General features: G+C 33.5%; 3 protein-coding genes and 1 long non-coding RNA gene across 4 annotated transcripts; 3 read left to right on the top strand and 1 right to left on the bottom strand.

Moving 5' to 3' along the window:
- Positions 1 to 16975: 16975 nt before the first annotated feature.
- On the bottom strand, positions 16976 to 17953 carry LOC131611325 (uncharacterized). Its single transcript, XR_009286860.1, has 3 exons — positions 17747 to 17953; positions 17466 to 17548; positions 16976 to 17298 (listed from the first exon to the last, which is right to left on the bottom strand). It is a non-coding gene; the product is annotated as an uncharacterized LOC131611325 (long non-coding RNA).
- Positions 17954 to 41631: 23678 nt separating this feature from the next.
- On the top strand, positions 41632 to 48765 carry LOC131613345 (uncharacterized). The gene is made up of 7 exons (XM_058885025.1): positions 41632 to 42425; positions 46595 to 47555; positions 47646 to 47893; positions 47978 to 48181; positions 48278 to 48370; positions 48457 to 48573; positions 48727 to 48765. Exons 2-7 carry the CDS (start codon positions 46598 to 46600, stop codon positions 48763 to 48765), a joined length of 1659 nt encoding a protein of 552 aa, XP_058741008.1. The 5' UTR covers positions 41632 to 42425; positions 46595 to 46597.
- LOC131613346 (uncharacterized) lies at positions 44195 to 46204 on the top strand. The gene is made up of 2 exons (XM_058885026.1): positions 44195 to 45363; positions 45454 to 46204. The coding sequence occupies exons 1-2, from the start codon at positions 44195 to 44197 to the stop codon at positions 46202 to 46204; spliced, it is 1920 nt and encodes a 639-aa protein (XP_058741009.1).
- Positions 48719 to 50182, top strand: LOC131608965 (uncharacterized). The gene is made up of 2 exons (XM_058880576.1): positions 48719 to 49022; positions 49842 to 50182. The coding sequence occupies exons 1-2, from the start codon at positions 48774 to 48776 to the stop codon at positions 49983 to 49985; spliced, it is 393 nt and encodes a 130-aa protein (XP_058736559.1). The 5' UTR covers positions 48719 to 48773; the 3' UTR covers positions 49986 to 50182.
- The last annotated feature ends 21907 nt before the right edge of the window (positions 50183 to 72089 follow it).

Raw genomic sequence — 72089 nt, 5'->3', positions numbered from 1 at the left:
TTTTGAAAAAAAACGTTGTCGCCAGGGGGGTGGCGACAACACTTAACCTATATTGTTGTCGCCAATGGGCCTGGCGAATGCATGCAAAAAACAGGTGTTGTCGCCACCCCCTGGCGACAACACCTCACCTTTATTTTTTTTTTCAATTTTTTTATATTATTTTTTTTACCTATTATTTTTGACTATATTTTTAGTTTGGAAAAATAATATCAATAAATAAAAAAGTACCAAATACATTAACCATTAATCATAATTAAAAAAGTAAATTAAAATTAAAAAAGTACATTAAAATTAAAAAAACACAAAATACATTAATGATAATAATAAAATTTCTATTGACCGCCGCGTGGACCATGGTACGATCCGCACTCAGGTTGTCTAATAACTCGTGTCGAAGGATCACGAGTTGGGAGTGCTCCCCTATTCCTGCGACGCCCCCCTCTATTTGGTTCGTCTTGTGTTTGAGTCGACGGCCCCTCAATGCATTCCGGGTCTACAAAATCTGTGAGCCGTCCTTGACCTCTAGAATTTCCGCTATAGGAAAGGCGGGTGCCCGCGGCGCCTTCAAAGCTTTGTCTTGGTGGGTTGAAATTTCTCCTAGTGGGTGCGGCCTCGAAGTTTGGTCTTTGGAAGTTGGTGGTGGGTTCAGTTTGGTTAAAATACATTGGTTGTGGTGGTGTATTGAAGTTCAATGGTTGGTTGGGATATTGTGATGTTTGTTGGTCGAATGAGTTGTATGGCGGGTATTCTTCTTGTATGCCTATGTCGGGGGTAAGTGGTGGTGATCTGGAAGAGCTTGCCATATTGAGTTCTTGGAAGCGTAGGTGGTGGGGTTGAGTTTGTGGTTGAGTTTGAAATGGTTGTTGTTGGTGGTATTGTTGGGATTGTTGTTGTTGTTGTTGGTAAATAGGTGTTTGTTGGTTTATAGGTTGTTGTTGGTAATTGGGTGGTTGTTGTGGGTAATTTTGTTGTTGGAAATTTGGTGGTGGTTGTTGATGTTGGAAATATGGTGGCGGTTGTTGTTGTTGGAAATTTTGTTGTTGTTGTTGTTGGAAATATGGTGGCGGTTGTTGTTGTTCTCCAAAATATGGTTGTTGTGCTTGCGGGTCTGCCAAATAGAAAGGGTCAGACATAAACATTTCGGGATTTGTGACCGTTCTGTACCAGTTGACATATTCAGCCGTTGGTTTCATTTCGGCCGGCGCCACAAGAAATTGTAGGACAGTGGTGGAACGACGAGCCCATATTTTACGGTGCTCTTTAGCAAACGTCTTCCAATTATGTACGTACCACTGTTGGCTAACCTTTTGCAGATGCCAAGGTTCCAAACACTCAGGGGGGTCAGGGATACCTTGATGCATGCCGAATTGGAGCTTCACACGGTCACTTGGGTGCATCTCCACAGTGGTGAACCGTATGATGGGTGATTTTGCCGTCCAAACAGCCGCCTCTCTAGGTTCGGGTTCATGGTCCAGTCCCAAGTACGGTCTCCAAATAAACTGCAACGAAAAAAAATATTAATTTTAAATTATAGAAGATAGTTTATTTTACACATATATTTAGAAGATGGAAATTTTTAGTGGTATTACATCTTGGGGGCAAAGTCGATCCAATAGTTGGCGATAAAAAATTATTTTGTTTACAGGCGTATTGGTGTAATCCAACCCAGTTGCATTAAACCTAAACACATCCAAAAATAAAAATCAATATAGTTACAATTAATAATAGAAAAAATACACTAAAGGTGAAGACGATTATTTCCCATTGTGTTTCTGTGTTCAAATACAGACCTTCGTACAGAAAGGCTTGGTTAGCGAAGCAGAAAGCAATTGAAAAAGTCTACGGCTACTAGGAGGAATCATACCAACAACTCCCTCGCTACCTGGCTGCACTACAATTGTATTCACCTGGGACTGTTACTATATTGGAGACACTGCCGGCACAATCCCAAGACGGAACCCCTCTCGAAGGTAATGGAATCTTCCATAGACTTTTCTGGGCGTTTCGACCATGCATCATAGGATTTGGTTTTTGCAAGCCGATTATTCAAATTGATGGAACCTGGTTCTATGGGAAATACAAGGGAACATTGCTGATGGCGGTCGCGCAAGATGGAAACAACAACATTTTTCCAATAGCCTTTGCTCTAGTAGAAGGAGAAACAGCTGCTGCCTGGAGTTTCTTTCTGAAGAATCTCCGAGCTAGAGTTGCTCCACAATCTAATCTTTGTTTGATTTCGGACAGGCACGCTTCTATTGACAGCGCATACAACAATCTGGCAAATGGTTGGCACAACCCCCCGTCTAAGCATGTCTACTGTATTAGGCATATCGCACAAAATTTTATGAGAGAGATCAAAGATAAATTTTTGAAGAACCACTTGGTGAACGCGGGGTATGCCTTAAACCAACCTGGATTTCAATACTACCGCAGATAAATAGCGTTGTCAAATCCAGATGCATGGAGGTGGATTGACAGCATTGATAGAGCGAGATGGACTAGGTCATACGACGATGGGGCTAGGTGGGGCCACATGACTACAAATCTTGTGGAATCAATGAACGGGGTTTTCAAAGGCATACGAAACCTACCTATAACTGCTTTAGTTAGTGCAATGTATTTTCGGATGGCAACTTTGTTCGCCACAAGAGGTAAGCGGTGGAATTCAGTGTTACAAACACAACATGTATACATCGATGTCTGCATGAAATATATACAACAAGAATCTGCCAAGGGGAACACTCATCGAGTGACAGAGTTCGACCGCCATGGCCATACCTTCAGTGTCAAAGAAACAATTGACCACAACCAGGGGTTGCCACGACAAGAGTATCGCGTCTCAATCCCAGATCGTTGGTGCGACTGTGGCCAATTTCAAGCCTATCGCATGCCTTGCTCCCATGTCATTGCAGCATGTTCACATACTCACTTTGATGCATTATCATTGGTATAAGAAATTTACAAGGTATCAACGTTGCTCAACGTATACGACAATTACTTTCTGGTGGTAGCGATGGAGGCATATTGGCCTGTGTACGAGGGGGAAACAATTTGGCATAATGATTTAATGCGTCGGAATAAAAGCGGTCGACCAAACAGCAGGCGTATTAGAACCCAAATGGACGCCACTGAAAAAATGCAGAGGAAGTGTAGTATATGTCGTGAGGTAGGACATAATAGGAACAAATGTCCCAATCGTGGATCTAGCTCCACAACATAGTTTTTAGGTGCAATGATATTTGTAATTTATTTTATCAATGAAATGGACTTTTTTTTCATTAATTATATGGGTTACAACACACATGACAAACAACAAAAACTAGGACTAGAAATAAATTTTTACCTAAAGGAAACATTTGAAAAGACAACACAACAACACAACAAACAACACAACAAACAACACAACAAACAATTAAAATCTAGGAAATTATAGCGGTTAAAACAATGTCATCTGTTTCGTCCATTATTTGTTCAGTATCATGGTCGGTTTTCACATCAACCCACCAACGGATTGTCTCTCCGGTCCAAATCGACACCCTTGTTCTAAGCCTCTGAATCCTTTTTATTTCTTCCCCTGGACTGTACTCCCCTTCTAACTGTGACATCAGAGTCCGCTTCAGGTTGTTGAAGTCGCGGATGTTCCAAAACGTCACCGCCATAGGGGGTTTGACCGGGTAAAAAATTACATGCCCATAACATCTCTTGTATTCCGGCGCCGGCACAGGACGGCTGGATGATGTTCGTTGCCATGAGTCCGGCCTTATGCGAGACATGATCAATAATGTGAAGTGAAAATGAAAAAATAGAAGGAGAAAATAATGAAGATTGTTTGCATGATGGGCTGCTATATTTATAGGCAAAAATATTAGGTGTTGTCGCCACCCAAGGAGACGACCGGGACAACTGGATGCAGCTAAAAAAAATTATATAAAAAAATTGAAAATAAATAAATAAAGGGGATGTGTTGTCGCCAGGGGGGTGGCGACAACATTAAGGATTTGTACACAGTCGCTAGGCCCATTGGCGACATCATCTGATTTTCCATCACTGTCTGATTGTGATGATGTTTACTCATGTTCTGATTGTACTGACACTAATATTTGGGTTGTATGTGCTGAGATTGATGCTGCCTTGCAGGGTAACATATCTACTATAGGTGAAGTTGTTATCGATGAAGTTGTTCATGCAACTGATACTCTTGACATCCCGGCTGCCCCAAGCACTCCTTCCATTGAGCAGCCACATTCCCCTGAGCTGAAACCAATTCCTGAAAATCTTAAATATACTTATTTAGAGATGAATGCAATGCTGCCGGTTATAATTTCTTCTAACCTTGATTTTGATCAAGAAAATAAGATTTTGCATGCTTTGAAGAAGCATAAGAAGGTGATTGGGTGGACTTTGACCGAAATTCTCGATATTAGCCCATCTATGATTTTGCATAGGGTCTTAATTGAAGGGGAAGATGAAACAAAAGTAGTGAGACAACCCCTCAATCTTTTGATCTCTGATGTTGTGGAAAATAAGATCACGTGCTCATTCAACACTTTTACTTATCGAAGATTCTTCTTTGATCCTGGAATAAAAGGCGAAGGCACTAATAAAAATTTCAAGTTCAATGGGCATTACCCAAAGCTACTCCATGAGATCCCCACTTTGGAAGAAGAAAGTGTAGAATATATCTCTTTGGGAAAGGCTGCTTATGTGATCACATTTCCTCCTTGACTACTCGGGTGTGTTCTTTCCTTTCTCTCACTCTTATTTTATATTTATGTTCTTTCATTGAGGACAATGTATGTCTTAAGTGTGGGGGAGGGAATCATTTATTTGTTTTGTTTTCTTTCAATTTTTTTTTGTTTTTGTTTTCTTTTCTGTTCTTAAAAAAGTATATTTTTGAAAGTTTTAGGCTATATATTAATTTGTGGTTAGCTGTGGAGACTAGGGAAAAGTTCACAAGATCGATATCGTCTTAACACCGTAAGTCTCCTGCATATGGAAGTTAATTTGAATACTTATTATGACATAGCCTTGAATTATCATTCTCTAATAGCTCTTGAGTAGTTTATCTTTGCAGTCGGCACCATCTCACACATGCTCTACGTAAGGAGGCCGATGAAAATAAGTGAGTGATCCAAGTTTTAAAAAAATAAAAAAAATAAAAAGGAACGCACCTTCTAAGTTTGGTGACCCTCACCCGATCACTTAACTCAACGGTTGTCAAACCTACAAAAAAAAAGAGATTTCAAGTCCCGTTGTTAGTTGGTTCAGAGGTTTCTGGTACTGAACTTGGTAGGGAGGATTACGGTCCGATCCCCCGCAACTACAATTGGGGAATAAAAGGGGTATACTACTTAGGAACCAGAACCCCATGCAAAAAAGGATCAGAATCACTAACCGGTAGCCTTACTATGAGTGTGTGGAGATAACGGGCTTAATGTGATTGCGCCAGAATGAAAAAGAGTAAAAAGAAGGATGATTAAGTTAGGTTTTGGCATAATAACATTATTCGAAGTGGTTTGTGTGTTCAAGAGGCTTATGACCGCACAATTGCGGATTTGTGTTCCTACGATATCCTTAGTGTACAAGATTAGTACCTATTGATGCAATCTTAATCGCAGAAGAGTTTGTAGCCCAAAATGAGTAAATATTGTTGGGTGTTTCTTTTGAGTTTTAATTTTATTTTGCTCGGAGTGCAAAAGTTCAAGTGTGGGGGAATTTGATCAGTGCATTTTAATGCACATTCTCCTATGTTTGTTCTTAAGCATTTCTTTGATTTTCTTTGTTTACTTTTATGTTTTATAATGTTTTTCTAATTTAGTTTATTTTTGGTTTAATTTGATTTCCGCACTTTATTTTCAGCATTAGTAGTCTGCACTAAAATGATCATAAGTGGAGCTCCGGGAATTCGATTGAGGCGTTCTAATAATCGCCGGAAAGCTAAGAGAAAGAGCAACAACTTTCGTGTTAGAGTAAAAGTCAGATTCGGAGCGCATATTTTCCAGAATTTCGTTTGAAGCTGCAGCATTAGTTTTATTTAGTTTTGGATCGTTAGTTTTGGGCCTGGGTTATGTTTGTTTGACCCAGTTGGGTTATGACCCGAATTATTGTTTCTCCCATTTACCTAGGTCTGGCCGCTAATTTTCATTGTTATGTTTTTATTATTCAAGAAATTATGAGTAAAGCTTGTACGAATTCCATGGAGAACTAATTCCTTTGAGACAAATTACTGTATTCAGGTTCCGACCTTGAGGTTATTATAATTATAATTCAGTTCTATTCCTTTCAATATTAATCTATGTCTCTTGTTTGCTTAATTCGATTTGCATAGACTATATTGATTTAATTCGATTGGTTGTATGATCCTAACTATAGTCACGTTATCGTTTGCTTAATTCGTTATCGTGTCTGTTTAATTCATGTTTGCTTAATTCATGAAACTTATTCCCGTTTGCTTAATTCGGATAATAGGAACATACAACTTATACTATCAATTGCGCTTGTCAATGGATATTATGATCGAATAGGAATAGATAATCCACTTAGGAGGTTGGAATGACAATAATCAATGATAGATAGGAACCAAATTAGCAAATTGTCGTTTTAGCTTATTTTATAATCACTTATTTTAATCTCTTATTTGCTCTATTGTTCATAAATCGATCTAAAACCATAAAGCCAAATTTTATTTATATTATTTAATAACAAAACAAGAATCCTTGTGATACGACTCGAGTCATTGTCGCTATATTACGTTTTCAAAATACTCGTTTTTGATCCGAGCGCGACAGCGGATCACCTACGTACCTCCTTATTGGAGGATCAGTGTCAACGTAATTTGTGGTAATTTGTTGGTGATTTTTCTGGGATTGTACGTTATTTTGTATGTTGAGTGTGTTTTACGTAGTTCACAGTTTTACCGTAGTTCGTAGTTATGAAAAAAAGTATTTTGGTGTACAATCCCTTTTTTGTATTTTTGTAATTAATAATTAGTGTTTTTGATTGAATTAGAATAATTGTATTTTGATTTTTCTAATTATGTTTTGGGTATTTGATCAGTGCGGCATAGAGAGTCGACCAATTCAGAGGTGGGATGAAGTAGATATTCATCCCATCGTTTTATTCATGAAATTATTGAAATTAATTTAATCCACGGAAGAGAACGATCGTTTTGACATAGCATGCGCTATGCCTTTGATCATTCAAGCAAATGAAATTTACGTTCACCCGTTTCTAATCCGCGTCCATAAAAAATGTTGAATTTATTAACTGTCTGTTTTGAATAATTTGATTGGTACGACATTAGCAGCCTACCAATTCGAAGACGTAGTGGAATTATTATTCACTCGTCGTATTATTCGTGGAAGGTTGAATTAACTTAATTAAGAAAAAAAAGGTCGGTATTACATATTCGAATTAAATCGAGAGAATTTGAATTAATAATTATGTACCTTTAATACTTTATTAAATATAAGCTATTAAAATTAAACTATTGTTGATCTAAGAAAACAAAAAGAAAGCCAAAACAAACTAGCATGATCTATTTTTTAATCATAATCCTAGTTAGAATTTTTGTCATTTCCAACATTATAAGCAAAGCTTTTAAAACAAGACACAAACATAAATTAAAAAGTTTTTCTTTATCCACCTCCATGTCTTCTTGGTCACCTCTGGCGAAAAACCCAAAATACCCCTAATTTCGGAAATACATTTCCGAAACGTTTTTTCTTTTTTTCAAAATTTGTCTTATTTCGGAAATGCACTTCCGAAAACACGAAAAAAATGTATTTTCGGAGATGCATTTCCGAAAACACCCCTTTTTTGGGAGGGGTGTCTTCGGAGATGCATATCCGAAATATTCCAAGACCAAATTGGTCTTGGAATGTTTCGGATATACACTTCCGAAAGAATTCAATAATTATTAAAAAATTAAAATCAAGGTGAATCAATACAATTAATAGGTATAAAATCAAGGTGAATCAATAAAATGAAGGTGAATCAATAAAATCAAGGTGAATCAAAATTTCCTAAACAATTTTAAAGTTAAAAATTATTTTACTAACTTATATAAATTAAAAACATTTTAATTTAATAAGTAAATTTTGAACTATATAGAATTAAATATAAAATTTAATCATTAAATAAAATTAAGACAATTTTTTTTAATTTTTTTAAACTAAATAAAAAATTATAATTCATTTTTAATTATGAAAAATAATAATAATAATAATAATAATAATAATAATAATAATAATAATAATTATTATTATTATTATTATTATTATTATTATTATTAGTCTTATTTGATCTCTTTCAATATTATTATCAACCGTAGAAACATGAATTGAAATTATTCATAACTACATTTTAATAATTGGAATTATTTTAAATTTTTTGTAAATGAAATTATTTTAATTTTTTAAATTAAAATTATTTTAAATTTTAAAATATGAATCAGAATAGAAATATATAATAATTATTATTCATAACTCATAAATTATATCAAAATATATAATTATTATTATTCATTACTCATAAATTATATCAAATTTATGATATGTGAATTAATTAATATCCCAAAATATTTAATTTTTGGGATTTTTAAATTTTTTTGTTTTTTCGGAGATGCATCTCCGAATTAATCAAAATTCCAATTTTTGGGATTTTTTCGGAAGTGCACTTCCGAAGTCTGTAAAAATTTAGAAAATAAATACTTCGGAGATACATCTCCGAAGAAGGGGCATTTTAGAGTTTTCGCTGGGGGTGACCCCCATAAGGAAGTGAATAACGAAATTTCCAAATTAAATGACAGCAAAGTGTAAACATTGTAGCATGGAAATGGGATTAGCGGTTCCCCATCTGGCTTGGTCAATCGGCCATTCATAGACTGCCACGTGGTGGCCATTTATTAGAAAATAAAAATAAAGTATAAGGAGATATAACAAAGGCCATACATGAGGATTTTTTTTTGAATAACCACATTTTTTTTAAAAAATTAAAAAATAACAAGAATTTCAAATAAATTACAAAAATAGCAACTTTTTTGAAAAAAAAACGTTGTCGCCAGGGGGGTGGCGACAACACTTAACCTATATTGTTGTCGCCAATGGGCCTGGCGAATGCATGCAAAAAACAGGTGTTGTCGCCACCCCCTGGCGACAACACCTCACCTTTATTTTTTTTTTTCAATTTTTTTATATTATTTTTTTTACCTATTATTTTTAACTATATTTTTAGTTTGGAAAAATAATATCAATAAATAAAAAAGTACCAAATACATTAACCATTAATCATAATTAAAAAAGTACATTAAAATTAAAAAAACACAAAATACATTAATGATAATAATAAAATTTCTATTGACCGCCGCGTGGACCATGGTACGATCCGCACTCAGGTTGTCTAATAACTCGTGTCGAAGGATCACGAGATGGGAGTGCTCCCCTATTCCTGCGACGCCCCCCCCTCTATTTGGTTCGTCTTGTGTTTGAGTCGACGGCCCCTCAATGCATTCCGGGTCTACAAAATCTGTGAGCCGTCCTTGACCTCTTGAATTTCCGCTATAGGAAAGGCGGGTGCCCGCGGCGCCTTCAAAGCTTTGTCTTGGTGGGTTGAAATTTCTCCTAGTGGGTGCGGCCTCGAAGTTTGGTCTTTGGAAGTTGGTGGTGGGTTCAGTTTGGTTAAAATACATTGGTTGTGGTGGTGTATTGAAGTTCAATGGTTGGTTGGGATATTGTGATGTTTGTTGGTCGAATGAGTTGTATGGCGGGTATTCTTCTTGTATGCCTATGTCGGGGGTAAGTGGTGGTGATCTGGAAGAGCTTGCCATATTGAGTTCTTGGAAGCGTAGGTGATGGGGTTGAGTTTGTGGTTGAGTTTGAAATGGTTGTTGTTGGTGGTATTGTTGGGATTGTTGTTGTTGTTGTTGGTAAATAGGTGTTTGTTGGTTTATAGGTTGTTGTTGGTAATTGGGTGGTTGTTGTTGTGGGTAATTTTGTTGTTGGAAATTTGGTGGTGGTTGTTGATGTTGGAAATATGGTGGCGGTTGTTGTTGTTGGAAATTTTGTTGTTGTTGTTGTTGGAAATATGGTGGCGGTTGTTGTTGTTGTTCTCCAAAATATGGTTGTTGTGCTCGCGGGTCTGCCAAATAGAAAGGGTCAGACACAAACATTTCGGGATTTGTGACCGTTCTGTACCAGTTGACATATTCAGCCGTTGGTTTCATTTCGGCCGGCGCCACAAGAAATTGTAGGACAGTGGTGGAACGACGAGCCCATATTTTACGGTGCTCTTTAACAAACGTCTTCCAATTATGTACGTACCACTGTTGGCTAACCTTTTGCAGATGCCAAGGTTCCAAACACTTAGGGGGGTCAGGGATACCTTGATGCATGCCGAATTGGAGCTTCACACGGTCACTTGGGTGCATCTCCACAGTGGTGAATCGTATGATGGGTGATTTTGCCGTCCAACCCAGTTGCATTAAACCTAAACACATCCAAAAATAAAAATCAATATAGTTACAATTAATAATAGAAAAAATACACTAAAGGTGAAGACGATTATTTCCCATTGCGTTTCTGTGTTCAAATACAGACATTCGTACAGAAAGGCTTGGTTAGCGAAGCAGAAAGCAATTGAAATAGTCTACGGCAACTAGGAGGAATCATACCAACAACTCCCTCGCTACCTGGCTGCACTACAATTGTATTCACCTGGGACTGTCAGCCCCTAATGATTCCACAATTTTATCAATCTCAACCGCCTTCTGTTTTGTTATCATTGGGATCCCGATTCCTTCCTCTCCTTCTACCCTATCCTCCTTAGCACCTTGAATTTGTTGCACTTCTGCCTCTTCTATCTGCTCCTTAGATTTTGCATCACACCTAATATGCCCTGATGAAGCTTAGAACAAACTTCTAGTACATGTACCTGAGCTTGAGTCTTTCTTTTTCTGATATTCACTTGTCTTTGGTAGAGGAGATGCTCGAAGCCACTGTCCATACGATAGATCTTGTTCTTCAAGTTCCTCAAAGCCTTCTTCAGAAAGATCCTCCACGGTTTCACAATCCTTCATTTTGTGCCTTAATGTGCCACAGACAAAGCAAAACAACGGTATTCTTTCATATTTAAAATGGACTCTTAGATTCTTCTCCTTGACTTTCACCACCGTTCCTCTCTTTAATGGAGCCCGTAGATCCAACTTAACTTTGATTTGTAAAAACCTACCATTTCTGCAGACTTCTCGAGTATCCATCTTCTTTTCCATAGATTCCGATCTCAGGTTTAGAGGAAGTTCGTAGATTCTCACCCAGAAGGAAGCAAAATGCATATTCAGATCCGACAGATCCAAAAATTTTAATATGTGGGGTTAAAAAATTATTTTATATATAAATAAAGGAAAAAATAACATACATCGACATTTTCACACTATCAACCAATCAACAATGTATATCTCGCTAAATCACGCTTAATTTTTAAAATCATATTAATTACATAATTAATGAATTTCTATTGAATGACAGTGTAGAACTATTTTCTACTGTGAGTACACTACCTTATATCTCTATATATAAATCAATAAATTATACTATTGTCTATTTAAAATTTGAAGACAGCTTATACTATTCCATTCCAAAACTATCAACATATCATTTAAAATTTGGGGAAATAAATATTAAAGTCGTAAGTGGTAATATTGACTCTTATTCAAATAAGTTAGAATTTGAGATCTATTAATGTTTTATTTAAAAAATATTTAAAATTACTTGATTGATAATTGTTATTTTATTCATAATTTAATCATTTACTTTTATTAATTAACAATGTTTTATAAAATAATCCAAGTATTTTATAATCTTTTGCTTTTCTTTTATTTTTGTTTTGATTATCTTGATTGAAAATAAACAAGTTAATTAAAATTAAATATTTTATAACTTACTTTTTCTTGTCTATAATTCCATTTCATATAAAATAAAAATAAATAATATGGATGAATTATAATAGTTTAACTTTGTTGTTTTAATGGGATTTGTGGTGTGTATTGTCTCTCATATTAATTTCTTTTTTATTAAAGGAAATTGAAGTTTATATTGTTAATTAAAAACTGGTCTTAGTTCTCGGGACAATGCACAAGAAAATAAAAAACAAAGTCTTTTAATACTAACTAGTGGGATACCCGTGCGTTTGCACGGTACTGATACGTTACGCACATTTGTTTCAAAAATATAAAAAATATAAAATGATTTTTTTTATAAAGAGATCATAAATCGGTGCCTATAATTCTTTCAATATATAAAAGTATTTGAATCAATAGTGTGTGTGTGTGTGTGTGTATATATATATATATATATATATATATATATATATATATATATATATATATATATATATATATATATATATATATATATATATATATATATTGTTCTTTATAATGATTTTTATTAAGGAATTATTGTCAAAAATATTTAACTCAATAGTAAAATTGTTTTATTATTATTCAATATTTTGATTAGTAATTTTATGTTTCCGTTAATGTTCAATAGTTTGATCAATGACTTCATGTCCCCATTAATATTTTAATTAGTAATTTCATATTCCCATTAATATTCAATAGGTTGATCAATAATTTCATGTTCCCGTTAATATTCAATATTTTGATAAGTAACTTTATGTTTTCGTTAATATTCAATATTTTGACCAGTAATTTCGTGTTCTTGTTAATATTCAATAATTTGATTAGTAAATGCATGTTACCCTTAATTTTCAATAGTTTGATCAATAACGTCATGTTCCCGTTAATATTTAATATTTCAATTAGTAAATTCACGTTTATGTTATTATTCAATATTTTGATCAGTAACTTCATGTTCCCGTTAATATTCAATATTTTGATCAGTAATTTAATATTTTCGTTAATATTCAATATTTTGATCAGTAACTTCATCTTCAGTTAATATTCAATATTTTGATTAGTAACTTTATGTTGTCCTTAATATTCAATATTTTGACCAGTAACTTTATATTCCCGTTAATATTCAATATTTTGATTAGTAAATTCATGTTCCCGTTAATATTCAATAGTTTGATCAATTACGCCATGTTCCCTTTAATATTCAATATTTTAATATGTAAATTCATATTTCTGTTATTATTCAATATTTTTATCAGTAACTTCATGTTCCCGTTAATATTTTATATTTTGATGAGTAACTTCATGTTACCACGTCATGTCCCCCTTATTATTCAATATTTCCGTTAATATTCGATATTTTGATCAGTAACTTCATGTTTCGCTAATATTAAATATTTTGATTAATAACTTTATGTTGTCCTTAATATTCAATATTTTGATAAGTAATTTTATATTCCCATTAATATTCAATATTTTAATTAGTAACTTCATGTTCCCGTTAATATTCAATAGTTTGATCAATAACGTCATGTTCCCGTTAATATTCAATATTTTAATTAGTAAATTCATGTTTTCGTTATTATTCAATATTTTTATCAGTAACTTCATGTTCCCGTTAATATTTTATATTTTGATTAATAATTTAATATTCCCATTAATATTAAATAATTTGATTAGTAAGTTCATGTTCCCGTTAATATTCAATATTTTGATTAGTAACTTCATGTTCCCGTTAATATTCAATAGTTTGATCAATAACTTCATGTTACCGTTAATATTCAATATTTTGATCAGTAACTTTATGTTCTCGTTAATATTCATTTTTTATCAGTAACTTCATGTTCAATATTTTGATCTTATTTTTAAAAGAAAAACATATTTTTAAAATAAAAATAAATTTGATTTACCAAATTTATTTTCTATCAATAATATATATTTTGATTTTGCATTTATTATCTTGAATTATAAATAATTTCAAAATAAAAATATTAGATATATAAATGATTAAAAATCAAAACATAACATTTTTATCGTGTTGGGATTAATACATTATTTTTAATTTTATTTTCTTTAATTGTGCAAAAAATATAATAATCTGTGCGTTTTCACGGATTTTGATATTGTCACTCATGCGATTACATGATAGTGGTGTGTTACTCGTGGGAACACATGATACTTGTTCTTGTTATTATTTAATATTTAAATTAGGGGGCAAAACAGGTCATGCCCGCCGAGTCGACTCGTTTGACCCGTCATTTTGGGCGGGCTGGGTTGAGGTTTTTGGCTCGGTATCTTAAGTGTGCCCTCCTCGTCTAACCAGCTTAAAAAAGCGAGCCAAGGCGTGACGGGTTTTGCCCGCGGGCTTTTTGTTAATTTTTTATTTTTTACTTAGAATGAAAATAACTTTAACTAAAAAATAACACTCGTCTCTTAGATTATGTTGGTTGAATTGTATTCTAAATTATTTTACATACAAATCGAATTATAATTATAATGTTCTTTCTATAACTTTCTAATACATGTGTTGATTGGAAAAATTTAAATAAAAGAACAATTGTATGACATGCATAATTATTAAGTTCTCAATACATTACCTCGCATGTTTTCTTTAGAAATAGATGTTGATTAAAAGAAAAGGAAGGATTTGATTAGTTTATACGTGTGACAAATTTAGAATTTAACTATTAAGAAATCAGTCAATATAAGAGTCTATAGGATGTAAACAGTGAGACAGATAGTTTTAATATTTTATGCATTACTATTTTATGTATTATGTAATGTAATTGTTATCGCTGTTTGTCTTATGTAAAATTCTTAATTGAGTTTTTTTAGTAGTTATTTTTTAAATAGGAGTAAGATAATATGTATTGTTTATTTATTTATTTTGATACATTTTTTTATTGTGTTAGAGTTTATTTCATTTTTTTTGTTGTAACTTGTCTTTAAGACAAGTTGAAGTTCTATTGTGCGTTGTTAAATAAAATCTTTTATCGACCTCTTTGGTAATAATAAAAAAATTTGTAAATTATATAGTAAATCAAATTGTAAAATAAAAAAATATATAAAATTGGCGAGCCGGCCCGCCAACTCATTAGTAAACGGGGAGGGCTTGAATTTTGATCTCAGACACCTAAGTTGGCCTGCCCCGCTTTTCGACGGGCTTAAACGGGACGGGCCTAAACGGGGTGGGCCGCCCGCTTTACCACCCTTAATTTAAATCAATAGCTTAATATTAGTACCACATGCGCGTACCATATCAGTAGCTGTATTTTACAAAAATAATAAAATAGGATTTGAATAAAAAATATATTTTCCCCCTCTATAAAAATAATAAATATTATTTTTGTTTTGGCGTTATTTATAAAAATATATGAATCAATAGTAAACTTAGTCCCACTTATAAAAATAACATTGTTTAAAAATATTTGAGGATAATAAAAATATTTTATAATACTAAAAATCTTAGATTTACAAATTATAGTGAAGAAATATTCAATCAAATTATATAATTCAATTAGTAATAACTATTTAATATAATTGATTAAAATCAATTTACAAATCAAATATATTATTCTATATATAAAAATATAAATCTTTTTGCTTCGGAATTATTTATATAAATATTTAAATCAATATTAAATTATTCTCGTTATTATTTAATATTTAATTAAATGTGTTAACATTAGTACCACATGGACGTATCATATAAACTTGTTAAACTTGTCCCGTTAAAATTTTAAATTATATATTGATGATTGATAAACTTGTCCCGTTAAAATTTTAAATTATATATTGATGATTGATAAACTTGTCTCGTTAAATATATATATTGATGATTGATAAACTTGTCCCGTTAAAATTTTAAATTATATATATGACAAACAAATTGTATGATTAATAATGTCATACAATTTTTTATACTATTTATTCATACATTACATTACTTATATTTGATTCTACTAGTATTTGTAATGAAGTTCATTTAATTCATTTAAATTGTATGATTATTTTGTATCCAAAATTTTTTGTATGATTATTTATTTATATAAATTGATTATCTTCTACCTATATACATTAAAATATGCGATTCTCCTATCAACTCATAGATGAAAAATACGATACACCATTTTATTTATGGTAATAAACTATTGTGCTCTCGTTTATAAATATATAATTTTTTATGTGGTTCTCATATTTAATATATAATTATACTTTAGTTAATACATTACTAAACTTTTTATAAAGTTTTTATATATTGTAAACTTATAATAGAATAATTGTGTACCTATGTTTCTTTAAAATATCACAAGTCTTAATAACCAAAAATAATTTCTTCCTATTTTTAAACAAATTTCACATTCTTTTTTTAATTATTTTATAAAAAATTAAATTCTAACACTTAAATTGATACAATTTTAAATAAAATACGTATGAAAACTCAAAATATGTTTAATAATTTTTTTAAAAAAAATGAATAATGAGTACATAATAATTTGATAGTTAATAAAAAAATTTAAAAAAATTATTATTTTTTAAAATATTTAAATTTAGAGGAAAATTATCAATTTCATTTTTTACTTTAATTTTTTTAAATTTAGAATGTAACTAATATGCGATCATTATTTAATATTTGCTTTTTTTTTTCTTTGTTATATAATGTTTTTTAATATAAATTTATACTTTATTTAAAAAATTATAAATTCTATAGCATATTTTAAGTGAATTGAATATAATTTTATTTATCAAAAAAATTGTGAAGATTGTTAAAAAATTGAGAGTAAATAATATTTTATTATAAATTCACATTTTTATTTAAAAGTATGTTTTTTTATAAGGTTTTTTTATTAGTTACGTGAGTTTTTAGAAAAAATTTAGAAAAAGATTTTATTTAATAAATTAAAATTTATCTATTACCTGTCAACTATTTTTAGTATGAATTAATTTAGAGAAATAAAGACGGTAACTATTAGTATAATATATTTGTGTAGTTTAATTTTTGTGAGGAGAGATCAAATTGGACCCATTTAATTTTTTTTTTGAGGAGAGATCAAATTGGACCAATAAAACTCACATAATTCCTTGTATTGATTTATAAAAAAATGATTATAATTATTTATTTAAAAAAAATCATAATTCTTAATAACAAAAATACATTCATTAAGTTGGTATGGGTAATAGTATGGAATTATGATATTCCAATATGATATAGGTGAAATCTCCTTAGCGTCACCTTCTCTTTCCACTACTTTTCTTCTCAGATCTTCGGATCTTCTTTTAGCAAACATTAGAGCTGTTATGGAATTGAGAAGAGTTGAATTAAATCAAACGTTAGAACTATTCTGGAATTGAGAAACTATCGTAATACCTGAAAATTTATTTAATACCTGTGAAATTACAACATAAAAATGAAATTAAAAAGCAATACCTGTGAAATTATAACCCATAACAGATTAACCCATAACCTCACAGTATAAATTGATTAAGCAAATAGATTAAACCATAACCGTAAATCGAATAAACAAATATTTATACAAGAGGAAAAAGGTGATACCGTAAAACCCAAAATATGACATACTCATATCAAACCACATATCAACCTTGAAGAACGATGATGGTTTCACGGAGCTTCAAACCCTAAAACCAAAATAATCAAATTGAATTGAAATGATAATGAATAATCAAATTGAATTGTGAATTGAAATGATAATGAATAATCAAATTGAATTGAAATGATAATGATGAAAAGAATAATAATCAAATTGAATTGAAATGATAATGAATAATCAAATTGAATTGAAATGATAATGATGAAAAGAATAAGGCAATTTATACCAATGATGGATGATGAACCAATTTCATGGAAATGATGGCAAAACCTTTCATTAATTTGGAATACAAATAGTTAAATGAATAGTGAAAGGAGTTGGAAGAACAAAAATCAAAAATAGATGATGGAATAATAAATAATAGTGGTTACAGAAGTGATTGCAAATGAAGGGAAAGAAGAATGGAATGAAGATACATTAATTTGGAGGAAACGTTAGAGACGTGAAAACAAATGAAAAGACAAAAATCAGAAACTGATGATGGAATAATAAATAATCGTGGTTACAGAAGTGATTGCAAATGAAGGGAAAGAAGAATGGAATGAAGACACGTGTCATCATTTGGGAGAAGTCCACTTGTTTCTAACGTGTTTAATTGAATTATGGGGGCAACATAACATTTTAAGTGGGGTCAAAACACATTAATTTTAAATTATTAGTTTTTTTCCATTAAAGAAGTGGGTCAACTGACCTCATTATTGCCAATGTAGATCCGTGCCTGCATGTATGTTAACATTCGGTGTTAAGGTCTCACCGTCAACCAAATCCTTAGCAACAACTACTCCTTTACCCTTACCATTCACTGCTTCATATCCTTTGACTCCTACTCCTTTGAATATGCTATTTTTTGGTGAGCTTATCGTTACGACTTCCACTGTTTCCTTCAAACTCCATATATTCCTTATCCATCATCACGCTTCTCACTACATTGAGATTTTCGACTTCCATGCGAGATCTGGAAAAACACATTTTACAAATAATATAAGCAAAACGAACGATCAATTAGTTGCTAAAATGCAAACTTAATATTGACACAAATGTAGAGCTTACCTGCCGATGCCAATTAAAGAAAATTTCTTCTCTGATGCCATTGTTTCCAACTAGATGAATTCTTCAAGAGAGTGAAGTGTTTCAGATAAACCGTTTGTCTCACCACTTCTTTTTAGTAAATTCTGAATGTGTACCTTTTGTCACAAAATTTTGATAAATAAACCCTACTAAATTTACCAACAGTTGGACACTGTGCACCATTTATATATTAACTATTTCATTGTTTGTACCATTGATACGTTTTTTTGAAACCAACAAATGTTACTATTATTTTTTTCTGATTTATCGTAGGTAAGTTAATTTTTTTAATTGTATTTAATTAAAATAAAATAAATATCTTATTAACAGATTATTTTTATTCAATATTTGTTTTTTGATTTGTTTTATTATTACATATTAAATTAATATATACTTTTAAATAATATCCTAACTACTATTCGAGATTTTTGAAAATTTAAAATTAATTTTTGGATTCAAATGTGCGTAACACAGCGGTACCCGTGCGAACACACGAGTATCCCACTAGTTTTATATAAAAAAGAGTAATCATATATTATTGGCTTAGATCTTTAAATTATTTCCTTCGTCTCACAATAGGTGTCCTTTTTGAGATTTTCATATTTTTTAAGAAAATGATTAATTATGTTGATTTCAATGATAAAATGAGTCTCATTTACTAAAACAACCTTATTAATAATAGGTAGTGGAGTACTTAAGTGAATTAAAATACAATAAATAGGGTAAGTTAGTGGAAAAAAAAAAATAAATATCACATTGGTGTTCTAAATGGACAAATAAAAATAGAAAAGAGGACACCTATTGTGAGCCGGAAGGAATAGTAAATAATCTTGGTAAGAGTTTGAAAACCTTTGACTTGAAATTTTAAGAAGTTAATAATAACTAGACATTTAAATTTAAATTTCAAATAGTATGTTTTATTAATAATTATAAATTAATTCAAATATAATTCAATTATATATTTCATATGGATTTAAGTATAATAATTTATTTTCAATAATTTTAATCAAAGTATGATCAAAGTATTTGATATTTTGGGTTGTTCAAAATAATAGTAAATGAATTTAAACTAATGAGTTAGAAATTTATTTGAATTAATATTTTACTATTTTTTTAAGAGAAAAATCATTTTCTATTTGAAAAATTATACCTTAATATAAAATGATTAGGTATGTAAAATGTTGATAAAACATAAACCTATTTGATTAGGTAAGTGGTTAGACAAAGTCCTAATTATGGATGTAGTCGGCTTTGTATTAATTTAAATAAGTTGTGTATTTTGAAAAGGTTGAATGTGTGAACCATATAAGAGACTTCGTTAAGAGACATGTCGTGTTTGCGTAGCGTAAGTTGAACATGCTGGAAGCTTGCTAAGGTTAGGGAACTCTCTAACTATCTCAGGTAGACCGGAAATTCCAAATACTTGAATGCATGTGTAATTGATCATTGATGTAACATTGTGAATTGTTGCTTGAATGTGATTGGATGCATGTATGTTTATATGCATGATTGTGTACCCAGTTGGGGATGTGTGTTTACGATGTGATGCTAAACTTATGAATGTGCTTTCATTAGATTTTCAAAAAATATATGATTTTCTTGTTGAGTGTATGTCAAGAGGATTGCATTGGGTGAGGACTCTAGAGAGTGGATCCCACCTAATAGTGTTGTATTTATTCATATGATTTGTTAAAATATATGAATGGATATGTGGTTAGGATTACATATGTGAAGATTATGTAAGTTGTTGCATTATTATATGTAGAGAAAGTGTATGCTCATGCATGCCATAGTTGCGTGTATATCGACAGGACTGCACCGAGTGAGGACTTTAGAGAACGGAGCCCACCTAATCTTGCGGGATTTTATTGAGTCGGTGTAGTAAAGAATGCTACACCTGGTGCCAGTAGAGAATGTTGCACCTTTAGTGGAAAGAGTCCACGACACTCTGCGAAGAGGTAAAATTCTAGAATTCATGCATGTGAGGAACCCAATTAAGGAGATCACACTCATATAGAGTCTGCATTGATAGGATATATGTGCATTTGAAATTATACTCATTTGAATTGATATGTTGTTGATTATATGTTGTTATGTATTGCATATCTTGTATAGCGTGTTTTTGGTTTATATGTTGTATTTAGATGGGGACCCTCTAAGTTACCCATGACATGGTGTTGGGCGCCCAGGTTAATTTTAGATTGTGAGATTTGCTGGTATTGCAGTGAATTGGAGTCATAGCAATAAAGGGACCGGTTTGGTGTTTATAAACGAGAGGCTTGAAGTTGTTTGTGGGTCGTCGTTACTTGGTCATCTTCAGTTAGATCCAGAGATCAGTTTAGGGTTGTTATTGAAGTCTTGTTTACTCTTTCTTACTATTTTCTCTGTAACTTGTATTGTGGAAAACTTTGTTTATTTATTTATTGAAATAAAGATTGTCGTTATGTTCTTTTAGTTAGTATGCTTGGTTTGTGTTCTTAAACCTTTGATTGAGAGAATAATTTATAAAAGAGGCCTTCTATTATGATTATTGTCTTATAAAAGCTTTACTCTGATTTATTTTAAAGATGATCGCAAATATTTTTATTTCAGAGGCTTTGCTGTTATAAAAAGAAAAAAAATACACTCTCGTAGTTAAAAATCAGGGTGTTGCACATCCTGTCCCCTTAAAACAAATAAGAGATTTTAATATTATTAGATCATTATACAAGACACACCTAGTCTTTCTATACAAGACTCTAACCAATCACTAAGGCAACAATACCTTATGTTCAACCAAGCTGAAATGAGAAAATTCCTCTCCAATTCATCTCTCTTGCTTCCAACAATCTTGGACAACAAGTTATCTACACCAATCAAGTAGAAAAAGAAAACAATCATTTTGTAGCGGTGAAATTTTGAGACTAGAGCTATTGATTTACTTAGCTCAAACATTTTAGTAGAGTCGCCACCGGGCATTATTGTTTCCAAAGGAAATGGAAAAAATAGCGAAATAAAGCCCACATAAGTTTTTAAAATCAAAACTAATAAACTTATCAGAGATCTTTGGTTCGAGGGTTGGTTAGGGAAGGGGAAGGTATTAGCTCCCTCACATCTACGGTACTCTGTAGGAACCTTTTTAAAATATATTTGTTATTATTGTTATAAAAACTGCACTTTTGTGTTTTTATTTAAATAGAGTGGGAGGATGAGAAAAGAAGATTTTAAAAGTGAGTTTAATAAGACATCACATTTTAGACCTACATACCCCTTAATTGTAATAGGGAAGTCAAAGCTTTTGGAGTTCCTCTTAAAAGGAAAATAAAGAGCCAAATGGTAAAATCTTTTATGGGTGTTCAGCTTTAACAATACTTAACAAGTTAAAAGGTGTCAAACTTTAACAATACAAGGCAAAGGTGATTTAAAAGATGTTGGTTGAGCTTTAACAATACAAAACCAAGGGTTGATTCAAAAATATTGAGCTTTAACAATACAAAACCATTTTTTAAAACAAAGGGAGGTGCAAATCTTTAACAATACTAAGCACAAAGTAAAGAGGGAGGAAAAAGAGAGTGAGTAACTTGACAATTTTAGTCAATACCATTCCCATTCCTTTGTAGTTAGGCAACATCTTAAGCAATCATTCATGATGAATATCTCAAGTGGTATGTGTTATAGCACGTGTATCATAGACAAAATTAAGGGTGAGTTTAACAATATCAATGTATAAGCTCAAAGATAAAAGTTTGATGAATGAAAGGATGACATACCTCGAGATCATTTCATGAATGAATGTGATGTGATGATGGATTGATAAATATCGCATACATATGGGGTTAGTTCAACAAATGTGTGTGTGTGTGTGTCTGTATATATATATATATATATATATATATATATATATATATATATATATATATATATATATATATATATATATATATACATACATATACGAGGAGGGTTATAATTACTCCAAGAGTAAGTCAATATAACTTACTCCACATCTTGACCATTTATTCTTTTCAATTTGATGGTTAAAAATAATAAGTAATTAAATGTGGAGAGAGAAAATCATTCCTTATTATTTTTAACCATCAGATCGAAAAGAATAAATGGTCTAAATGTGGAGTAAGTTATAACCAGTGTTTTAAAAACCGGACCGGACATCAAATCGGTGAGGGTACTGGGTCACTGGTTTATTAGTCGAACCACTGGGTCACTGGTCGAACCGCATGACTAAACCGGGTTAAACCGGATAACTCGGTTGAATAGACCGGTCGTTATAGCAAAATTATATAGGTATAAAATCTGTCGAACCGGATGATTCAGTCCCTACAAAATATAACTAGTACTTATATTTTTTGAAAATATCATATTATAAAAAATTTCACAAGTTCATAATTTAAATTCAAATTTTATACATAGGTATCACACACAATCAAATAGTACATAATTATAAAATATAAACAAAAGTTTAATCGCAACATAATCTAATTAAATAGTTTATAACAAAATAATTTCATTGTCTACTAAATTTAATTTCAATAAAAGAAAAATTGTTTCTATGTTGGGATCTCCTTCTTCAATATCAAAATCATCTCTAACAAAATCAACCGCATCTACAATCATTTTTAATTTTTTTAATTTTTTTAAATTTTTAATTAAAATAGTCAAAATGACATTGTTTTAATTTTTAAAATAAAAAAAAATAAAATAAAAAAATGCATTTAAACCACCGATTCACAAAAACCGTCGATTTTTCCGATTTTAGCGGTTTACACCGGTTTTGACCGGTTTACACCGGTTCAATGACATTCCCGATCCAGCTATTGAACTAGACCGGTTATCTGGCCGGTTCCCGGTTCGACCGTCTGGTCCGGTTTTTAAAACACTGGTTATAACGACTTACTCTTGGAGTAAATATAACCCTCCTCTCTCTCTCTCTCTCTATATATATATATATATATATATATATATATATATATATATATATATATATATATATATATATATATATATATATATATATATATATATATATATATATATATATAGAGAGAGAGAGAGAGAGAGAGAGGAGGGATCAAATTACACCAATATGTTACACTTATAATTACACTCAATTATAATCTTTGATACTATTTTGATCCAATGGTTAGAAACAACTAGTGAGTGACTCATGATTCTTACTTAAAATAGTTTTATCATATTTTTGGTAATAAATAGTTTCCACTCTAATAAATCATAATTCCCCATTCTCATAAATAAAATAGATTTTTCACATTTTTTATAACTATTAAATTTTACTTCATTTAAAAAAATTTTGAAAAAAATCATGATTCAGACTTTGAAAAATATTTTTAAAAAATTTCACTTTTATTAATTTTATTTAAATTAAATCATATTAAATTCACTTAATATAAATAATAAAGTTGTTTCATTTTTAAATATAATATAAAGTAATTCACAAAGTGTGTATAAAAAATATACACACAATAAATAATTAATAATTAGCATTATAATTTTATTGTGAAAAAAATATAATCGTATTTTAAATAATTGTTAAATTTGTTTCAAATAATGAATACACGTTCTTTTGATTAAAAAATTAAATTTTTTCTTAATAAATAATAAAAATAATGTATTATATTAAATATTAATAAAAATCACGTAAATTTATATTATTTTTTCTTAAAAATACGTGATTTTTAATATTTATTTGTACGAAATGTTATTTTTATTAAATAATAGTTTATCTCAATTTTAAACAAATGGAAATTTTGATAATAAAGGAAAATTATATTCTATTAACTTATTTTTATTTTTTATTTTTAAATTATAATTTTTTTAATATTTTTAAATGATAAACGTTATATTTAAATAAAAAAATATTTTTTCTTACCTGCAAACAAATTTTGTTATTTTTATTTAAATAAACTTATATTATATACACTTTCTATACACTATAAAAAAATTTATATTTTTAAATAGCACGTTAAAAATATAAAAACTATATAAACAACAAATATATAAACAAGCAAGGATTAATGATTAACCCAATATAAAGTGAACAATGAAATTGATAAATTTTTGTAATCGTTTTTATACATTTTAAAAAATATTATTATTATTTTTTTAATTTTTACATCTTTATGTGCTCATTATTCATCGCTTAATTATTTATGCATATATTGACCATTATTTTTTATTCTACTTAAAATTCAAACAATTTTATTATTTACTTTAGTTAGTTGAATATGATTTTTTAAAAGAAAATAAAAAGGTGAATTTTGTTTTAAAATAAGAATATGTTATTTTTTATAAAAATTAATCTTGATTTTTTAGAAATATTTAGAATCACGTATTTTTTATTAATAAAATTTATTTATGTGTTAGAAAAAGTTGGAGAGATGTATTTAATTTATAAGAATGAACTATGATTTGATAAGATAAAAATTATTTATTACCAAAAGAAGAAAAAACTATTTTAAGTAAGAATCATGAGTCACTAACTAGTTGTTTTCGAACATTGGATTAAAATAATATCAAAGGTTATAAATTAGTGTAATTATAAGTGTAACATATTGGTGTAATTTGATCCCTCCTCATATATATATATATATATATATATATATATATATATATATATATATATATATATATATATATATATATATATATATATATATATATATATATATTGTTAGAACAAGATTGAGAATCTATGTTCTGAATCTGGTTTTTAAGATAACGAACATATATTTTGTGAGTAACAATTTTATTACTAATGGTTTCATTTAGTGTGCAGACATTATGCTATAAGCCTTATACAGGATTCATCATAAGAAGAGTACAACGACTACATCAGAAAGTACGTCAGAAGCTTCAAAGGAAATGAACAAAAATCAGGAACAAGAAGCCTTGCAAACTCAGAAGATCACGCATATAAAAGATCAGAAGTTCCGAAGTTACAAGTTTTGGAATTACAACGCAGTGACTTACAAAAGATAAACAGCAACAGAGTCACATGTGAATCAGAAGATAACCTTCAGCTCAGCAAGCAAAATCAAATAAAATACAAAGGATTAGAATTAAGAAGAAAACCGTTACAAACATCATCATTAGCTAAACGGCTACAACAACTAAAAGGAATAACTCCCAAGAATGATTGAAGAAGCAACCTACATGCAACACATTGAAGAAAACAAAAGCATGGTGGAAACACGTCTACATTTATTATGTTGTTCGAAGATCAAGATAACAAACATATTTGACAGCTATAAAAAGAAGTAAGATCTCTTATGAAGGGCATGTTCTTCTTTGGAGATAAGATGCAGTAATGAGAAGATATCAAAGAAGCAACTCTTAATAATAACTAATGTACTTAATCTGCTTAAGAAGAAGATCAGAGGAAGAAGAACCAAAGAAGAAACTCTCAACAAGAACTGATGTTCTTAATCCGCTTAAGAAGAAGATCAAAGGAATATATCAAAGAAGCAACTCTCAATAAGAACTGATGTACTTAATCTGCTTAAGAAGAAGATCAGAGGAAGAAGAACCAAATAAGCAACTCTCAACAAGAACTGATGTTCTTAATCTGCTTAAGAAGAAGATCAAAGGAAGATATCAAAGAAGAAACCCTCAACAAGAACTAATGTCATCAACCCGCTTGAAGAAATGAAGATCAAAACAAGAAGCAACCTCTAATAGAGAACTAATAGTCTAAATCTGATTAACAGAAGAAGTGAAGACGAAGAAGTACTTGAAGAAGCATTCAACATATGGAGCTGAAGCTCTTACTCTGCTTACCACCAAGAAGCAAAGATCTTGTTCAGAAGATGCAGACAAGTAGACTTAAAAGATTATTCACCCACTCATAGTGATTACTTGTCATTGTATCACATAGGATGTATTTAGAATAGGAGACAATCTGCTTAACTAAGAAGCACACTTGTAATCTCTAGAAGATTGATGAACGTTATATCTCACTGAGATCACTAAACGGTTTATCATCTGCAGTCAGTCACAGTAGGTAGCTGTGCAGGGAGTTAGTCACAACATGTTGTTGTGCAGGTTACTAAATTGATGAACGTTATATCCAGAAGGGATCACTGAACGGTTTAGTCATCTAGGGGTTAGTCACTCGCGGGTAGCTTGTGCAGGGTTCCAGAGTCAATGGACGTTATATCTCGCAGAGATCACTGAATGGGTCATTATCCAGATGGTGAGTCACAACAGTTGGCTGTGTAGGATGGTTAGTTACGACAGAGGATCGTGCAGATTAAATCAAGTTTGTTTATAGTGGATTAAGACCTATGTTGAGAGGCAAATCACCTGAAGAAGGTGGACTGGAGGTAGCCTTAGTTAGAAGGTGAACCAGGATAAAAATGAATGTGTCTTTTACTTTTTGCACATGTCATTTTAACTTAGAACTTCCAAGATTTAATCTGCAGAACTGTACTGAGCAAGTCAGAAGTTCTGATATACTTTAGAAGTTAAAATGAGCATCATTTTGGTTATGTAGCTCTACATCTTCACGCTTCCACAACATCTAAGCATAATCCAATAGATGATCAAATGAATGAAAGAAAAGACGTTAAAGAAAAAGAAAGGGAATTTTAATTGATAAAGAACACAATCCAACATCATAGCAACAAGTGAATATCAACATGGTATTTCTTTGGGATCAAAAGATCAAGGGATCATGGATTAGATTTTAGGTTTTAATTATGTAAACCTAAACCTAATCATCTAAAAGTTACTTAAAAAAACCTTAGGTGAATTAACTAAGGGAACATGTTAATCTCTTCAAGGTTCACTAGCCCTAATGAGTTCACAAATGTTTACAAATCAATTGATGAAAGTTTATTAGCAAATATCTTTGAAGAAATTTTTTTAAAGGTATTAAAATACCATCTTTTGAGTTGATTAAAAAAGGATCAAAATTAATTATTTCTGGACTTTTGAAAATATATTCACAAAGTATATCCCATAAATAGGGAGTGTGCAAAAAATTAATTAAAAATAATTTGATTTGGTATTTTAAATAAATGATCAAAGTTAATAAAATAAACAAAATAAACTAGTGATAAAAATATAGTTTTGGCTTGGTGAATGTTTAACTCAAGCCCTCTGACTCAGAGTTTAAAACAATAATCACTGGGCCAACACGCTGGATATGTTAGAAACATGAGCTTGGTTCAATAAACATATCACTCATTCACAAATGTGTAAAAACAAAATAAATTCTCAAAATGGTAAAAGGTGGGGATCAAACCCGCAACCTAGGCATGGGAGAGAGACTTAAGAGTGCGCGCTTTACCACTGGGGTGGCCATACATCCGTTAAACAAAACACAAACAATTGAATATAATAAAACAAGTTTAAAAAATCAGAAGATGAACTTCCTCTTCTTCTCAAGAACACGATTTCTAGAAATTTCAACTCTCAGAACTCAATCATTTTCAAAATTATAAACATGAAACTTTTGTGTTTTTTCCTCATGAATTCAAACATGCATCATTCATGAATTTATTCAAACTATATCTCATCAATTTTCCAGAAAACTATATGAATCCTAATTTTTCAAAATCAAATTAAATGGTGTATGTGAACAATAAATGACAACCAATATGGGGTTAATGATCCTCCCATGATTCTAAACACAATGGTATCAAGTTTTAATCAAAATGATAAAAGAATAAAGGAGGTCAAGTTTGAGGAAGCTTACCTCTGAAGTAGAAATTGAAACTTGGATTAATGGACTTCCAGAAGTGAAATGATGATCTGGATAGCTTCCTTGGACCTTGGTGAAACTATTTGAATGCTTAGAACACTCTAAAGTTGCTTAAATTCTCCTACTTGAATCCTCTTGCAAGTGGTCAGAAGTGAAAATGGGGAATGGTGTAGGAGGTGTTACAGATGCAATGTGATGGATTGAATAACTTCTATGAAGTATATGGAAGGTGTTTAAATGGTTATTTAACACAGAAACAACTTGGAACTCAAAAACTCTAAGTTTATGCAAAGTGACAATTTTGAAGTTTCAAGTGGAGTAGTGATTTTGAGAATTTCTGTGTGTTTGGTTTCAGAACCAAATGTCTCTATAGGCACAAATTGTGGTTTGTGGTGGAAAATCAGATCATTTGGCTCTCTCAATTTCAAATTTCATAACTTTGCTTATTTATGAAGAAATGAGAAAGTTATGGTTCCCATGGTGAAGTACAAACTTTAAGCATGCCCTAGAGAGATTTTTCGGCAGCTTAGAAGGTTGCTTGTTGAGTTTAAAACAGTTTTGGTGCAGATGGAACAAGTTAGAGGCTTAATGCATTGATATTGTGTGCAAAAAGCATGCTTTACAAGAATGGAAGTCATGGTTTTATGCTTGAAGTGGAATGAATAATTGGACTATGGCTAAAAAACTTATACTATAGCTCAAAAGAGTGTGTAATCTTCTGATTATGGGAGATTTACAAGTTATGTGGTCTTCAACCAAAGTTTATGCAGATTTGAATGGATTTACATCTTGGTTCTTCATGAAAAATGACTTGTAATTCAAGAATGAAACCCTAACTTCATCTCTTTGAATCTCCTAGCTCACAAATATGGAGGAGTTATAGTACTTTTTGGAAATCCCTAAACATTCTCTACAGCTTTCATATTTGGTGTTTCTTCAAATTCTCAAGAAATCTTGATGGAAAGTGGCATCAAAGATGCCTACTTTTTTGAGAAAAATCTGCCTATTTACAAAACGTTTCCAAGTGTTGAAAAAGTAGCTAACTTCAAAGCTTCATAATTCAAAAACCATTCATCTTTTGGAAAATTGTTCACATTGACAAATTTGTAGATCTTGACATTTTCATCAAATTGAGCTTTGGAGCAAAATATTTGGCCAAGTAATGAAGAAGTCATGGCCTTTCAAAGATGTATTTTTTATCTTTGATTGGTTTTCTTGAATTTTCTTGATCAAATGACTTCAATAATCATATATTCATGATTTTGATCTTCAAAAGTCCATGGTTGGCCAAATTCTTCAAAAGTCAAAGGTGATATTGAATAATTGACTTTTTCCAGATGATTTGATTTCTTGTAAGTGTCAATTGAATTAGGTTCCTCCAACCAAATGGATGTTATAAGTGGATCATAATGAAGTATTAGAGATCCTTGAATCTTGATTTGAGCCATGGAACCATGCTTTAACCAAAAGTCAACTTTTCTGAGATTTGGGTAAAAATCCTAATTGTGTACGAGATGAATTTGAAAGTTGTTGATCTTGAATTGAACCACACTTGGGCTAGGATAATGATGAGGGGAATCACTTGAGCTCCTTTGTGAGCCTTAAAAACCTAATTTACCTGAGCCTCTTAGTCAATCACCTACATTGTGAAACAAGCAACAAGCAAACATAATATTTTTGTATATTTTTGGTTAGTAAACGATGCATGAATGATTATGTATAATGATAACGATGATGATGATCATACTCTTGGTGCTTAATGCAAAATTATGTGGAATCTCATGGTCAAAAATTTGGATACAACACCTTTCTTTTCCATTCTCCAATTTCCAACCATCCTAGACAACAAGGTATATACACAAATCTGAATTTTATAAGATGTTTAAAGTTGTAGGACTTTTATCAATTGCAAGAATTGATCTTCTTTTTCAAGTAGACAATTCACAAGTAAGTTACACAAGTGCTCAAAAATGAATTGATGAAACTTTTAATGATGCAATGAAATTGAATGCATAAAGTTTCACACAAAGGTTTATGACACAAAACATTTGTTTGAAATTTGAGAGAAAAATGAGTTTGAATTGAATTGAAAGAGGTGAGAAAACAAAATCTGATACGATAGGTATTTATATCAGCCTAATACCTTTTTGAATCAGCATGTAATCATGAAACAATGCCATGATTGATAGATGAATTTTGAAATTCGTTAGAATAAACTTTTATGTGAAAATTTGAATTTTTTGATTGTGTAAACAGTTATCTAAAAAGGCGTAACCGATTACACCATATACTTTTTCAGAAACAAGGCAATTTTATAAACCAGTGTGAACCGGTTACTAGAAATGTGTAACCGGTTAACATTGTAGTAAGAATGAAAAATACATAGAAAAAATAGGTTGATAGAAAGACCATGGTATTTCAAAGTAACTTATGCATATGTATGAATATGATTAAGTATTTTTGAGCACTTAAGGTATATTATAACTTGAATGGCAACTTGTACCTATTAAATTAAGATCAATGATCCAAAATTCATCTTGAAAAAGTTGCTTATGAAACAAGTCTTGATCCATAGCTCTTTTTTCAAGTTCTTTTGCTCATCCTTTTCTCGATACATACGCATAGTAGTTGTCTTCATCAAAACATATAATTTGGAGAAGTTGGACTTCACATCTACCCACTCACGGAAGAACTTGAGGATAGCACCAGCAGAGTGGCAAAGATGCAAGAAATTTTGATGATGACAACCTTTTAAATTTTGAAGTGGATGTGTTTCTTGGATTGCCTGACTTGTTCTTCTGTAAATGCCCCCTAACTTTGATAACTCCCCATTGATCAAAGCTCTCCCTTGATTCATAGAGAATTTGACATCTTTGTTGCTGCAAAAAGTTAGAGACAAGCATACACAATACACACACGCACACACACACACACACACACACACACACACACACACACACATATATATATATATATATATATATATATATATATATATATATATATATATTCTCCCCCTTTGTCATTAGCAAAAGGATGGAAAAAGAGATAAATCATCTAAAGGAATCATGAAAATTATTTCTTTTACCTATGAGTTTTACCTCATGTGTGGCTTCATCTTCAATCAATAATTCATCCTTGGCGAACTTGATCTTGAAGCCTTTGTCACAAAGTTTTATGCTAAGAAGATTATGCTTTAGTCCACAACATAAAGCAAATCTTCAATGGATGTGAAATGTGGTGTTCCAACTTTGCTTCTGCTAAGAATTTTTCCTTTGTTGTTGTCCCCATAAGTGACCTAACCCTTGGAATTTTAGAGCTAGAGATGAAAATAGATTTATTTCTCCCGTCATATGCTTGGAACAACCACCATCAAGATACCATAGGTTTGCAGTGGTCTTCAAGCAAGGCTACAAAACAAATTAAGTTTTGTTTGGTACCCAATGTGCCTTGGGTCCTTCATAATTAGTTCATTTCTTAACCCACACATAATGCCCATTTGCCACACTAAAGTTTCTTACATAGCAAGCATTAGGTGTATGGCCACTTATACCAGAATAAAAACATGTAGGAACAAAGTTATTTCTATATCTAGAAACATAAGACTTCTTTTTAGGAAATATCTTCTTAGGATGATGAACTTTTTGTGCTTTATTCACTTTCTCTTTGTTGAATTGGTCACTTGCCTTAACAAAGATAATTTTACTAGTACTTGGTTTGTTGATTTTTGGAACAACCAAGTCCACTTTTATCATTGGAGCATCTTTGTTGACTAAGGATAGTGTCCAATCCAATTTTTCCTTTTTCATATCTTTCAAGAACTCTTTTCAATCGGACAACTTGAAAAGTAATTGAATCACAATTTTTGCATGTAAAATTCTATTTTTCTTTTTCAAGAAAAGTTTGTTTTTCAACTTCAAAATCTTTTTCCATGGTGTCAATATTTTTTCAAGAGATAAAGTTTGTTTCTTTTGTGTTGACACCATTTTACATAAAATTTTATATTTATTGAGTAATTCATCAATAGCACCTAGTGCATCATCATTATAAGAAGATGTTTCATTACTAACATTTCCTTCTTATTCTACTTCTTCTTTGGAATGGTGTGATTCCATCAATGCAAGATTAATACATTCTTCGCTTTCCGAGTTGAAAGATAAACTTACTTCATTGTCATCCCATGTTACATATGTTTTCTTTGAAAGATATCCTCTTTCTCCATATTCATAGCATGTAACCTTCCTTGTTGGTGCTTCCCTTTTAATGATCTTCTTTTTCTTTTTGTTTCTTAAAAAAATTTCAAACTTCTTGATAATATCATTATCTTTATCACTAGTGGACTCATCCTATTAATTGCAATCACGATGTTTGAATCTCGTCTTTAAAGTAACATATTTTAAATCTTTTACTTGAATTTCATGCTTCTTCAATCTTCCAAGTTCTATTTCATGCTCTTGGATTTTTCCGAACAATGTTGTGGATGTCACATTGAATATATTCTTCTTTTCTGATATCGTTGTTACTTTTGGTTGTCATTCCTTGGTCAAAGATCTTAGCACTTTAAGATTAAGTTCATCGTTAGTAAAATTCTTACCAAGTTCCATCAAATAATTTTCCAAATACAAAAATCTTTTCTACAATTCAAGGATTGATTCTCGGGGCTGCATTCTTCATAACTCGTACTCTTGACTCAGTATTTACTCTTGATCTTTTAACTTCAGCCGTTCCTTCACGAATTTCCACCAATGTATTCCGTATTTTGTTGTTGTTGTTGTGCATGTTGAAATGCAAAAGAACTCATCCATACTAAGAGCATTTTGAATAAAATTTATTGCTTTCTTGTTACAGAGGACTTTTTCTCATCCTCTTCATTCCATGAACTTCCGGGCTTGGGGGTTCCAACACCATCAACAACACTTGAAGGAATGAAAGGGCCATTTCAACTACTTTCCATACTTCTCTTCCTTGAGATTCTAGATGCGCTTTCATGCGTATTTTCCAAAATTCAAAGTATTCACCACAAAACAATGGAGGCTTGTTATTGCTGCCACCATCTTTGAACATTGAATCTGTAATTGCAAAAGCTATTCTGGATATTTTAGGAACATGTTACCTAAAACCGAATTTGTATTTACGAAAGCCATTCTGGATCTTTTAGGAACTGGTTATCTATAAACTGCTCTGATGCCAATTGTAAATATTGAGTGCACCTAAGAGGGGCTGAATTAAGTACTCTAAAATTTTATGGTTTTTTGGAAAGATGATTCTTTATTTTCTGGTTTATGTAATGTGATGAAAGCGATAAAGTGCAGAAAGATAATGAATACCGAAAAATTATACTAGTTCCCTTCATAGTCTGAGAGTACATTTAGTCTTCTTACAACATGTAAGAGATTTTAATATTGTTAGAACTTTAAACAAGACACACCTAGTCTTTCTATAAAAGACTCTAACCAATCACCAAGGCAACAACACCTTATGATCAACCAAGTAGAAATGAGAAAAATTCTCTCCAATTCAACTCTTTTGCTTCCAACAATACTGGAGAACAAGGTATCTACATTAATCAAGTAGAAAAAGAAAACAATCATTTCTTTTCCACTCTCTTGTTTCCAACAATCCTGGACAACAAGGTATATCCACAACTTTGAATTTTCTAAGATGTTCAAAGTTGTAAGACTTTTATCAATTGCAAGAATTGATCTTCTCTTTCAAGTAGACAGTTCACAAGTATGTTACACAAGTTCTCATAAATGAATTGATGAAACTTTTAATGATGCAATGAAATTGAATGCAGAAAATTTCACACAAAGGTTTATGACACAAAGCACTTGTTTGAAATTTGAGAGAAAAATGAGTTTGAATTGAATTGAAAGAGGAACTTGAGGATAGCACCAAGCACTCGATACACATGCATAGTAGTTGTCTTCATCAAAACATATAATTTGGAGAAGCTGGACTTCACATCTACCCACTCAAGAAGAACTTGAGGATAGCACCAGCAGAGTAACAAAGATGCAAGAAATGAATAGACTTATAGTTGAGAGAGAATGGTTCATGATAACTAAAAAGCAAATAATCGAGCCTAACCAAATTCCACCATATTGGTTCAAGCTTCCTTACCCAATTGCATCAAAGAAAAAAAATGGGCCAAAAATTACAATTGGAACAAATAATAAGGATGATGACAAGTTCAATATGAAGTACCTCCCAATTTAAGGGTCTCCACCCACTCTAGGAAAAATTGGAGGATAAAATTAGGAGAGTAGCAAAGATTCAATAAAGGGAAAGACTAATAGCTGAAAGAGCATGGTTAATGAGAACCAAGAAGCAACAAACCGAGCCTAATCGAATTCCACCATATTGGCTCAACTTGCTTACCTAGTAGTATTGAAGAAAAAAGAACCAATAAATTACCATTGTAACAAAGGATAAGGGTGATGTCAACTTCAACATGAAGTACCTACCTAACATGGGGGGCGAGACGCCAAACTAATTACATTAAACAAGCGTTAGATGAAAGAAAACCCATAAAACTAGGTTTTGCTTCATTTTATTTTAGTTCTAATCATGATTTTAGATTGAATTTCAAAATCATCACTAAGATCATTGCATGTAAGTTGATCATGTTAGCTCCCAAAGAGGCTTCATTAGGGGAGACATGAGTATGAGTGCATTGGGATTACTTCATAAGCCATTAATATGGCTTTGAGGATAGATATCATAAAAGCCTTGATAATTTATACTGGCAATATCTTATTAAAGTTATTGCTTAATTTGGTTTTGATCAAAAGTTTTGTGATTGGATTCTTACCATTCTACAATCAGCCAAACTATCAATCATGATAAATGGGAAAGTTTCATGATTTCTTTTCTCACTCTAGAGAAGTGGTGAAAGGAGATCTTATGTCTCACTTTCTTTTCTACATTACTGAAGAGGCACTCAGTAAGCAGTTTTCTGGATCAAGATTAGTTAACATGCATATAAGTTGGTAAGACAATTATTCTTAGGCACTTATTTTTATAGATGACCTTAAGATATTTTGCTACTAGGAAAAATGCTAAAGTCATAAACCATATCCTTCAATAATATGGTAAAATCGTCGATCTAACTAAGTGTAACCTTTAAGGCGGAGGTACTTATGGATCTAGGGTGAGGCACATTGCAGATATGCTTGGATTCACTGTGGAATAAACACCATTTAATTATCTTGGAGTTGCTCACATTTGTCTAAATGAGATCTTTTTCAACTGCTAAGTCATTAGTGACTTGGAAACTAATTCATAATGTTATTACAACAAAAGACAACCTGATTTGAAAGGGAACACATATGGTTTTAAGGTGCCCTCTCTGCAATCATGATGTGGAAACTACAAACTACTTATTTCTTAGATGCAAGTACATTTTACTTTTTTAGGCATTGAATAGAGCGATTGTTTGACATGAATATTTACACAACTAGTTATAAAAGTTTATTTAAACTTACTAGTAGAAATCAGAGCTCTCAAATTTAAAATCTGATCATAACTCCCATTATAATAATTCTTTTGAAAACTTTATAAACAAGAAATGATATCAGGTTTCAAAATTGTAAAATTGACTTTGATCGAGATATTCTTAATGTTAAACAATTAGTCTATGTGGCATCTACTTTTGTCAAGAGGCACATGTACTCTTCAATTCACGAGTTTGCAATTATTAAATGCTTTGACATAAAATGTCAATCTCCTCCTGCACCTATAATCATACAAGTTAATAGGTGTTTTCATAGTCATAATTGGATTAAATACAACACAGATGGAATACCAACTTGTGGTGACATATTTAGGGACAATTTAGGTACACTATTGGGAACTTTTTTAGTTAAAATTGGAGTTAGTACCTCCTTTCAAGATGATTTGCATGAAATCATGTTAGCCAATGTGTTTTCTTGTTGTTAATTATGACACTTGGTAGGATTCACTTTCTATTTGTGCTTTTGAGACTTTTTTGAGAGATAGGTTGGACATGTTTAACTATCATTTTTGCTAACTTTTTTATGAGTTAGGTTTTTATATCCCCCCGTCTTTTTTATTTTTCCTTTTTTATTCAATAAAATTTATTTATTAAAAATAAATAAAACAAACTTTGAGGGAAAAATAAATATGCAATAAGAACTTAATTAACAATATTTATTGTGTATCACATCCTATCAAATATTTATTGTATATGAATGTAATTAAATATTTTTTGGTAGCTTAAAGAAAACTTCTAATTCACAATCATATCCATTCTTGAAAGACTGTTCATAAAGGGCTTGAAGACTTAAAGAAAAAACTTCTAATTCACAATCATATCCATTCTTGAAAGACTGTTCATAACTTTATACTCTTAAGTCTAGAATTTGAAATATATCATTTACATTCAGCTTGTGTAGAAGCATTTATACTGTAAACAAACTCTGATTCAAATTATTGTTTGATTGTGCCTCAAGAGACCTGTTGGTTAGAAGTCTTGGGAAGTTTATGACTAGAGAGTCTTAAAAGATTGTTAGTCACTTGCGGTTGCTTGTGCAGAGGTAGTCACTTACGGTTGCTTGTGCAGGGTTAGTCACTTGCGGTTGCTTGTGCAGAGGTGTTAATCACATGCGGTTGCTTGTGCATTATATTGTGAGTCACCGGTGGTTTCCCGTGCAATTGTAATAACTTTGGTTATAGTGGATTAAGACCTCGATTGAAAGAGGCGAAATCACCTTGGCGGTTGGACTAGACTAGCTTGGGAATTTCTCGAGTGAACTAGTATAAACATACATTGTTCTTTCCTTCTTGCACTTTATAGTTATTATCAAGAGTAAAGAGTTTGTTTTCTAAAGAGGGGAGTTGTTTTTATCAAAGTTTTGTTTATTAAAAACCCTATTCAAACCCCCTTCTAGAGTTTTTCACACCTTCACTCATTTTTATGAAGTTTGCATCAGTTCAGATCCTTACTCCAACTAGAGTTTGCATTAATTCAGGAAAACACACCAAAACACAAAGTTAATAGCCATATATATACCGTAATGAACATTTTTTTAAAAAAGATAACTTGTATCATAAGTTACCAGTTATCTTAATTAGTACAACATAAAACTACCAAAAAACTACTTACACATAACAAAACAAACATTCTCTTCCTTCAGCAGCATCGGTCGATACTCTGCACCCTTCATCAATCTAGGTTCTTCACTCAAGTGAAATGATTGTTATACAGATTACACATGTTAATTGTATTTGATCTCCAAATCCAATTTGGTGAATGGATGTGAATGCCCTCCAACGACCTGATAACCTCATTACAAATGGATAAGTGTTAGCATCCAACTCACAAAGTTGTGATTCTGAATTTGGACCAATCAGATTTATATGATCTAGAGCACTATATACCAAGTATTCTCCCATGGCATAAGGTAAAGTCTGTAATATAATTGAAACAAATTTCATAATAATATTAGATGAATCATTAAAAAAAATCAGAGTTAACAATAACAAAACTAATAAGTGAACTGAGAAACCAACCAAATATTGATTGGTTTTGGAATCCTCTGTCATGGTAACCTTGAATGCTACTATTTTTTGAAGTGACCGAGTTTTTGAATAACAAGTAGGGAATGAGGCTGGAGTAATTTGTTCCATAATAGGAATGTTGTGGAAAATATTTCTTCCCAAATACCTGAAGAAAATATTATGATGACCTTATAAGTTATAATGCTCTCTTAAAGCCATCCATTCGTTGGTAATCCTCGGGGTTTCATCGTGGTCGTTGAATTCAACCATTAGTTGGATATCATTGGCATCACATAGACCTCAGATTTTTCCCAACTCCGCTCCGAATTCTTCGTAGAATTCAGGTTCAATTTCACCCTGAACTAAACCATGCACATGAAATAAAAAACATTTTTTAGAACATAGCATAGTCTTAAAGAAACACACACCATAACAGAGCAGTATGTTATATTTGCTCTGTTGAATGGGGCGTGTTTCTTTAAGACTATGCTATATTCTAAAAAATTAGTTTTATTTTATTTTATGTGCATTGTTAGGTACACGGTGAAATTGAACTTGAATTCTACGAAGAATTCAGAGCGGATTTAAGCAAAACGTGAGGTCTATATGATGTCAACGGTCTCCAACTAATGGTTGAATTCAACAACGACGATGAAATTGCAAGGATTACCAACGACGGGATGACTTTAAGAGATCATATAACTTACAAGGTCGTCATCATATTTTATTCAGGTGCTTGGGAAGAAATATTTTCCACATCATTCCCATTATGGAACAAATTACTCCAGCCTCATACCCTACTTGGCATACAAAAAACTCGGTGACTCTGAAAAGTTGTGGTATTCAAGGTTACCGTGACAGAGGATCCAAAAACCACTCAATATTTAATTGGTTTCTCAATCCACTTATTAGTTTTGTTATTGTTAGCTCTGTTTTTTTTTATGATTCAACTAATATTACTTTGAAAGTTGTTTCAATTATATTACAAACTTTATCTGTTGCCATGGGAGAATATTTGGTAAATACTGCCCTAGATCATATAAATTTGGTTGGTCTAAATTCAGAATCACAACTTTGTAACAAAGTTGGATGCTGACACTTACCCATTTGTAATGAGGTTATCAAGTGGTTGGAGAGTGTTCTTAACCATTCACCAAATTGGAGTTGGGATCAAATACAATTCAACATGTGTAATCCGTATGACAACCATTCTACTTGGGTGAGGAAGCTGGATTGATGATGGCTGCAGAGTATCGATTGATACTGCTGAAGGAAGTGAAAGCCTGTTTTGTTATGTGGATGTATTTTCTTGGTAATTTTATGTTGTACTTATTAAGACAACAATACAGCTGATAACTTATGATACAAGTTATCTTTTTTATTTTAATGTTCATTAGGATATATATATATATATATATATATATATATATATATATATATATATATATATTGTTGCATTTGTGCATTTTCCTGACCTGATGCACACTTCAGTTAGAGTAAGGATCTGAATTGATGCAAACTTCATGATAACTGTAACGCCCCGAATTTAATTAATTGGTTAATTAAATTATTAAAGGATTTAAATATTGGATTTAGTCGAATTTGGATGGTCGGTATTATTTTAAGAGGCGTATTTTGATCTATTAAGTTAAAGTCGGATTTTAGTCAGATAGTCGGAAGAATAATATTATTTATTTATTGAGATGTTTATTGAAATTTTCGTGTTTTGGGACGATTTAGTCGGTATTAATTCGGGATAGCAGATCGACATTTAATAGAAGATTTTAATATTTTTAGTATTAAAAATATTAATGAGTTAATGTTTAGCATTTTGGGAATTTCCGAGTAATTAAGATTAGATCGGAAATATGAGACATTGAGTAATAAGAGCATGATTATCGCATGCTTTACAAACGTTTCTACACAATATCCAATGCTTGGCTGTCAGAACAAAATGGATAATTGCTCAAAATTTCCGTTTCTACATTTGCAATAGTTCTCACATTTGAGAACGTTTCTACACTTCTTAAGTGGGCCAGCTAATAATAAATTAATGAAAATGGTAAGAAATGTAGTTGATGAGTGGTAATTGTGGGATGCATTGTGGGACCTATTTTAAATTTTTTGATGGGTTAGATGGACACTACTAGAAATTTGGCCTACGGCCACGCTAAAATTGTCCACAGCTCAGAAACTGTGGCCACATATATGATTTAGCCATGATTATCAAAGCGTAGACGTATGTTATAGAAATATTGAATCCGGAGTGTAAAACTGTGGCCTGTATAGCGGTAGATATTTTAAGCCGCAACTAAGAAACCGAGGCCTATAATTTTCAGTTCAAACTGTGGCCAAAACCCCAAAAAAAAACCCTCCAAAAGTTCCCTCCTTTTTTTTTAGTTTCCCTCTATCTTTTAATATTTTCTTTTCTATTTTTTTTAATTAAAAAAAAGAAAAAAAAATGAAAGAACAAAGGCATTGAAACGAGCCATATGAACAAAAACACTCACACTATCTGAAAACCCCATCTCCCAAAACTATCTGAAAACTCTTCGCCGTTGCGCCGCTGCTGCCACCTCCATCGCTTACAGGTTAGTTTCTTCATCTTCATCTCACTAACCTCAATCATCTCACGAACCCTAACCCTCTTCATCTCACGAATCCTAACTCTCTTCATCTCACGAACCCTAACCCTCTTCATCTCACGATTCTCTGTTCGTGTTCCTCATCTTCTCTATCGTCTCCTCTGATTTTGTTTGGACCTAATATATATTTTGTTTAGCAGTTGAGGTACCAAAGCTTTTGGAGGCTTCCTCTATTCATCTGCGTACGATTATCTGGGTATGATTCTCTTCTCTGTTCGTGTTCCTCATCTTCCCTCGTCTCCTCTGATTTTTTTTTGACCTAATATATATTTTGTTTTGCATGTGAGGTACCGAAGCTTCTGGAGGCTAATACGGTAGGGTTTCTTTTTGACCTAATCTATGTTTAAACAAATTCTACTACTGATGTTTGAATAGTGTGATTTGATGCATGTTTTGTTTTGACCTAATCTACTGAGGGCTTCATTTTGACCTAATCTCTGCATTGTTACATTTGTTGTTGTTATTTATGTTAGATTTTGTTATGGTGATTTGAAACTGAGAGAGGCACTGAGTTTAGGTTAGATTTTGTTATGGTGATTTAGGTTAGATTTTGGTAGGGTTGAAAACTAATCTGGATTTTAGGTTGAGAAAGTATGTTAGATTCAAGTTAACTGCTATTTCCGTTATTTGACTGTTAGTATTGTTAAATCTAAAATTGATTTTCTGTTTGGGACGAAATCAGAATGCTAGTTATGCTTAATATCATGAATTGAATTGAATTTCTTGTGATTATTAGAAGAATATCTGTTATTATGATATGTGTATGTGTATGATAATTTATGAATTTTACTCTGAGGATCCATTATGCTGCAATATACTATAGATTATTCATTTGAAGGAAGTTTTTAATTATGTATTTTTTGTTTGTTTGTTTAGGGGAGGAATATTCTTGAAACAGATCATCCAGAAGGTCCTTTTGGCACTAAGGTCAGTGTTCTAACTTGTTTCTGAGCTCACTTAGATTTGTGTTTGCTGCTACTTTCCTCTGTGTTGGATTAGATCTTGCTAGAGTTGATTTTGACATGTACTTTGTAGCGGAATGATTTGTGTTTGATGACCTTTAAGTAGAAAAGTGTTTTTTTGGCAAAACTAATCTTGCTAGAATGGTATAACTGATTCTTGGCTTGGGATTTGGGACTAACTAGTAACTACTTTCAATCCACAATACATAATTTTAGGATTCAATGTTAAAACTGATTGTATGTTTTAGTGACTTGATTTGATGAACTGATGTGCCACTACTATTGTGGCTGCTGTTCATACTACTACTTAGTAGTTTGTTTTCTTAAATTTTCTTGCATCAACTTATATTGGGTCCTATTAATGTTCGTGCATCTCGTAAGGAAGTGTCGCTTATGTTGTAATTAGTTGTTGTTTTTCTTTGGCGTAGAACAATTCAATTATTGAAATGTCTACTTTAAGTTTCGGTATCTGATATATATAGTCTGTGCTATAATTGTATGTACACTTCTTGCGCTCTTAAGTGGCCATTCAGTTTACATACTTTAAGTTTCTATCAGTATGTAAACTAAAAATCATGAAGCTGTGGAAGTTTCTTATGCATATTTAGTGAATGTAGCAGAAAGAGAAAGAAAATATTATAAAAAACATGAAATCCTCCTTCTGGTATTTGAGACCAGGTATTCTCAGTCATGATATCGCTTTTGACTGCAGATTGAATTTGTGTGTAACTGCTACTGAAGATTACTTAAAAGGCAGCATTTGTTTGTTTCAAACACAGGGCTATTGATTTTATAAATCTGTTATGAATTTGTGTGACTCTGTTATGAATTTTATAAATCTAATTTTGTGTATTATTAAGTTGCGTAGCATAGCTGCAGTGTGGTTATTGATTCCTTTTTGTTATTGATACAGCTCAATTCCCTCAAAGGAGACGAAGGAAAGCGACAACTCCATTTTATTTGTGTGTGACTCCATTTCTCTGTTTTAAGGTAACAATTTGTGTTCTTTTAGGCTTCACCACATAAATTTTAATACGTGGTAGTATATCTCATGGAATGTTTTGATTTATATGTATATGATTATATAATGCCGATGCCGTCTAAAAATGAATTTTATTTTATAAATCAGTAATCATGTTAGTGCTTTTCTTACCTAATTAGTTGTATGTTAGGTATATAATGTATATACAATAATTATTGCAAAGATTCTGTCCCTAGCTTGTGTAGTTTAATTCCATTTATATACAATAATTTTGTCCCTGTCATTTTTTGGTTGCTCAGCACGTGTTTTAGTACTGTTAGTGCATTTTTTTGTATGAATTCAGTTTTGAATGTGTTATGTGTTTTGAATGTGTTATGTGTTGTGTTTCAAATATATAGATTATCAAGCGATGGACAAAGAGTGGACTAAATTACCGTGGTTTAGTCAAGAGTACATCAACGGTGTTACTCGATTTTTAGACTTTGCCTTCACTAATGGAAGACCTCAAGGAGGTGAACTTCTATGCCATTGTGCTAAGTGTAAAAATATATATTGGAAAACAAGGGATATTATTAGGGATCACCTAATAGCCAAAGGTTTTCTAGACGGTTATGACGTTTGGTTGCACCATGGGGAGAAACTAGAAAGGTCTATGGAAATTGGTGATGGGATGGAAGATCAAGAGGGATCACATGATGACATTCCTGGCTTATTGCATGACATATATGGAGATAGGGCAGAAGCACACGGAGTTCATGAAGGTCCCAATGACGAGGCTAGAACGTTTTACAATTTGATTAAAGAGGCTGAACAAGAACTGTACCCTGGATGCAAAGACTTCTCTTCGTTATCATTCACGATTCGACTCTACTTGTTGAAATGTCTCCACGGCTGGAGCAATACGTCATTCACTGCCCTATTAGAATTATTGAAAGAAGCAATGCCTGATTTGAACATACCGGAATCATTTTACAAGACAAAAGCCATGATAAGTGGTTTAGGCCTTGATTATAAGAAGATAGATGCATGCCCAAACGATTGCATGCTATTTTGGAAGGAGCATGAAAAGGACAATTCTTGCACTATTTGTGAAGCTTCACGGTGGAAAAAAAATGCTGCAACTGAAGGATGCGAGTCTGAGCAACCAAAAAATGACTGTAGAGTTCCTGCAAAAGTTTTGAGGCACTTTCCATTGATTCCTAGACTACAAAGGTTGTTCATGTGTTCAAAGACAGCTGAGTCAATGAGATGACATGAAGAAGAGCGCTCAAAGGATGGAAAATTGAGGCATCCTGCTGATGGTAAAGCGTGGAAGGACTTTGATGAGCTCCATCCAGATTTTTCTAGTGAGTCCCGCAATGTAAGACTTGGCTTAACGAGTGATGGGTTTAATCCATTTAGGACCATGAGCTTATCTCATAGTACATGGCCTGTCTTGATGATGGTATACAACACACCACCTTGGCTGTCCATGAAACCTGAATATACAATGTTGTCATTGTTGATTCCTGGACCAAAATCTCCAGGCAACGATATCGATGTTTACCTCCAACCACTGATAGAGGAGCTAAAAGAGTTATGGGAATCCGGCATAGAGACATATGATTCTTCAATGAATCAAACTTTTCAAATGCGTGCAGCTCTTCTGTGGACAATTAGTGACTACCCTGCTTATGCTATGTTGTCGGGATAGAGCACCAAAGGAAAATTGGCGTGTGCCTGTTGTAAATCTAACACCAATTCGTTATACCTCAAACACAGTCATAAGATGTGTTATATGGACCACCGTACCTTTTTACCAAGAACTCATTCTTGGAGAGACGATGTCAAATCATTTAACGGAGAAGAAGAACATAGGACTGCACCATCCATGTTAAACGGGGCAGAAATTCTTGAACTCTTAAAAGATTTCAATAATGAATTTGGGAAGAAGAATAAGAAGAAAGTTGATGGCCCGTGGAAGAAGAGGTCAATTTTTTTTGAGTTGCCTTACTGGGCTCAAAATACATTGCGCCATAATTTAGATGTAATGCACATTGAAAAAAACATATTTGATAGTATTGTTGGAACTCTTTTGGACATCCTGGGGAAGACAAAAGATCATATTAAAGCCCGTTATGATTTGCAAGAAATGGGAATTAGAGAAAGACTTCATCCAAGGGAGATTGGTGGAGGACGTTCAGAGTTTGCGAAAGCATGTTTCTCAATGACTCCGCACGAGAAGTCAATTTTTTGTGGAGTTATAAAGGCTGCCAAGTTACCAGATGGGACTGCATCAAATATTTCAAAATGTGTACAAGTTGGTGACAAAAAAATATCTGGTTACAAGAGCCATGGTGCGCATTTCATGTTACACTATTTGTTGCAAATTGCAGTAAGAAGCACAATGCCCAAGGAGGTGGCAACCCCACTAATTCGTCTTGGTTCCTTTTTCCGCTCTCTATGTCAGAAAGTTATACAAGTGGAAGATTTAGATTACCTAGAAGATGAGATTGTAGAGATACTTTGTCAGTTGGAGATGATATTTCCTCCAAGTTTCTTTGACATAATGGTTCACTTGCCTATTCATCTGGTAAATGAAGTTAGATTGGGTGGTCCTGTTCAATTTCGATGGATGTATCCCACCGAAAGATACTTGTGTAAACTTAAGAACTATGTCCGCAATAGAGCTTATCCTGAAGGTTCTATTGCCGAGGGGTATCTGGCTGAAGAAGCTATAACATTTTGCTCAAGGTATTTGCATAGCAATGTAGATACAAGGTTGAATAGGAAGAGTCGGAATTATGATGTTACCGATTCACTTGAAACAGATCCAGATGATTACTTTACAACTGTCGGTCGTCCTTTAGGGGGGGCAGGCGAACCCTTTCATCTTGATGTGAAATCAAAGGATGATGCCCATCGATACATCTTATTCAATTGCAATGAAGTTCAAATTTACATCAGGTAGTACAATAACTATTTGTCCTCCTATGTATTTATCTACTAATCCTAAGATTAGAGATATGTTAACATATAATTTGTTGACTTTTGTAGTGAGCATGATCAAAGTGTTAATTTAAACACTAACAAAAGGAAGTGGACCAAGGCCAAAAGTCAAAGTAAAGAATTTAGTGAATGGCTTAAAACTCGTGCCCAGAATGATGATGTGCCATTACAACTTGAAAAACTTTCTAGAGGTCCTAATTTTGTTGCAAAGAGGTATCCAGGTTACGTCATTAATGGATATAGGTTCCATACTAGAAAACGAGATGCAAATCGCAAAACTCAAAATTCTGGCGTAACTTTAGTTTCACTAACTTCAAGTTTCGCTAGCTCCAAGGATGGAAATCCTAGGACAGAACCCATCACATATTATGGAGCCATTGTTGATATAATTGAGTTATACTACTATGGAAATTTCAACTTTGTTTTGTTTAAGTGCGATTGGTTTGAGGTTGAAAAAGACAAATACGGACTTACTTGTGTGTGTTTCAATAAGAAAATTTATCAGAATGATCCATTTGTGCTACCTTCTCAAGTTCATCAATGTTACTATATCCAAGACCCTTTTGATCCAAACCGGCATTATGCTCTGCAAACAGTTCCACGAGATTTCTTTAACATTGCTGACCCGTCAAACTTACAAGCTGAAAGTGGAGAAAATAGTGATGGTGATGGTGAATTAAATTGGGTTAGGGAAGACATACCTGCAACAATAGCTGAAACACCTCATGAAATGAATGAAGCTGAAAGTGATGGAGAGGATTTTGATTATGATGATACCCTATTTGATTTCATGGACTAATGTCAATCTATTTCATTTCTGGTGTAACTGATTGGATATGGCATTGAACAAATACATTTCTTTTTTATTTTCCATTTGAACTTTTCATGTATTGGTTTTATGAGTTGTATTCATTAGGAGAATGACAATATCATTAGAATTTCTGATGTAACTGATTAGATGTGTTGAATCTATTTCATTTCAGTTTTTGTAAATCCACTATGTGTTGAATCCACTATGTGTTGAATCTATTTCATTTCTGTTTTTGTAAATCCACTATGTTCTGAATCTTATTTGTTTTGAGTTAGTCATAGATCTAATGATTAGTGATTTATTGTTAACCGTTTGAATATTGCAAATTAGTGTTGATTGGTTAAACTTTGTTTCTTTTAATATTTTCCATGTTAACAGAAAATGAAGAAGGTTTCAAACTTGCAAAAGAAGACGGCTGCCGCACAAAAGGGTGAACAAGTTACCGCCAATTTTCGGTTGCCTCTATTTAGATCCAGTGCTGAATTGGCTAAGAAGTATGATATCAAATGCGAGATGGTAAATAATAATAATCGTGAAGGACCTAGTAAAGTAGGCATCAGACCTCCTTTTGTGCCTGCATCTAGGGAACTTTTCAACTTATCTAAGTTTGAAACTACTGCTTCAAAGATTGATAGTTCGGCCGATGTGTTTTATCCAACCAAAATGAGGACAAGGCAGACAACTCCCAGAAAAGTAGGGGCTGAATGTACTGATTCAACCAGGCAGCAAGTGATTCCCAAAACAGGGCCTGAAATTGCTTCAAGGACAAGGCAGCAACTTACTAAAAAAACAGGGCCTGAAATTGTTGATTCAAGGACCAGGCAGCAACAAGGAAATGATAAGCAGAATCCTTCAAGTGCAAAGCAGCAACAAGGAAGTGCTAAGAAACAGGTTTCAAGTTCTAAACAAGTTTCAAGTGCTAAGCAACAAGTTTCAAGTGCTAAACAACAAGTTTCAAGTGCTAAGCAACAAGTTTCAATTACTAAGCAACAAGCTTCGAGTGCGAATCAGAAACGTCCTTCAAGTGCGAAGCAGAATCCTTCAAGTGCAAAGGAGCAACCTAAGGAGAAACGGGTGGCTGACACTGCTGATTCAAGGTCAAACCAGAATCGTATGAAAAGGGCAATGGTAGAAGTTGATGGAAATTCCGGGACAGAGCAAGGAAGTGGCTTGAAGAAGACAAAACGAAGCCCAATGTGTAAATCGACATCAGTTGAAGAATTCCTCAAAGAAAATGGAGAAAATAGTGAAGAAGATGAATGTGAGAATCTTGAGGAAGAAGAAAATATAATGGGTGAAGAAGAAAACACTCAGCAAAATGGAAGTAAACAAACTGAAGGTACGTACTAAGCTTCGTGTCATGCATTATTCTTTATTATTGTTTCATTCAAATTTATATCCCATGCTAATTATATTTTATCTAACACAGGGGCAAGTAAGAAAGGGACACGTGGACCAACTAAATGTTTGAAAATCCATGCTAGAAAGAGTGCGGATCGTGAAGAGGTGGTCTTAGACGATGATGGAGAACCTATTGGACCCAATGATCGAACCGTGACAGATTTGAGTTGTTTCCTTGGCACTGTCGCAAGGAATTCAGACTTGTGCCCCTTAGTTTATACTAACTTCAAAGCTTTGAAGAAAGTAAACAAGGACCGTATATGGGAATTTGTCACTGTAAGTGGGAATTTGTCACTGTGTGAATCTAAATATAAGTTGTGTTCCTTATTTACTTGTCACTAATTACCTTTTTTATTGTAGGATAAATTCATTATCCCTGAATATGGAAGTAGAGCGGTTTTCTCTCGCATAAATGATGCTTGGAGGCGTTTCAAGAAAGATCTCAAAAAGAGTTGTTTTTTAAAGTACACTACTATGAGTGAAAGATTGAAGCATCGTCCCCAGACCGTACCTGAAGTTCATTTCAAGCAATTGATATCCTATTGGAAGAACAATAAAATCCAAGTAAGATAACAATTAGCAATTGATCAATGCTGTCCCTAATATTTAATTCTGTAATTTAACATTTGCTGTCCCTAATTTTGCTGTTTCTGAATGTAGAAAATTAGCAAAATCAATGCTGTGAACAGAGCTAAGCAAAAGTATATGCATCGGATGGGCCCAACAAACTTTGCGAGGATTCGTGCAAAACTGGTAGGGTGTTTATACATCCTTCAATTTACAATTATGTATTGGTTGAGTGATTCATATTTTGATGTGTTTATTATCAACCCATGTAGCGTGCTAAGAAAGAGGACGGAAAGGAAGTTAGCCAGGCAGAGATGTTCATTGAGACTCGACAAAGTCGAAAAGGAAAACAGCTGGATGAGGAAACTTCAAGTGTAATTGTAAGCCAGGCAGATTATTCCTTTAATCAACATTTGCCTTTAATCATTTATTTTTCTAATGTGAATATTTTCTAATGTGAATATTTTTTAATTAGTCTAAGCTTCAAGAATCAGTTCAGAATTCAACTGAATTTGAAACATTTAACTCCTTGTTTGGGAAAGAAAAATCTGGACGAGTTCGTTGCTATGGAAGAACAATAACACCTACCATGCTTAAAAGAACAGAAGAAATTCTGGTTATTAAAAGGCAGCATAATGATGAAGTGGCTGGCATGAAGAGGGAGATGGATGGTATGAAGGCGCTATTTAAGACAATGATGAAGCAACAAAACCCACATATGAGCGACGAGGAGATCTCTAATTTGATGGCAAGTGCTATGGGTTGTTCCATTAGTTCTACTGCTGCTCCTGCTGATCCACATTCGTCTGCATCAACTCATATTCCGCATTGCGAACAGGTATACTCTAAACTACAAAATTGCAGCATATGGCACTGTATAGAAACTGTATAGAAACTGTATTAGAAACTGTATCAAGTGTTTTCTGAAATTAGAAACTGTATTAGAAACTGTATAGGGCACTGAATTATCAAGTGTATAGGGCACTGAATTAGAAACTCGGTTATCAAGAATTAGTTAGAAACTGTATAGGGCACTGAATTATCACTGAATTTCTGAAATTGTATGGTTATCATGGATGAACAAGTGCAGGGATCACATTAAGAAACTGAATTATCATTGAATTTCTGAACTGATACTTGAACTGATTCTTGAATTTCTGAACTGGTTATCATGGATGAACAATATGCAGGGATCACATCTTGTTACAGTTTTACTGTTGTACAAATTTTGTTATAGTGTTATTGGTTTTACAGATTTTAAGCATCTTGTTATAGTGTTATTGGTTGGTAAAAATTTTGTGAATGCTAGTAACATTGATGTAATTCATTTTCTGGTGCCAATTAAACTGAAGTTTTGAAGTATCATCATTGGTTTGTACTATGTGGCCCAAATGGCATAAGGGAATCACATTAATCATGTAAAGTTTCATGGATGATTAAAGATTCTATTTGGTTTGATTTTAAGCATCCTATTACTGTTTTATTGTTGTAGCTTATAGTGTTATTGGTTGGTACAAGTTGTGTGAATGCTACTAACATTGATTTGTTTGTTTCAAACACATGTTACTTCAGTAGCAGATTTGTATCATCATTGGTGTTATGCATGTTTATTGGTTAGTACACTTATGAATGTTGAATGATGTTATGTTTATTGTAGGGTGGAGAGGAAGCAGATTGTGATGAAGATATGGAAGAAGCTTGTGATGAACATGAAGATGTGGAAGAAGTTTGTGCTGAAGATGTTGATGAAGATGTTGAAGAAGATGTGGAAGAAGAGCAAGGAGAAGATCAAGAAGAATAGTTGTTTTATGTTATCTTTCTAGCCAGTTATTAGAACTTTTTTTGGTTATTTTGGGATGACTCTTTTTTGAGCCAAACTTGTGTTTAATATGGTTGTGTTTAACATGGTTGTTTTGAATTTTGAATTTGGGATGACATCAAAACTTGTATCCAACTATTATTAGTGGCACTACAAAAAAAACATACTTTTGACCTTAATGTTAATTTTATATTGATAGATATATTTATATATATATATATATATATATATATATATATATATATATATATATATATATATATATATATATATATATATATATATATATATAAATATATATAAAATGACATATTTATGTAATGATACAGAAATAAACCGTGGCTAGATAAATGGGTTAGAATGCATAACATATAACAACGGTTTTAAATAGGTGGTCATAACCAAACCGTGGCTATATCTTGAACTAATACTGTGTCGTAAACGTTAAAATGAAACCGTGGCTTTACAATATAGCCACAGTTATTAAGTCATGGCAAATACAAACCGTGGCCTTAATCAAGCTACCTAAACCGTGGCCTAAAAATGCCACGGTCGTAAAAATGGCGTGGTCTAAACCAAAAAACCGTGGACTTTACTTTTGGCCACGGCCGTATACTCCACCGTTGGATTTCCGTGGCCGAACCGTGGCCTCAGCGTTACGCCACGGTTATTTTGCATAAAGCCTCGATTTTCTGGGCGTGGTAGGAGGCCTTTTTTTCTGTAGTGGGATATTTGAGAATGGTAGATGAGTGGTTTAAAAAATTGAGAAGTGTGAAATAATATAAAAAATTAGGTGGGTCCCATTTAAAGAACCCAAATGAGTATGATGGATGTGGATGCTCTAAGTCGGTATATTAAAATAATCAAATTTTATTTTAATGACACTTAAGTGGAAGTGTTATTTTTACATTAAGTGTAGAAAAGATATTGGGCTTAAATAGTGACATCTCTAAGTATTAAGGGGTATATTTTGTTAGGCCCATTTGTGTATTAAATGACTAAGATAGTCTTTTCTTTAAAATAGAAAATAGTAGTAGCATAGAGAAAGGAGAAAGCCGAGGAATACAAAGAAAAAGAGAATAGAAAGGGACTAGGGTTGTGAAGAGGAGAAGAAGGAGACCCAAAGTGTTTCTCTCAAGTGTCATTTTTCTCCAATCTTCCATTAATTCTCCTTAAAGCTGCACTCAATCCAAGGTAAGGAGGATTCTTACTACCTAAATGAAAATATGATAGGTTGTATGTGGGTTTAGGGTATATATTGTTTATTGTGTTGTGTTAATTTAGTTTCCGTCACTGTTTGAAATTGTTTTTTGCTGTTCATTATTAATGGAAATGGGAAATTGATTTTGAAATCATATAAATCTGTGCGTGCTGGAAATGATGAAGAAACGAAAGAAAATGGGACCTTGCCGTTCGACAGCTAGTGATCACGACGGTCAGCATATTAGGTAGTGGAAGGGGGTGCCGAGCGGCATACCCCATTATAAGCCACTTACTATTTTGTTCATTGCCATTTCATTTGTATGTTGTAGGTTCGTTTTCCTTCTGTTGCAATTTGTGTGCTGGCATTTGTAATTGAAGGTGGAGAAAAACGCAAGAAATGGGGGGATTGAATTGTGTTCTTTATCAATTTAAAATTCCCTTTCTTTTTCTATAACGTCTTTTCTTTCACTTAATCATCTATTGGATTATGCTTTGATGTTGCGGAAGCATGAAGTGTAGAACTACATAACCAATAAGATGTTCATTTTAACTTCTAAAGGATATCAGAACTTTTGACTTGCTTAGTACAGTTCTGAGGAGCTTTTGCTTAAATGTTAAAAGTTAAAATGACATGTGCAGAAAGTAAAAGACACATCCATTTTTATCCTGGTTCACCTTCTAACTAAGGCTACCTCCAGTCCACCTTCTTCAGGTGATTTGCCTCTCAACAGAGGTCTTAATCCACTATAACCAAATCATGACTACACCTGCACGAACCTCCGTCGTAACTAACCATCCTGCACAGCCAACTGCTGTGACTAACCATCTGGACAATTACCCGTTCAGTGATCTCCGTGAGATAAAACGTCCATTGACTCAGACACCCTGAACAATCTACCCGCTGTGACTAATCCTACACAACCAACCTGTTGTGACTAACCCCGCACAGTAAACCATTGTGACTAACCTTAGATGATGAACCATTCAGGGATCCCAGCAGGATATAACGTTTACTATCTTCTGGAGATTATAGGTGTACTTCTTAATTAAGCAGATGGTCTCCTATTTTCAATACATATGTTTACGACACATTGACTTAAAGTCACTTCTGGTGCCTAAACAGTCTAAGATATTACACACTACGAGCAACAACTCTATGTGTTTTACATTATATTACAAGTTATAACAGAACTTGTAGTCTTCTTCTTTTATCTTCTGATTGAGATCTTCTCCTTCTTCTCATAAGAAGATTAAGAGACTCGGCTCTTATGTTGGATGCTTCTTGCTGGATCTCTTTTATCTCCTGAAAGATGATTAAGGGACACAACCCTTATTGAGAATGCTTCTTCAGAATGATCATCATCTTCTTCTCATGTAAGCAGATAAAGAGAGGCAGCTCTTATGTGGGTTGCTTCCTCCTTGATCTTCATCTTCTTCTTCAATACTGATCATTAAGATGATAGCAGCTGATGACACATTGATCAACATTAGTAATCATGAACACACTCTACGAGCAACAACTCAGTGTATTCAGTTCCTTTGTCTTTCAACATGATCAATTTAATACTTGATCAAGTATTCTTGGATGTCTTCAATTCTCCTCAATGGAGCATTCTGCATAGCATGCAGGTTTTCTTCTTCATCCTCTGAGAGATTCCTCATGGTAGGCATATTATGTATATTTCAACATTTATCCATCATACACATAGTGTATGTTGCTTCTTAATGGAGCAGTTAAATCAGCTTGTCAGCTTTCACGTTCATGCTCTCTATTTTCATCACATAGGCATGTATTTAGTGTATAATGTTAGAACAAGATTGAGAATCTATGTTCAGAATCTAGTTTTGATGATAACAAGCATATATTTTGTAAGTAACAATTTTATTACTAATGGTTTCATTTAGTGTGCAGATACAATGTTATAAATCTTATACATGATTCATCAGAAAAAGAATACGACAACTACATCCAGAAGATCGACGAAGCTAAACATCATTCATCAGATGTTCTGATCCAGAACACATCAACTACCAAAGAAAACATATAAAGAAGCAAACAAGCAAAGTTGGAAAATGAGCACACAACTATAAGAAGCTTTGGTTAAGAACAGAAGATCACGCAAGTATGAAGCTCAGAAGTTCTAAAAGCAGAAGTTCTGATAAAGTATCGCAGTGACATACAAAACGCAAACAACAAAAGAGTTACTCATGAACCAATGAAGGATCTACAGCTCAGCATACAAATTGAGTAAAATATAAAGAGCTTAGAATCTAAGGGAGAGTCGCTAGAAACATCATCACATGCAAAACAGTTGCAACATTTAAAAGGAACAACTCCCAAGGTTGAAAGAAGAAGCAACCTACATGCAGCGCATTGGAAAGACAAGCTTAACCAAAGAAGCACGCCATCCACTATATTCATCAGGTTAAAGATAAGGTTCTGCCAAGAACAACACATGTCACAAAAGGCTCAATCTATACGAAGCATTCAAGACAACATTCAAACAAATCTCAACGGCTAGATTCCAACGGTAACATACTAAGATATATAAATAGATAAAAACTTCAGACTTGAAGACATGCGTTCTAATATGTATCTGAGTATGCATCTAGAATGAGCATCAGAGTATGTATCTAGGATACATCTATAAAGAGCAGAAAGTGAGAGATCCTGAAAGAAAATCCATAGAGAGAAGCTGAGTATAAAGTTTCAATGAAGAAATATGAAATAATGTATCAGAAGTTCCACAAGAGGCAACACATACTCAGTATGTGATGAACAAATCCACAGTGATGTTATTTCGCTAATCATCACCCTAAGGATAGAAAATGAAGAAGAAGAAAATTTGTTGTTAAGCAGCATGCTCCATTGGAGATTATGAAATATACTCATACTTGATCAATGCCTACATTGTTCATGTTGAATAACATAAGTAACTAGATGCACTGAGTTGTTGCTCGATAGTGATGCTCGATAGTGATTCATTTATACTGATGTTCATCAACATGCCATCAAGCTGTAACAAGCTTTATGATCAGAATTGAAGAAGGAGGAGCTGAAGACCAACATGTAGAAGCACATAAAACAGAACTGTTGTTCTGAATCTGCTTAAGGAAAAAGAAGCTCAAGAAGCAATTTAAATAAGAGTTGTTGCTCTTTATTCGTTTATAGAAGAAGAAGATGATGATCATTATGAAGAAGCATGCTCAATAAGGGCTATGTCCCTTAATTAGCTTTCAGGATATGAGTTACAAGAAATCCACGGATATCTGATCAGTCCTAATATGTTATCAGCTGTAACAAGCTTCATGATCAGTATTCAGAAGAAGATGAAGATATACATGCAAGAAGAAATCAACATAGGAGCTAGTGCTCCATATCTGCTTGAAGAAGAAAAGAAGATGGTCTTGCAAGAAGGAATTAACTCTAAGAGCTGAAGCTCTAATCTCCTTACTTTGATGAGAAAAGACCAAACTGCTTTCAGTCTGCTTTCAGAAGAAGATGAAGAAGATGAAGAGTTAATACAAGAGTTAATGCTTTTAGTCTGCTTTCAGAAGAAGATGAAGATCTCTTGAAGAAGCAAATCTAAATAGAGTTGTTGCTCTAAATCAGCTTAAGAAGATTTGAAGATGAAGATCATGACAAGAAGCATTCAACACAAGAGTGTTGTCTCTTAATATGCTTATCCAAAGAAGAAGATCTTCAAGAAGTTCAAGAATAAGAAGACTACAAGTTTATTTGTTATTCTTGTATTTAAATGTAAAACACATAGAGTTGTTGCTCGTAGTGTGTAATTTCTTAGAAACTTCTGATAAATTGTTTAGGCTCCATAAGTGACTTCTAGTAAGTGAGTCATAAACATACGTATTGAGAATAGGAGACTATATGCTTAATTAAGAAGCACACCTATAATCTCCAGAAGATAGATGAACGTTATATCTTGCTGAGATCCCTGAACGGTTCATTATCAGAAATTAGTCATAGTAGTTAGCTGTGCAGGTTACTAGTGTGATGAACGTTATATCCTGATGGGATCACTGAACGGTTCAGTCAACTAGGGGTTAGTCACAACAGCTTGGTTGTGCAGGGTTAGTCACAGTGGGTAGACTGTGCAAGGTGCCCGAGTCAATGGACGTTATATCCCGCGGAGATCCCTGAACGGGTCATTATCCAGATTGTTAGTCACAACAGTTGGCTGTGCAGGTTGTGAGTCACGACAGAGGATCATGCAGTTGTAATCATGATTTGGTTATAGTGGATTAAGACCTCTGTTGAGAGGAAAATAACCTGAAGAAGGTGGACTGGAGGTAGCCTTAGTTAGAAGGTGAACCAGGATAAAAATGAATGTGTCTTTTACTTTCTGCACATGTCATTTTAACTTAGAACATTCAAGCAAAAGCTCCTCAGAACTGTACTGAGCAAGTCAGAAGTTCTGATATCCTTTAGAAGTTAAAATGAACATCTTATTTTTTATGTAGTTCTACATCTTCATGCTTCCGCAACATCTAAGCATAATCCAATAGATGATCAAATGAATGAAAGAAAAGACATCAAAGAAAAAGAAAGGGAATTTTAATTGATAAAGAACACAATTCAATCCCCATTTTCTTGTGTTTTTCTCAGCCTTCAATTGGTATCAGAGCATGGCTCTGTGTAGATCTCAAGATCAAACACTTAACCGTGTAGTGAGATCCAGGAGGAGAAAAACCAGACTGAGTTGAAATTAAAGTCAAATTCAAACACTCAGTATAATCAGAAGATGTCAAGGCGAGAATCTCAAGACTATGAACTTATCACCTACATATCAGAAAAGGTTTTGAAAATCAATAAAATGTTCTACAAAGCTCTAGACATCAGAATATGTGCTAAATGGAAATATTCAAAGATGAATTAGTGCAGCTGACTCAAGACAAGAGATCATCAGCGCCAATCAGAGGAAGAAGATAAGAAAAGAACAAAATTATAAAAATGAAGACTCTGTAGCAAAGGCAAAACATGTGAAGCCATTCAAAATTAGGAAGAGCAAAACTAACTCAAGCCAGAATGATCAAATCTATTCAAGAAAGACACTTCGAGACAAAGATCAGAAGAAGAAAAAGACTAAATCTCTTCATCAGAAGATACTCAAGTTCTACAAAGCTATAGACATCAGAATATGTGCTAAATGGAAATATTCAAAGCTGAATTAGTGCAGCTGACTCAAGACAAGAGATCATCAGCGCCAATCAGAGGAAGAAGATAAGAAAAGAACAAAATTATAAAAATGAAGACTCTGTAGCAAAGGCAGAACATGTGAAGCCATTCAAAATTAGGAAGAGTAAAACTAACTCAAGCCAGAATGATCAAATCTATTCAAGAAAGACACTTCGAGACAAAGATCAGAAGAAGAAAAAGACTAAATCTCTTCATCAGAAGATACTCAAGTTCAGTTAAAGACAAGAAGGAAGGTTTATCACTAAATACGGTCAGATCTTTCTAAAACTCTCTCTCTTATAATTTTACTGAATGAGTTTATTTCTTGTGTACATTTATTTTAATTATTGTCTACTCTACTATCTGTCACATTATCCATGCATGTGTTGCATCTCTATTTTCAACATTAATTACTACATTCCTTTCATATTTATTAGCTGTCTCTAAAATCTATCTCTGTGCTCTTAGCATCACTTATCTGCTCCTACATGCTCACAAATGGCTAACACCTCATTATCATTTTCCCTCCTATCAAAATGCTTGATATAGATGTGTCCTCATCTAACCTGTTTTGAAAAGAAAGTTAACTAGATATGTTGTTTTGCGAAAACACCTAATTGTTATTGACAAGATTGAGAATGTTGAAGATCTCTTAAGTTTCTCAGAAGTTCTGTTAGATCTCACATATTTTCTAGAAAAATAGGGCTTAATAGTATTAGCTATATGTTAAAAGGTGTTTGAAGGTTTCAGTAATTATGTGTTCTTTTAAAAACCTCTGGCGATTAAATACTAACCTTTGGTGATTCATACAGGCAAAACCCTTGGATCCTGAACATGTGTTCAAATGTTTTTCTTAATGGCAAAGTCAGCGTAGCTCTTAGTCCTATGTCCTAGGTATCTGTTCCAAATCTCTTTGTATCACGCTATCTCCTCCCAACCGTCAGGATCATCAATTGCGAATAATAATTAGGTTTAACTAGGGGTTCCTTTTCTTTTAAACCTTCTCTACCGTTATTTATACTTCTTAATCTACTCATTAGCCTTCATCTCTTCACTAGTTCTTCTCAATCAAATAAACTTCCTTCTCAAACTCATCTACTACTCCTTTTAATCCAACTTCCTTCTTCAAAATGGATGTCCAACATAGCCTCACCATTCTCAAAGAAAAGTTCATAGGTTTGGCTGCAATTAATCAGCATCTAGCAGAACTTCTTGTAGCTCAAGGTTGCTACAAGTATGCCGTTCTTCTTCGCGGACCCGTCTTTACAAATCTAGTAAATATTCTCTGGGTAAATGTATCCATCAGTGATGATCACCTCAATATATCTTCCAACATTCTTGGCATTCCTCTTATCATCACAGAAAAAATCATTGCTGATTTTATCGGTTTTGAGCCAAATCCCTCTGCCCTGGACTTAGAAGAGTTGGATCGTTGGAATACCTCAAACTATCTGAATAGAGAGGTGACTTGTGTTTTTAACAATGCTGAGTTTCTGAATCCCTTCAGACAGTCTCTTTTTAGGTTTGTTCTGACCAACCTAACTCCCAGAGGAAGCTTCCTACATCTTGTATCATGCAAGGATATGTTTCTGATTCATTGGCTCGAAAGCAGCAGTCCTCTAAATCTTCCGGCAATCATTTTCTGTGTGGCTTTCTTTGTCTTTATTATGTCTACCTGTGTTTGAATCAGGATTATCATAATAAGGATAAATTTTATTAAAAAAAGATTACATCTAAACATAAAAAGCCACACAGTCTTCTGAAATCAAAAGATTATCATTTTCTAGAGATTGTGCATCGCGAATTGTCTGAATGATATCAGCAGATTCGAGTAATGCAGAGAGAATCCTTCCATAAGGAATGTGGGCACTTTGACCACACCCGAAGGCTATGAGGGAATCCCTGAGATGGAAGAAAATGATTTCTGACATATTTAGAGGACTGCTGTTTTCGAGCCGATGAATCAGAAACCTATCCTTGCATGATACAAGATGTAGGAAGATTCCTCTTGGAGTCAGGTTGGTCAGAACAAACCTAAAAAGAGATTGTCTGAAGGGAGTCAGAAACTCAACATTATTAAAAATCCGAGTCACTTCTCTATTCAGATAGTTTGAGGTATTCCAACTATCCAACTCTTCTAAGTCCAGGGCAGAGGGATTTGGCTCAAAACCGATTAATTCAGCAATGAATTCTTCTGTGATGATAAGAGGAAAGCCAAGAATGTTGGCAGATATACTGAGGTGATCATCACTGATGGATGCATTTACCCAAAAGGTCTTTACTAGATTTGTAAAGACGGGTCCACGAACATGAAGTTCTGCCAGATGTTGATTAATTGTAGTCAAACCTATGAACTTTTCTTTGAGAATGGTGAGGCTAGGTTGGATATCCATTTTGAAGAAGGAAGTCGGTTGAAGAGAGGTAGAAGATGGTTATGAGAAGGAAGTGTATTGGATTGAGAAGAACTAGTGAAGATATGAAGGCTAATGAGTAGATTAGGAAGTATAAATAACAGTGGATAAAGTTTTGAAAAGGAACCCCTAGTTAAACCTAATTATTATTCGCATTTGATGATCCTGACGGTTGGGAGGAGATAGCGTGGTACGAAGAGATTTGGAACAGATACCTAGGACATAGGATTGAGAGATACGCCGACTTCGCTGTTGAGAAAAAACATTTGAACACGTGTTCGGGGTCCAAGGGTTTTGCGTGTATGAAACACCAAAGGTTAGATTTTAATCGCCAGAGGTTTTAAAAACTCATAAATAGGAACCAAGAAGCTACCATGGATGAAATGGGTTTTAAACACGACTTCGCCTTTGGCAGTAACTTTTCAGGCGTTGTTTGATGGCAGTAACTTTTCAGGCATTGTTTGATGGCGGTAGGAACCAAGAAGCTACCGTGGCTGAAATGGGCAGTTGGATTCAAGCAGGATGGCTCTGGAAATGACTAGATAATGTCGTTGTTGATTCGGTAGAGTCGAGAGAGGAGCTGGATATGTTAAGCAATATTTTGGTGGGGACTGTTCCTGTAGCAGAGGTTGTGGATGAAGTTGTTAGGCCTTTTGGTGATTTGTTTTCGGTCTCTTCGTGCTATATTAAATTGTAGCAGGGGATACAAGCGGAGGGGATGCAGTTACCGGTAACTTTATTGTTGAAATATGCTTGGAACTCTATTGCTTCGTGTAAAGTAAAAATGTTTGGGTGGAGGTTGATGCAAGATAGGCTTCCATCGAGATATCAATTGTGAAATAGAGGAATTATTGCTAACGTGGAGGAAAGCTATTGCGTGATGTGTGATTCAGAGGTTGAAACTATAGATCATGTCATGATGTCTTGTCTGGTTGCGAGTGTTTTGTGGGAGGAATTTTATGTGTGGTTGCACCTTGATAAACTGTTGGATATTAACTGTGTTCAACACTTTGAAAAGGTTATAGAAAAACTGAAACTGTTGGAGTTAAGAGGAAGAGAGCTGTGGCACTATGACTATCAATGTGTTGGTGCATATTGCATTGTAGAAATAACATAATATTTAAAGGAGGAGTTGTGGATGTGGGGACTCCATTGTTTAATATTAAAATGTTCTCTTGAAAATGGTTAGCAATAAAGTCAAAAAGAAAGGTGAACTGTAATTTTTACGAGTGGTGCCAAAATCCGGTGAATTGTATACTGAGTATGTAACGTGGGCGGGTTTATTTTTGTAATCTATGTGATTCTTTATATTTTGGGTTAGAATACCCCTTATATTCTCCTATTAATGCAAGTTGATTATTAAAAAAATTAGAAAATATTATGAACGAATGAAAACTTCATAGAAATAAGGATAAGGATCTGAACTGATGCAAAATTCATCATACTGAGGATAAGAGGCTGCTACATAATTCAACTTAAACTACCAAAAAAAAAATTTGAATACACTCAATTTTGGTAGAATATAGTACAAAATAAATATTGTCAATTAAATTCTTATAAACATTCCATTCAGTAAAGAAATTTCATTTACTATCTATATCAATTTTTTTTTACATGTAACGTTCATCACTCTTATAGCATAGCAGAGTGGATAAGCGCTAAGCGCTAATTATTGATAAGCGCTAGTTATTGAACTAGGCGTACGTGTTTTTTTTAAGTAAGTTCTATTGATAAAGAACGAAAGTTTTTGAAAACTCGGTTACAAAAGGCGAAAGTCAAAAGAAAATTACATATCAAATAGAACCTAGCTTAAGTAAAACAAAAGGTTTTTGCTAAACTCATAGAAGTTACAATTGAGATGTGTAATTTTCCCGACAAAAGACCAACTCGAAACAAGCACTTTACAACTCTAAACTAAATCAGGTGTTTGATTCTGGCCCTACTACATTTTATTATATTTTCTATTTTAATAAAAAAACACTACCACATGGAATCCAATGGAACACCACCACATGGAATCCGATTCCCTTTTTTTTTTTTAGATATTATGCATTTATTTTTATTTTTTGGTTACAAATGTTTATTTTTATTTTAATATAAACACTACCCACATATAATTCTTTTTGAAATTTATTATTGCAGTTAACTTAATTAATTTTTTTCTTTTAATATTATATATATATATATATATATATATATATATATATATATATATATATATATATATATATATATATATATATATATATATATATATATTATTGACATAAGAAGAAAACGGTCATTCGCTCCCTCCGGTAAGCTTTTTGGTCGGTGGCGGCGTCCCACCCGGTGGGTCTTGAAGAGGTTTCTGAAAGGGTTTTCTCCTCTTCCTCAATTTTGGTTTAAATTCCTGGCTTTAGGGCTTAGGGACCTTATTGAGGAGGTGTGGCTTGAGACCATTTCAGGGATCTTCAGGATTTTCAGCCGGTATCTTGTTTTGTCTCGTCTGTGGTTCTGGGTTTTCCTTTTTGTCTTTGTGCTCGGTGGCTTCTGGTAGAGTTCGGTCCTTTGTTTTTTGGTGAGTGGGTTCATTTCTGTTTTCTCTCTATTATGCGGTTTTCTGGTAACGTCAATAGAGGAGATGGATGGTCTGAGGTTCGAAACAGAAGAACTTTTCACAACTGGAAACCAAGATGGGATACTTTTCCGTTTGGTGGGAGGAACTTTAACGCTAAGGTGCTGCAGGGAGGGGGGTGACTTCTGTTTACTTGTCTGAATTCCCAGATTACACTAAGTCTAAGGAGTTGTTTGAGTTGTTCGGTTGTATTGGTAAGGTGGTTGAGGTTGCTATCGCAGCCAGGAGAAACAATATTGGAAAGAGATTTGGCTTTGCTAGATTCGTTGATGTGGAGGACGAGAGAATGCTGGCAGTGAGATTGGATAACGTTTTTATTGCGGGCAAGAAGATTCATGCTAATTTACCGCGTTATCAGAGGAACATCTCGGTGCCCGAAAGTGATAGGTTGGAGGCGCAAAAGGTAAAGAGAAAGCTGGTATGTTTGTCAACCGTAAGGTTGTAAGGGAGGAATCTAGGAGGGATAACCGGAGTTTCGCCGAGATAGTTCGTTTGGAGAGGGGTAAGGCAGGCCCAAGTGTGAAGGAGAACGTTTCTTCATTCTGTTTTAAGTCTAAGGCAGAAGATATTACGAGGTTTAGAAAAGCCTATGTCGGGAAGGTGTTAGTGTCGGGCTCGGCGTATAACATTCAAACCCACTTTGAGATGGAAGGTTTGTTTGCTATTAAGGTTACTCCTATGGGAGGAGATCTTTGCTTACTAGAGGAGATTGAGGAGGGTTACATTGAAGATCTTATTGGAGAGGGTGAAACATGGTGGAAGTCTTGGTTCTTGGAGATTAAGAGATGGGAAGATACCATGGTTGATGTCAGCAGGGTGTTATGGCTTCGTATTTATGGCATACCGGCCCAGGCGTGGTCTTCAGATTTCTTTGTGGGTTTGGCGGACTCTTTGGGTTCTTTTGTGTGTTTAGATGAACATACGTCGAAAGGTGATTTTCTGGACGTGGCGAGAATTATGGTGAAGGTGCCAACATCTTTTGTTGTCCCGGAAACGCTTCGGGTTGTTATTGATGACAAAGTTTTTCCTCTAATTCTTAGGGAAGACATCTTTGGCGCTTTTCGGTTTGGTTCCACCACTAACAAATCTTCCAAGTCGGTCGTGTCCACTAATTCGGAGGATGGTTGGTCGAACGATTTTTCAGATGAGAATTTAGGAGAGGAGTCTGCCTCCTCATCGGATAGCATTGTTGTTTTTTCTGAACCAATAGCAGGTATTTTCAAGGGCAGGAAGGCGGAGGGCGTGGAGGTTTCGACCATGGATCCTTCTTGCGATGCGATTCTGTCTCCTGTCTCTATGGGGAACAAAGAAGGCACGGTGAAGAATGTTGTTGTTGTTAATAATCTGGCTGTGGATGATAATGCTTTAGGGGTGTTCGAGAAAGCGTTAGATCATGTACAGGGTAGGAAGTCTGGTGATGTGGTTGTTCTTGAGCTGATGCCTTGCGGGAATTGTGAGAAGGAGATTGAAAGGCCCAAGCAAGCTATTGACATTACGACGCGCACAGGTGTTTTTGATAAGGCTATTGAGTTTGCCTTGATGGGAACGCCAGCAGGGGATTCTGCGTTGGTAACGGAGGGAACGCGTGTGTCTGAGTCTGCATTGGGGGTTTCGGAATCAGGTGCGGACTCTAGAGAAGGGAGTATTGCTGTTGGTGAGGTTGTGCTAGGAGTGGGTCTGGAAGGCAGAACGTGTTCTTTAGCTGAAGGATCTCCTGCTATATCTAGGAGGCGTAAGTCTGTTTCCATTTTTCTTAAATCAAAGGTTGGGTGCAAAAGAGTTGTGAGGGGGAAGGGAAGGAAAATGAAGGATTGTTATGCTGTTGGTTTAGGCATTCAGAGGCAATCAGCTACTGCCTTTCCGGTTTGTTCGGTTCAGCAGCCTGGCGGTGTTGCGGCAGTCCCAGCGGTGAGCAATTCTGCAGAATCAAAGTCAGCCGGCGATGCTGTTGGCTGCTGTGATAATAGCGCGGCAGATTCAAACATAGTTCGATGTAACCAACGGATTCTTAGTAATTTTGGTCTTGCACCGGGGGATAAATTATGGAAGGCTATTTCTAACTTAGGTGTGGTTCCGATCGATGCTATGGGAAGTACTCAAGATAGCATTGAGGAGTTAAAAATTAATGAAGCGAAATGTTCTCTTGGAGGGAAGGAGAAATTCATTCCTTTACTATGATCATCGGGTCTTTAAGCATAAGTGGGGGAGGTAGTTGGATTAAGAGGAAACGTATTAGTTGCATTATCCAAAGAGGCAAAACGGATTTGTTCTTTCTTCAAGAAACTAAATTGAGCTCTGTTTCGGATGTTGTGGCTAGGAGTTTTTGGGGAAACTCGGATGTTGAATTTTCTTTCTCGGAATCCGAGGGAAGGTCGGTAGGTATCCTTATTTTATGGAAAGCTAGTTCTATTTCGGTTGTCTTCAGTTTTCGTGGAACGAGTTTCTTGGGTATTAAGGTTAGTTGGAAGAATAAATTCTTTTATTTTGTTAATGTTTATGCGGCTTGTTCTATGCCTATCAAGCGTACTATGTGGAAGGAATTGGTGGAGTTGAAACAGAAATTTAAGGATGGAGATTGGTTAATTGGAGGTGACTTCAATGCTATTAAAAAAAGAAGTGAAAGAGTTGGTAGTTCTTTGTCTATGCATAGATCGAAATGGGGTGAGTTTTCAAACTTTATCGATAGGTGTTGTTTGATTGACGTTCCTTGTAAAGGAAAAAAAATTAGTTGGTTTAGCGGGGATGGAAAAACAAAAAAGTAGGTTGGGTCGTTTTCTTGTAGATGGTAACGTTATATCTTCTTGGGGAGTGGTGGGGCAACTTACTGGGCAAAGGGATGTGTCGGACCATTGCCATGTGTGGTTGGTTGTTGATAAGGAGGATTGAGGTCCTAAACCTTTCAAGTTTAATAATGGATGGTTTAATAATAAAGAGTTTTTGCATTTTGTGGAGTTTGAATGGAAGGCGATCTTTGTTCGAGGTAGAGGAGATTTTGTCCTAAAGGAGAAATTTCGTATCATTAAGGATAGGATTATATGGTGGAACATCACGGTGTTTGGCAAGTTCGATTTGGAAGTAGAGGAAGGGGTTCGAGAGTTGAATGAGGCGGATGATTGTGATGTTTTGGGTGATGAGATTCAAGCCATTAAAAGAAATGCTAGTAGTAGATTTTGGTTGAATCTTAAAATCAAAGAGAACATGCTTATTCAAAAATCAAGATTAAAGTGGCTTAATGATGGAGATTCTAATAGTAAATATTTCCATAGAGTAATGAAAGAGAGGAGGAGGAGGAATCATATTTGTTCTATTACCACTTCTAGCAGTATCATTGATGAAGTGGAGGAGGTTAAGGAAGAAGTGAGGCGTCACTTCGATAGTAAGTTTAAGGAAGATAATTTTAGTAGACCGGTTCTTGATAATGTGTTGTTTAACTCTTTGTCTTCGGAGGAAAGCGCCTCTCTTGAGTTACCTTTCTCCGAGGAGGAAGTAAAGGAGGCGGTGTAGAGTTGTGAAGGTTCGAAAAGTCCGGGACCGGATGGTTTCTCTCTTCTTTTTGTGAAGAAGTGTTGGTATTTTTTAAAGGATGACTTTAAGAATTGTTTTAAGGATCTTTATTCGGGTGGAGCATTTTCGAAGTCTATTATTTCTCCGTTCTAATCTTTAATTCTGAAGTCTTCTAATCCGTTGGGGTTGGACGACTATATACCTATTTGTTTGGTGGGTTGTATTTATAAAATTATTTCGAAGGTTTTGGCCGGTAGGATTAAAACGGTGTTGCATTCCATTGTTTCTCCTTGTCAAAGTGCATTTGTTCCGGGTCGCCAATTGCTTGATGGGGTTCTAGTTGCGAATGAATTGTTGGATTTTTCTTTGAAGGGAGATAGGAGTTTTCTACTTTTTAAAGTGGATTTTGAAAAGGCATACGATATGGTTAGTTGGAATTTCCTTAGATTTATGATGAAAAAGATGGGTTTCGGGGAGCTATGGATGAAGTGGATGGAAGTTTTAATTTTTTCAAGCAAAATGTCGGTTATTGTTAATGGTAGTCCTACTAAAGAGTTTACGGTTGAAAGGGGGCTTCGGCAAGGTGACCCCTTATCTCCTTTTCTTTTTGTTTTGGTTGTGGAAGGGCTTAAAATTATGGTTGATAAGGCGATACAAAATGGGGATTTTGTTGGTTGTGATGTAAAAGGTAAATGTTTTGTCGACATCCTTCAATTTGCGGATGACACTCTTTTGGTAGGAGATGGTAGTTGGAAGCATTTGTGGGCCATTAAAGCAGTGTTAAGAGGTTTTAAGATGGTGTCGGGTCTCGGTATCAATTTCAACAAGAGCAAGCTTATTGGTATAAATATTAATTCTCGTTTCTTGGATGTGGCAACTTCTTTCCTTTCTTGCAAAAGGGAAGAAAAGGAGTTTTCTTTTCTTGGCATTCGGATTGGTTCTAATCCGAGAAGGGTAAAATTTTGGAGTCCTTTGGTCGATAATATTAGGAGGCGTTTGAGTTCTTGGAAAGGGAGGTGACTTAGTTTTGGGGGAAAAGATTAACTCTCTTGAAATCGGTGTTAGGAAGTTTACCTATCTTTACTTTCTCTTTCTACTTGGCTCCTAAGAAGGTTATTCGGGAAGTTAATAAAATTCAAAGCAATTTCCTTTGGGGGGTACGGAGGAGAAGAAAAGAGTTCATTGGGTGGGATGGGATGATGTTTGTGTTCCGACGGAAAATGGTGGGTTAGGTATTAAGAGACTTAAAGAATTTAATTTGGCACTTATTTCTAAGTGGAAGTGGCGAATTTTGGAGGATTTTAATTCCATTTGGTATCGGATGCTTAAAGCTCGTTATGGGGATATCAAACTTAGGATGGTAATTGAAGGTGGAAAGATTGATAGTTATAGTTCAAAATCGGTGTGGTGGTCGGATATTTAGTCTTTGGAGAAAAGAATTCCCGTTGGTCTTTTTGTGGATAGTGTTTCTTTTCAGTTTGGTGATGGTTATTCTATTTCTTTTTGGAACTCTTTATGGATGGAGGAGGGCATTTTAAAGGTGTTATTTCCGTCTTTATTTGCTATTTCTTTTTTACAGGATGTTTCCGTCGCTTGTATGGGAGCTTGGATAGGTGACGTGTGGGTGTGGAATGATTTGGGGATCCCTTTAGTCCCATCGGCTTTGGAGGGTGAAGTGGTTTTGTTGAGATCTTTGTTGGATCCTCACCGACCGGTTGCGGTGTCTCCGATGACGGGGGTTGGAGTGAAGGACCGTGTGGTGTGGCGTCCGTTGGTTGACGGGTCTTTTTCCGTTTCTTCATGCTATAACATTATGGAGAAAGATTTTTTGATGTTTGGTCCGCCTAATCGTTTTGACTTTGTGGCTCCTTTAGTTTGGAAGGGTGATTTTCCGCTAAAAGTCAAAGCTTTCGGTTGGAGATGTTTCAAGCATAGGATTCCTACAAAGGTTTTGTTAAAGAATTGAGGTATTTTACCTTCTAACTCTAACCTTAGTTGTGTTTTATGTGATGATGCTTTAGAGTCTCCCGCCCATCTTTTCATCTTGTGTCGAAAGGCGGATGAAGTTTGGAAGGAAATGGCTAGTTGGATTGGTTTGTCTAATTATAAAGAGGAGGATTTTAAGGAGAGTTTTTGGAAATGGAGATCCTTTTGTAAATCAAAGAAAGTTAGTAAAGGAAATGTGGGATGTGTGTGGTTGGCAATTATATGGAGTATATGGCCTTTTAGGAATGGTTTGATTTTTAAGAATTTAGTGTGGAATTCCCGCGACGTGGTGGAGTTGTAAAACTCTCATTTGGAGGTGGTCTTTTATTGGTAATATTCCCCATACCAATTGTAATTTTTATGAGTTTGACAAAAACCCTTTATTTTACTTAAGTTAGGTTTCAATTGGTGGGTAATTTTCCCCCGGGGTTTTAGCCCCCCTTTTTGTAATCTTGTTCTGTGAACTTTTGTTCTCTTCAATATAACTTGCTTACAAAAAAAAAATTATTGACATAAATATCATATATCCTATCCACAACTTACAACCTAAAGATCTTTTAAATTTTATTTATTTCATTTTTTAAATGTTATTTTAAATAATGATATTTTAATTATGATTAAATAATTAAAAATTCATTATATAATTAATTCATTTTTTATTAATTTTTTATACTGAAATATTATATATATTATTAGTGTGACTATTATATACTCCCTCCGTTTTTTATTATAAGTCGTTTTGAAGATAAAATTTGTGTTTTATTATAAGTCGTTTTACAATTTTAATGGATCATTAATACTATTTTTCCTATTATACCCTTAAGCATTTATTATTCTCTTTCTTTAGATTATTTTAATTTGTCTTTCCCATACAATTAATAAAGGACAATTTAGTAAAATCTTTTATAATTTCTCTATTTCATACAACAATTATTATTTTTCTTAAAATGTGTGAAAATGCTAAAACAACTTATAATAAAAAACGGAGGGAGTATAAGTTGATAGAAACTACTGTACCCAAAAGGTTTGATGGATCATATTCATTCTTTTTGAGTTATATACGTTATTTTGAGTTATATATGTTATTCTTACATTACAAACAAATTCATTAAGACATTTAATATTCAAGACAATTAAGTTTGTATTAGTGTGATTGGATGGAAACCTAATAAAGCTTATTCAATTTGGGTTCATTGAATTTCATTTTATACCATTAATCAAAACATACTCTAGAGATAAGTTACATTGATTCAATCAAAGTATTAAGAGAAACCAAAGCATGATAAAAAAATATCATTCTGAACAAACACTTAATGAACCTGAATATTGTAATGATGAAATCCAACCTTAGCCAACATAGCATAGTATTCAGATTCAGATTTGTTAGCAATGATAATCAATTTCCCTGCAAATAATCAAATCAAAAACTTTTCACTTAATTCCAATACCAAATCAATCTAAAAGCAGTTCAAAAATCAAATCACAGAGCATTAAACAAATTCCGTGTTGTTAATCTCATGAGTTTCCTTCTGTAAAATTCAATTAAAAATCGATTAAAATCGAATTGAGATTACAAACCCTAAATCTGAAAAGAAATCATCATAATCATAGTATGAAAAATGCATAGTGCATAGAAAGAAGGAGAGTGATAGCTTGCTTACGGTCTTCTTTGCCGCAACCATGGTTGATGGATTAGATGGCGATTTGCAGAGAAGATGCGGCTACGGAGATGAAAATGGATCCACTGCCATTAAGGTTTTGAAATGGTTGCATCTGTTTCTTAAATTAATGAATGGGTAAGAGAAATAGTTGCATATGTTTATTTAAATGTAAATATAATTATTTTAATTTAAAATATATTGATATAAATATTTTTGATATTAATTGCATCTATTATTAATTTAACTACTTCAAAAAATAAGTAGAGTTGTAAAATTAAAATAGAAGATAAGTAAATTTATTTGTAAAGTTCAACATCATAAATTATATTATATGTCAATATATAATTTTATTGAGCATTTGTGTTTAGCATTACAGCTAGAGATATGTTTCATAGAAGATTTTAATAGACAAAATACTTCAATTCATTTTAAATCTTTATCTTTTATTATCCAACTTCTCCAACAATTTTTTAATGCAAAAAATAAATAGAAACATATATTTAAAAATGAAGATATCTCCTACAATTTAGTATTTTCAATATTATTTTGTGATGTTTCAGAATATTCACTTAAAAAATAGAGTTTAAAGATAGTGCACTGTCAGTGTAAATCAGTTTTACACATACAACCAATTAAAATGCTTTAATTTGCCATGTAATTACAGTTTTTTAAAATTAAAAATGGGCTTTATTCTGATGCATGTCTCTCATTGGTTGACAGTGTAAAAATACTTTACACTGTCAGTGCATTTTCTTTTTTCCCTAAAAAATATTATTAAAAACTAAAAAATAACAATAACGTTTAAAAGATGACAACTACTTAAAAAAATCAAAAATTAAAAAACAATAAAAAAATAAAAACATCAAATTTAAAGAAGAAGATAGTTCTTCTAATCTACCATTTAATATTATTTTGTGATGCTTCAAAGCATGTTCCTACAGAAGAAAACATAACTAAAAATTGAATGACAAAAATTAAAATTCTTATTGTTTCTTTAGATATTTGTATGAGAAATAAAAGCTACATAAATGAAGTGGTTAATTTAATTTATTTTACAATAGATAAAGTATTGTATTAAAAGAAAAAGTTAAAATTGAAAGTAAATTGATGGTATACCAGTTACAAACTAAGTGAATTAATAGATATCTATAATTTATTTATTTTTTAAGCAAGTTATATTTAAAAGAGAACAAAAGTTCTACAAACTCGGTTACAAAAGGCGGAGGACGCCAAAGAAAATTAACCACCAAATGGAACCTAGCTTAAGTAATGCAAAGGGAATTTGTAAAACTCATAGAAGTTGTAATTGGGATGTTTAATTTTCCCTACAAATGACCATCTCCAAACAAGCATCTTACAAGACCAAACTAAATCATTCACATCATAAGAGGAATTTTTGAAAATAATATCATTCCTACTAATCCATATACTCCACACAATAGCCAACCAAATGCTTCCCTCTTTGCCTTTCCTAACTTTATTTTTGTGGCAAAAACTACTCCACTTCCAAAAACTCTCCATCATATCGTAAGGTTTTTCATAAGTCATACCTATCCAACAAGCCATACTATTCCACACCGCTTCGGACTTCCGACAATCCAACAACAAATGGAAAGAACTTTCGGTATTCTCTTCGCAAAAAACGCAATCAATGTTCGAAGAAGATAAAGAAATACCTCCATCCAAAAGCTTTAACTTTAAGGGGCACCTCCACTTTCCAAACTTTTGAAAAAATAAAATCATAGCGGTTTACCGGACCAAACGGTTGAGCCAATTTAGATATCTCCTTGAAGCAAGAAGCGGCGGAAAAAGAGCCATCCTTCTCCGGTACCCACGAAACCGAATCCAGCCCCGTATCGCACGGAATAGCCGCTGGCAACAGCTGGAATAAATGTGGCAGCAGTGCGGACACTTTCGGTTCAGCCCCGGTGAGAACTCCAAGATCACCCCACCTCCATTCGCCTCGCACCCAACCACCCATACCGGAAATAGCAACATCCTGCAAAAGAGAAGAGGAAAACAAAGCCGGGAAGACATGTTTAAGAATCCCCACATCCAACCAAGCGGCATGCCAAAAAGGAATCGTATGCCCATGCCCCACTTCACACTTAATGTTATTAGCAAAGAAACCTTCTGGTAAATGCTTCCTCAAGGACAAGATATCCGACCACCACACCGATCTATTAGCGCGAGGACTATAATTCGACTCTCCAACAAAAGCTTTCAAATTAATATCCGCATATCTAGCCTTTAAGACCTGATACCACAAAGAATTAGCATCTTTCAAGATCCTCCAATTCCATTTCAAAAGAAGCGCAATATTAAATTCCTCAAGACTTCTCAAACCAAGACCCCCTTTCTCTAAAGGAGAACAAACCTCTTTCCAACTAATCCAATGAATTTTCCTCTTCTCCTCCGCTCCCCCCCCACAAGAAATTACTTTGCAATTTATTAATCTCACCAATTATCTTCTTAGGGGCTTTATAAAAAGACAAAGTGAAGATAGCCAAGCTACTTAAAACCGACTTTAAAAGCGTGATTCTCCCTACAAAGCTAAGAAACATTCCTTTCCAAGAATTCAACTTTCTCCTAAAATTATCCACAAGCGGTTTCCAAGAAGAAATCCTTCTAGGATTAGAGCCAATCATAATTCCAAGGAATTTAAATTCTTTTGCCTCCAACCTACAAGCAAGAAAAGAAGTTGCCACCTCCAAAAAGTGCGCATTAATGTTAATACCAATAATCTTGCTTTTATGATAATTAATACCGAGACCCGATACCAATTCAAAACCTTTTAAAACCTCTTTTATGGCCCAAAGATGATTCCAACTCCCATCTCCTACCAATAAGATATCATCCACAAATTGAAGAACATCGACAAAACATCTACCGTTCAAGTTGCATCCTACGTAATCGCCATTTTCCACCGCCTTATTAATAAGACATTTCAAGCCCTCCGTCACAATAACAAAAAGGAAAGGAGAAATAGGGTCTCCTTGACGTAAACCCCTTTCAACACCGAACTCCCTAGTAGGACTCCCATTGACAAGAACCGACATCTTACTAGTAAAGACCAAAGCCTCCATCCACTTCATCCATCTATCCCCAAACCCCATCCTCCTCATCATAAATCTCAAAAAGTCCCAATTTACCTTATCGTATGCTATTTCGAAATCCACCTTAAAAAGAAGACAATCCTTTTTTTCCTTCAAAGAATAATCCACTAATTCATTTGCCACAAGAACCCCATCAATCATATGTCTACCGGGATAAAAGCACTTTGACTATCGGATATGATCGAAGAAAGAACCTTTTTAATTCTACCGGCCAAAACCTTAGAAATAATTTTATGAATACAACCGATCAAACAAATAGGCCGATAATCCTCAAGACACAACGGGTTGGAGGATTTCGGGATAAGCGAAAGAAAAGATGAAGTAATAGATTTTGATAAGTAAGCACCATTAAAGAAATTATTCAAACACATCAAAACATCACTTTTCACAAAGG

Source organism: Vicia villosa, linkage group LG6 (assembly GCF_029867415.1).
Source record: "Vicia villosa cultivar HV-30 ecotype Madison, WI linkage group LG6, Vvil1.0, whole genome shotgun sequence".
Classification (NCBI taxonomy): domain Eukaryota; kingdom Viridiplantae; phylum Streptophyta; class Magnoliopsida; order Fabales; family Fabaceae; genus Vicia; species Vicia villosa.
Note: the sequence above shows the minus strand (reverse complement) of the source record. Positions and strands in the feature narration are given on the sequence as shown.

What these genes read in the sequence shown, in the direction of transcription:
- LOC131613345 (XM_058885025.1), top strand. Translation starts at nt 46,598, where the DNA reads ATGAAGAAGGTTTCAAACTTGCAAAAGAAGACGGCTGCCGCACAAAAG. An exon ending in GGAAGAACAATAAAATCCAA is followed by an intron (nt 48,182 to 48,277) that starts GTAAGATAACAA and finishes TTCTGAATGTAG; the next exon opens with AAAATTAGCAAAATCAATGC. An exon ending in CGAGGATTCGTGCAAAACTG is followed by an intron (nt 48,371 to 48,456) that starts GTAGGGTGTTTA and finishes CAACCCATGTAG; the next exon opens with CGTGCTAAGAAAGAGGACGG.
- LOC131608965 (XM_058880576.1), top strand. Translation starts at nt 48,774, where the DNA reads ATGCTTAAAAGAACAGAAGAAATTCTGGTTATTAAAAGGCAGCATAAT. An exon ending in ATATTCCGCATTGCGAACAG is followed by an intron (nt 49,023 to 49,841) that starts GTATACTCTAAA and finishes TGTTTATTGTAG; the next exon opens with GGTGGAGAGGAAGCAGATTG.
- LOC131613346 (XM_058885026.1), top strand. Translation starts at nt 44,195, where the DNA reads ATGGACCACCGTACCTTTTTACCAAGAACTCATTCTTGGAGAGACGAT. An exon ending in GAAGTTCAAATTTACATCAG is followed by an intron (nt 45,364 to 45,453) that starts GTAGTACAATAA and finishes TGACTTTTGTAG; the next exon opens with TGAGCATGATCAAAGTGTTA.